The sequence below is a fragment of the Equus przewalskii genome, chromosome 19 (genome assembly GCF_037783145.1).
Source record: "Equus przewalskii isolate Varuska chromosome 19, EquPr2, whole genome shotgun sequence".
Taxonomy (NCBI): Eukaryota; Metazoa; Chordata; class Mammalia; order Perissodactyla; family Equidae; genus Equus; species Equus przewalskii.
In genome coordinates this window covers 25,367,348-25,420,167 of record NC_091849.1, presented here as the reverse complement: position 1 = coordinate 25,420,167, position 52,820 = coordinate 25,367,348, and the positions used below count along the sequence as shown (strand labels likewise).

The window sequence follows — 52,820 nt, the reverse complement described above, 5'->3', positions numbered from 1 at the left end:
TATGTAGATCTTGAACCCCAAGTCAGTAGAAAGATACTAAAACCAAAACCTAAATGGCAGTGGGGCCTGGGAGCTGACGATGACAAAAGGTGTGTAATGAAGTGTTGTTGTCATTGTCGTATTTTGCTTAAAGTATAGTGAATTTGATGATACTAGACCTGTGTGGTGTTCAGAATTTCTACCTAAGAGAGAATGTTTGGCTTTAATTTGTCATGCTCTTCTGTGAGGGTAGCAGGTAGACTGAAAATTTAGGAAAGCTGGTTTTCACTTAATTATGAGAAATATAATGTGGTGTAATAATGGGAATAATATGATAGCGTGAACATAATTTGGAATTTGTTGTTTGATAAGTAATAGGTCTGATTTTGATGATTTCTCAGCAGGAGGCATAAAAAGAGGTAATTTTCCCACCATTTGGTGGACCTTTAGAGACGCACATTCTGTCTTTTTGGCAGCAGAGCTGTTCAAATTGCGTTAAAATCAGACCCTCTGTGAGGGGGACAATTCCTGATTCTCACTTGGGGCAACATAGGGAAAGGGGGCATCTCACTGAACTACGAGGGCCTTTGAGTAGGAATCCATAGGGCCTCCCCTGTGGAACAGTGGTTTCCAAAGATCACCCAAGCTTTTTTTTTTTTTTTTTTTTTTTTAATTAGGAAGCATTACCATCAAAAATTTCTCAAATATTTCCTCCTCCTAGAAAAGTACTGTTAAAATTTGAAGAGGCTGCTTCACTCACTACACCAGGAGTCAATCACCTTTTCAGTAGGAGAAGGGAAGTCACCACCCAAACAGAGGCTGAGGGTAGGTAGCCAGTAGCACTATAGCCTTTTTGTAGGCAGCTGAACCCTCGTGGGACAACAGCCCCGTGTGCCTGCTTGTCCTGGTGAGCCCACTGTCATCAGGCCTGGGGACGGGTGTTAGATAAATAGAACCACACTGCTTTGGCCAGCTGCATTCCCATGAAGATTTCTTTCCTCTGTTTTTGTTTCAGTTTCACTTGTTGGGATAAAGAAAGGAAGGTGCTGATGCAGCTTTCAGCAATCAGACAGACTTGTTTATTAAGTTAAGACCATGGGTGACATCTACCCTAGAAACTGGAAAAATACAAAGGGAAATGGAAGGCGTGAGCCTGGATAAATTTGCAGTCCATTGGCAAGACAAGCCACATGTATACAGGAAAGTGCAAATACAAACAGGTGAATACAAACAGGTGCAATCCATTCAGCTGCACTGAGCACAATGACACAGCATTCAGGGAACTCTGGGGAGAGCAGCATGTAGGAAAGTTGGGTGGGGAGAGACTGAATGGTGGCATGGTGTGGAAATGGATGGCAGTTGAAGCTAATTGAAGGTGGATTTGAGGGGTTTAAACTGGACTTGGGATGAGGAGTGAGGGGGCATGAGGCTGAGACGGTGGCTGATAAAGTGGTGATATCCCTGAAGGATGATTCGTGGAAATGCCTCTCAAATGGAGAGATTGTAGATCGAAAGGAAGAAAAGAATTGGAAACTTGTGGAGTCCACAAAGTGAGGTTGGAATGACCCCCAAGCAAGGGAGAAACAGGAGGGTGCACAGAGGGAAACAGGGCCTGAGGCATGGCTGAGCACACAAACTTTGAATTTTGTCTAAAATTCTCTCCTTGATCACATCTCTGTCTGACCCCCTAGCCCTGCTTCTTTCAGCTCTTCTCTACTCCCCCTTACCAACTGCTCAGATCCCACAGAAGTAGGGCCCATGTCTTCTACCCTGTATGATAGGACCTTGAAAATTTGAGATACAGACCCCAAAACTCCAGGGGCAAGCCAGATATCCATCACTGGCCTGGGTTCACCTCACTTTCCTCCATCATGATGTCCCCGAAAGTTCTTTTACGGGGTTTCAGCCTCAGATCTTCCCTTTCCAGAACTCTTTGGGTTTTCTGCTTGCCTAAAACCCCTTCCTTTACATACTCCTATTCTGGGCATCAAGAACTGTTTCTGTGACAACTCCATGCCACCCTAACCCCATCTTCATCCCTGAGCTGTTCTTTGAGTTTGCTTCAAGTCCATTGCTATAAGATTTGGCCTCAAGAGATAGGAGAACACTAGAAGCAGTTTAAATCACCTTCCTGCCTCCTGAACATTGGTACAGAAACAGATTAGGAAAGTCCTACATGCCACACTCTCTACAGCAGCAATACAACCTTCCCAAGACTAATTAATCCCTACCCAACAGGAAGAAACAGCGGCTGCGGGAAGCCAGCAGCTGAAGCCTGAGGGGGTGATGGAGGAGAGGGTTTGAGCAAAGGAAAACAGTTAAATTGACATATTCCTTAAGGTGCCCCCTGGCTGGTCTGGGTAGGGATTAGTTTAGAATGGAGGGTGTCTGTATCCCCAGAGGCAGAGTCCTCCCCCATGGGGGACAGTGGGATCTCCTTAGAAAGGTCCTTGCCATTAGCAACTACTAGGACTTCCTCAGGCCCATCAGTGATTGGGCAGATGGTCAGGGGCTTTTTACCACAGGACCACAGGCAGAAGAAGGGCCGGAGGGGACCAGAGAAAGAGGTGTTGGGAAAAGTATAGATATGGGATCCATCAGTCATGTTGTAGAAGGAGATGTCTCCTGACTCATAGTCCAGGAAAATCCCAACCCGGCGAGGGGGTCCTGCCAATGGGAGAGGGGTCCGGAGTGGGGTGAGAGCCCAGTACCCATTTCCGTACAACTCCACAGCCCAGAACCCATTCTCTGGAGTCATGGGGTCAAATCCTTTTTTCATCACATTCTCCCTACACACCCCAATTGCCCAGTCAGTCCTGTCTCCCACTTCCACCTCCCAGTAATGTCTCCCTGAGATGAAGGCCTCACGACCCAATACACAAGGCCAGGAGTCAAATCTCTCTGGTTTCTCAGGCAGTTTCTGACGGGCATCTTCTAGTCGGACAGATTTTGAGTCCTCATACAGAAAGAGGTGAGGGTGGGCGGTGTCTGGATCCAGAGTCACATCAACTAGAGACAGAGAGAGAGCGAGTCTGAGTATCAGCAGATGGTAGAGGTTACAAGAACCATCACTTCTTCTCCAAAGAAATAGAGCACTGTTCTAGGTGTTGACAGGTTCATCAGGAGGAGAGCTGTTTGGCCTGCTCAGCTGTTTCTATTCCCCTCGTCCGTCCATAGCCACAGGGTGATGTATGTGCTGACTGTCCCCAGTGCCTAATGGGACACTGTCAGAGGGGGCTTGTCTCTAGCCATCTTCCAACAGCCCTCGATGTGCCTCAAGGAAAATGTTGAGGTCATTTTCCATCATCTTTCCTCTCTCTATGCTCATCACTAAAATGTGTTAGTGTTTTTATTTTCAAGTATTGTAGGACTTTGTATCCCTAGGGGCTAGAGCCTCAGAGCCCTTGAGAAGTTCAGAGCCACTGACCTGCATGCAATGTAGCCTTTTTCCATTCTGCAATGAAAGAGAGAGAAAGAGTCATTGATAGGTTTTATAAAAGGAGAGAGAAAACCTTGTGCCTAATGGGACACTGTCAGAGGGGGCTTGTCTCTAGCCATCTTCCAACAGCCCTCGATGTGCCTCAAGGAAAATGTTGAGGTCATTTTCCATCATCTTTCCTCTCTCTATGCTCATCACTAAAATGTGTTAGTGTTTTTATTTTCAAGTATTGTAGGACTTTGTATCCCTAGGGGCTAGAGCCTCAGAGCCCTTGAGAAGTTCAGAGCCACTGACCTGCATGCAATGTAGCCTTTTTCCATTCTGCAATGAAAGAGAGAGAAAGAGTCATTGATAGGTTTTATAAAAGGAGAGAGAAAACCTTGTGGGTGAAATATGACAAAAAGGTAGAACTTACTGAGTTCTTCCAGGAGTTTCTCTGGAAAACAAAAAGAAATACCTTAGTGACCTATTAAAGCGGGCATGAGGGAGGGGACAAAATGGTGTGAGAAACACACAAAGGAGTAATTGTTTAAGTCACGATTACCTGATTACTGAAACACTATCAATAAATGAAGAACAAGGATTACGTCTTTTTTTTCTAAGAAATATACAGGAAGTTTCCACTGACTTGAGATCATATCTTTAATCATTACTGGACAACCGAGTTAAAAGTGAGGATAGAGTCTGGGGGTCAGAAGTGAGTAAACATCATGGCTAATATCTCAGAATTGGTTTTGACTCCCCCCACACCCCAAACTTCTGTTCTTCTTCACATTGGCTATCAGTGAACTCAGGAGCCTTATAACCCCCTCTGGTTTCAGAATTCTAGAATCAAATATCTTCCCATTGGCAGTCGTCCTAAAGGACTTGGATCCAGCTCTACTCGGAAGCACTCCTGCCAAGTAACCTGGGATTCTATGACTTACCTTTAGAACTGAATGTATCCTTCCTCTGTCTGGATCTTTCCTTGTATAGTCTCCAAGTGAAAAATATGGACCCAATTGTGAGAAGTGCTAGGACCATCAAGACGACAGCCACAGCCACCATCCAGGGAGTCAGTCTTGGGAAGAAGGGAGCTAAAACAAAATCCCCAAGAAGAACATTTGCTGAGAAGCTCTGAGTAAGTCCAGCTCTTCTCCTGATTCAAAAGGGGGTTAGAAGAGAGGATGACCTGGACCTCTCCCATTCCACTCATGGCAAAAACAGTCCCTCCAATGCCACTCTAAGCTTTTCAGAAAAATTTTGATCTTAGGTAGAGAGAGCAGAGAAAGAGAGGAATGAACATGAATAAGAGTCATTTTAGGACAGAACGTGTGAAATAAAGAATATAGTAGGCCAATTCATCTTCTTATGGAAATTCCTCCTTAACTATCAATGCAGGATGGGAACCAAGGGGATAAGGGAGGTAAATAAGGAAGGGGAAATGTCACCTCTGTGTGCAAGAGAAGGGGACTCAATGACCAAAGAATAAGGAAATGTTCCTACCTGAACCAGAGGGAACAATGAGAAGATTTGCTTTCCTGACAACCCTGGAAACTTAGAGCTCTAGCATGGGATGAAGAGGAGAGAGGAGGGCAAGGGTAGAAACAGGAGAACTAAGTTAGTCTTCTTGTTTACTCAAGGAGAGATGGCTTTGGATCAGGAAGGCACCCAGGGACAATGCTTCTCTATCTAAGATAATCTCCTAAGATGGAAAATCTGGAATTTCTATGAGATCTAAGTAGAGCTTACACCTTTTGTATCTTTACTCTTCTAGTGAAGTTGGTCCCTCAAGTCAGTGGACAGGAGCTTAGGTGGGGAAAGTAGAAAACTCTTCCACGAGGTCATGGCTGGCCAGGTGCCCCAGGTGATGTGGCCCTGAAGCTGCATCAAATAGGAATCCAGCATTGGTTTTACCAACCTGGTATGGAAATCTCTCCTTCCTTCTCCTGGCCAAGAAGGAGGTTCTGGATACAGCAGGACACATTCTTCATGGAGGTGTCCCTGATGACCACTGAAGCTGTCACAGTGAACAAGCCTTCTTCATCAGGATTCCTGGCCTCTGACATGGATGGAAACTTTTCTCCCTTGGGAGTTCTCCATTGCACCTGGGGCTCTGGGTACCATCCCACTGAGGTGCACTGCAGCCAGATCTCTCCACTTTCTTGAACTTCCATATGGATATGAGGATCAGAGCCCAGAGCTATGGAGAGAGAAACTGGCCTTACTCTTTTAGTGGACACCCTTCTGGGAATTTTATAAATATAGGGCCACATAGTTTGAGAAAGAGAAGCATGAGGGGACTAGGAAGAGAGGAACTCATCTCCATATTTCATTATACAAGGAAACTGAGATATTAATAAGAAGAATTTCATACACCTTATCATAGAGCAATGCCATATTGAGATTTAGTGTATGAAATGTGAGCAAGAGTTTGCTGGGCAGACATGGGGGTGCTTGTCCAGTCAACAGGAACAGGAAGACCAATGGTTGTGATGTGCATTAGTGGTCTAGGCTGGGAGCTCCAGAGACGGGAGAGACCTCTGTGGTTGGAAGTAATACAAGAAGGCTTTAGGGAGGAGGAGAACTAAGATTGGGTATTTAAATATGAAAAGAAAAGGCGTATCCTTGAGGAGAAGGAGGGTTCGAGGTTCTTTGCACTGAGATCACGGCTGACAATTTAAATTTCCTCTATCTGTGATACTGAGTCAGGAATTTTCTTAAATGATTTCAACCTCTTCTTCCCTCACACAATTATGTCTTAACATAAATCAACATAAAGCTGCTTTTCCTGTCTGTTTAGCCTAACTAATTTCTTACAGTTTTACAATGTATAGAAAAACACCAATCTGCAGAGAAGAGTCCTTAAACATGTATCCACAGCTATCGATTTAAATCCATATTCCACGTTTGTGTGTGTATGTCAGAATGCGTATTCTTTTCATGAAAAGGGCTCTCACTTTCAGCAGATTCTCAAAGATGTCTATCACTCATAAGAGGTAATAATGACAGTTTTATGCTATCAAATCTCTAGGGTTTTATAATCAACGTTTAAGATACTTCCCTAAAAAGGAAATATGAATTATGCATGATGCTGTCACAGGGGGCACTGTGTTGTGAGGCAGTGACCCAGATTTCTCCCAAATATTTTTCAAACTTTATCTTTTTTTGAATGCATACACTAAAGGCAATATATTTGTATATTAAATATTTTAGAGAGTCTGAGGTACAGTAATAATATCTTACAAGTATATAATGTCTTTAGAAGTGACAAAACACTTTCTCATATATTGTCTAATTTTATTTCATTCTTGCAAAATCTTGTTTGACAGATACTGCTCCGGTATTACAGCAGGAAACATGGCTCAGAAAGAGATTCGCTTGATGGCATTCACTAGTAAGTGGGAAAGTCAGACCTCCATGCATACGTCCCTCTTGAATGCTTATCATTTTCCTTATTCTTTCACCCTGAATTTGGGCTTGGAGCAAAAACAAAAACAAAAACAAAACCTTTTCTAGGTGGATCAAGAATTTTAACAAGCAGCCATGTTCTATGATCTTAGGAAATCAGTCCTTGGGTACTAATCCATAAACCAGCCTTGAAGTATGTGGAGATGCTCAACACAGCCCTACTGTAATGGTGAAAAACACACACAATTTAAGTGTTCAATTCTGAGACTTGATCAAGTAAATTATGGTGCACTAATAGAAAAGAATGGCATAAAGCCATTACAGCTTATATTTACCTAATTAATAACATGAGGAAATGCTTATCCTATAATTGAGAGGTAGGGGAAGGACATAAATGAAATAAACTTCTACAAGAAAGATAATTCGCTGCTCACCTCTCAACTCAAACCTCCTTCCTACTCATCTCCCACTCTAGGCCTGCCAACCACTTCCAAACTAAAAGAGATTTGGGGGATGAATCTGATGGTTTCCAAAGTAACATATCCATAGGAAAAATTGTATCGCACAGCAATCACCAGAGAAAGTCAAAACTAGTCTACTCACCAGCCACCTTCAGTTGCACAATTGCCTCCTCAAAGCTATCTTCCTGCCTGAAAAAGCATCGGTACTCCCCATCATCAGAGGCCTTGACCCCGTGTATCTTCACAGCAACGCGCCCCGCTGTGACGTTGGTCTTCACCAGCGTGGCTCTCCCCCGGTACTCAGCCATCTGCTCTCCCTCCTGCTCCCGCCCTTCCCGGTGCACGAACACTGCGGGCGAGACTTTCTTCCGAAACCACCGCAGCTCCATGTCTTCGGCACTCACATTTGGAGAGAGATGACAGGGCAGCTCAGCATCTTCCCCAACTATGGCCAAGATGGGCTCCGGAGGTCCAATCACATCGAAGTGAGCTGCCGAAAAGCCAGGAGGGTCAGACAGAATGTGGAGAAGGGAGTTGAGGACTGACATAGACCAGGCTCGCGCCAATGGGCAGAGTTCTCCCACTATTTCGCTTATTCCTAGAACAGCCCGAAGGAGTCCATCTGGACCCCAGCGGAGGTCGCTACTGAGAACCAAATGCGATTGTTTACACTTACTGAGAAATTTCAACCTTGGAGCCCTAAGAGAGAGAGACAGGGAGAGAGAGACAGAGAGGGGAGACCTACCTGAATCCAGCGTGGGCAGCCAGAGGAAAATGAGGGTGATGAGGCAGGAGTTTGGGAAACCTGCCATCTTCAACCTTTCTGGGGCAGCAGGGCACTGGTGTCCTGGAGTCCGTCAGGAGCTTCAACCTAGGAGATGAATGGATACTAGATAACTATGGGTTCTCTAGACACTGTCTCCCCAGTCCTCCCAACAGCTCTTTCCATCTTGAGTTCTCTAGTCATTTGCACCTGGAGCCTTCTCTCCGCCTCCTCCCCAGTGAAGAGTTTCAGTCCCTGCTGCCATCAGCACCCCCCACCCCCCACCCTAAGTTTGGTTAAGCATGTATAAAACAACAAAATGGGCCCGTAAATCCCCAAAGAGATTTAGGAAAAGGGAGTTGTGAGGCATAGTATCCATTAATAGTTGCATATAAATGTACAGATCTTGGAACCACCACCCTGAAAAAACTCTTCTTTCAAACACAGTGATTTTGTATTTGCTTTCAGCAATGATAACAAAGATAAAGCAATGGAGGTAGAGACAGAGACCAGAGGAATAAACTGGGGGAAAGAAGAGGAAAAGGTGGGAGGAGATAGGACAAGAAAGGGGAGCTGAATAGAGTTAAAAGGCTTGAAGAGTAGAAAGCCTGGGATTAGGGAGGAAGGAGCCAGAGGGAGAGAAGATGCCCTCCCGGCTGATGGCTCTCTCAGGGGGCTGAGAGTAATCCCAGATACTGACCTCTGATTTTGGAGGAAAAGACACCAATGAGCCACTGCTACCAAGTGAGAAAGCTGGTTGTGGCCCCAGGGGCCAGAGTTAAAGGCCAGCAGGAGAAGGAAGAGGAAGTGCTCTCAGGAAAGCCTGCCCCCAGGTCCCTGATGTGTTCACTTTGGGAAAAAAAGAGTTTTCTAGAGAGGTAAAAGGTCTGTGTATTTGTGGTCTTCACCTCTGAGATCAGGATATACATTAATGAGCTGGACTAAATAAAAGGACCTAGAGTGAATAAGGAAGAGCATCAGGAAAATGCTGAAATGAGATGTAAGGCCTTGGGCTAGTCAATTTTCACAGCTCAGAGCTTCAGTTCTTTTATCTCTAAATGGGAACATAGTTAATAATACCTTCTTTGAAGAAGTGTTGGGAGGATTAAATGAGATTCAGCACGTAAAGTGTTTAACATATCGTAGGGACTTGGAAGTTGTTATTCTATTATCGTTTACATGGGTTGAAAAACTAAAGGTAGGGTGGGAATGCATGTGTGTGATTCAATTTTCAGGGCCCCAAAGTTGCCTTCCTGCCAAAGCTACCTTCTTGAAAGCAATTCGTGAAACCTGCAATTCCTTTTTTAGGGTTAAACTTCTTATTGTTATGGAAAAGTGAAAAACTAAGGAAAAATATTTTTTCAAAGTAGAAATCATTCATAATGTCGCCAACTAATGAAACCCTCTATTTACATTTTGACAGAATTGATGAGGCTTTTGCATAATTAGAAACATAGTTAATAGCTTCATAATACACTGCAGGTGCCTACATTCCCAAGATTGTGAGACATCTCGGGTTTTTTGCCTATTATAAAGAGTGTATTTTATACATAAGTCTTTGTCTACATCTTTGATAACTTCCTGATAAACTTTCTGATAAATTTCCAGAAATACAGTCCCCAGGTTAAAAGGTATGAGCATATTTGCCAAGGTTCCTTCTTAAAATGTTAATTAACCCTATCACACCGTCAGCAGAAACCTCCTTCTCACCTTATTCTTGCCAGCATTGAGGGTTATTCTTCTTCATCATCACTAATGGGATGGGTGAAATTGATCAAATTATTATTTTACTATGCATTTATATGATGGTGAGGACGATCATTTTTCATATGAACGATTTACTATATCCTGGAAGTGAGCTTTTCAGGCCAATTGCCCATTTTTTTTCCTAGACAGATTCTGATGTTGTTTCTTATCGACCTGGATGAAACTTTTATTTATTTTTATTTTTATTTTTTTTGAGGAAGATTAGCCCTGAGCTAACATCTGCCACCAATCCTCCTCTCTTTTTTCGCTGAGGAAGACTGGCCCTGAGCTAACATCCATCCCCATCTTCCTCTACTTTATATGTGGGACATCTGCCACAGCATGGCTTGCCGAGCAGTGCCATGTCCGCAGCTGGGATCTGAACTGACAAACCCCGGGCCGCCAAAGAGGAATGTACAAACTTAACCGCTGCGCCACCGGGTCAGCCCTGGATGAAACTTTTATAAATTAAAGATGTCAACCTTGTATTATATTTGTGGCCAAAATCCTTCACTGCCGCAGTTTGTACTTTGCTTTTTAAGTGGGACTATGATTAATATGAACAAAAGATAATTGCTCCTGCTGACCCACTGGACTGTCAGAAAAATTTTTCCCAAATGCAAATCTGAACCTTTTGCTTAAAGGACCACTATTTGCTTAAAAATCCCTAAATGTCTCCTTAGCGACTCCAGCACCAAGTTCAGTCACCTTAATCTGGTCAAGAAAATGCTGTAGTATCTAGCGGTCTCCCTGCTTCTGTCCCCTCTCAGCCTCTTCTCCCTCCCCTCCAAGGGCCTATCCACCTATGAGCAGAATTTGGAAAGAGATGTCATTGTCTCAACCCACAACACGCTTTCAGGCCTCTAGGTAGTAGGGCTTGTCTCTCCTCTTCCTACAGTATTCTGCTGCTTCTTGTCTGCTTGACAAACTCCTGTCCTTCCTTCCAAAGCTCATTGAAGGGCAAACTCTTCCAGAGGCAAGCAGATGTGACCTCACTTCTAGGGCTTCCCCTTCTTTCACTTACGGCACCTCACTGTGAGCCCATGCAAGCACCCTAACCAGAGGGACTTCAGGAAGGAGCTTCCCAGCACTGCCCCACTCACCTGAGAAACACCTTTGAAGTCTTGGGTCTTATCTACAAATTGAAAGTAAGTTAAAGCATTTTACTTCATTATTTATGATATTTGTTTAAATATGACTTTGGATAGCCTGTTCCCCCTCCAAATGAAACCAGCTCTCCAGGAGGTAGGCCAGGTTTATCCTGTGCTACGGATAACTTCCTGGTCCCTCTCTGCTGGCACACGCTTGACCCGAGTCCTACTCTGAGAAGCGGATGTGTTTATTTTTGTCTATTGTTTCCAAGTCTATCTTCCTCTCTTAAACTGAGTTCTTTGAGTTTGTACTCTGACTTCTTGTCAGCATATAGACGGAAATAGAATTTGCAACTTAAATCAAACCAACTGGTTCTTGGCCTTCCTAGTTTGAAATGCTCCTGCCTCATTCTCAACTCACCACTGAGTTTGCCTTCCAAAAATATTGCCTATAATTGGTTTCCTCTCCTCAATCCACTTTGATTAGACTTCTGTCCTCTGCTCTACATTGTCAAAAAAAATTCCATGGGAGATTTTTTTCAGGAAAAAAAGAGCTTTTACTTGTATCCAAGGAAGTTAGACTGAAAAGAAAGGAGCCAGGAAATAGAGAGCAAATGGTATTTAGAACTCATGCTATTATGTGGCAGCCACAGTTTTGATTGCATCACACATGAGTCATTTCGACAGAAACCAAAGGCAGGATCTCCGAATTTTCCAGGCCCAGTCAGGGAGCAGAGATTCTAGATGCCCTGCCTCTCATGGCTCCCATTGTTTGTGAATCGCCTTTGTGATGTGGGGCTGCTAATGAGGAAGTTCCTGCTATTCCCAGGCCCACTGGAGAATAGAAACACAAAGTTTTCCTCTTAGACACGAAAATCATTTGGGCTGAGGAATGTGATGTGCTCCATATGAGAGCAAATCTAATGGCAAAATGTCAGGGCTTCCCCCGACTCCGCTTTTTCACCACACGTGGTTCAAATTTCTGAATATTGTAGACAAGTCAAATCCAATGGCTACTCTCAACCTCATTTTGCTTGACCTTCATCAGCATGTTACTGAGGCAACCACTCGCTCCTTTTCTTTCTAAAATTAGTTTTTAATTTGTCAAAGCAGTGTGTACAAAGAGTTTTTTAAAATCCAAATAGTATAAAGAGTTTTCCCAAAAACTGCAGTCCCACTTCCATCCTATCATTCCCCAGAAACAGCCTCTTCAAATGCTCTATTGTTTTATCTGGTATTTATCTAGATATTTCTCAAGACAATAATGTATTTATGTTGCTATTTCTTGATATATTCATTTTTAAATATTGCTTTTCAATGCCCTATCAATTAAATCAATGATAGTTAATTTTATATGTCAACTTGACTGGGCTAAGGGATGTCGAGATAGCGGGTAAAACATTATTTCTGGGTGTGTCTGTAAGGATGTTTCTGGAAGAGATTACCATTTGAATGGTAGACTGAGTAAAAAAGATTGGCTTCACCAATCTGGGTGGGCATCATCCAATCACTGAGGGCCTGAATAGAACAAAAAGTCAGAGGAAGGGCAAACTTGTTCTCTGCTTGAGCTGGAATATCCCTCTTCTCCTGCCTTCAGAATTGGTGCTCTTTGTTCTCAGGCCTTTGAGTTTTGACTGGACCTACACCACCAGTTTTCCTGGGCCTCCAACTTGTAGAGTGCATGGGACTTCTCTGCCTCCATAATCACATGAGCCAATCCGTCGTAATAAATCTCTTTCTGTTTATATCCTATTTGTATATATCTGTTTATATGTATAAATCTGTTTCTCTGAAGATCCCAGACTAATACAGTTCTTTTATATCATCAATAGAAATATATCACTTTTAGGGGCCGGCCCATGGCTGAGTGGTTAAGTTCGCACGCTCCACTTTGGCGGCCCAGGGTTTCGCTGATTTGGATCCTGGGCATGGACACGGCACTGCTCATCAGGCCATGCTGAGGTGGTGTCTCACATAGCACAACTAGAGGCACTTAGAACTAGAATATACAACTATGTACTGGGGGGCTTTGGGGAGAAGAAGAAGAAAAAGAAGATTGGCAACAGATATTAGCTCAGGAGTCAATCTTAAAAAAAAAAGACGTATATCACTTTTGTTCAATGTTTCCAATACAATGGTTATGTAACTATAATTTTATAGAACCAAGTTTCATATATGACTGCATTTATTTTTCTGTTCAATTTCTTGTGTTTTTCAGGGGTGGGGAAGGAGAGAATTGAATGGTTCATCTAATTAACTTTGTTTAGTTTTCTGTGTTGCCACTACAAATTTTTCCCAGCTCTCTAACAGCCTCTAAGTACAGTTTCCATGCCCAAACATAGCAGATAATTTATTACTGCTATTACATCTCCTCCCCACCCCCATCCCTCCCAGCGCAGCACTCCTCTAACTTAAGTGAGAATTTGCTTTACCAGAGGGTCTCACTAAAAATCAGATTCTGATTTAGTAGGTTTCGAGTGGGACCAGAATTTTCCCTGCTAGCTGCTCCTTGTCCACAGGTGCTTTATCCTGATCCTTATTCAGGAGGTGCAGGTAAAGAAACAGCTGCTAGTTTTATGTGAGTTGTGAAGATGCCCTTGAGGGGTGGCTCTGGCCCAGGGTCTTGGACTTGGTACTTTTGCATGTGGCTAAATCAAGCTAAAACAAAGGACTGGGGTGAATGGGCATCATGTGTAGTACTGTAGTTTGTGGCTTGCTAGTGAGGTATGTGGTCAACTGCTCTTTCCTGGGGCACACATTGTTGGCATGCTGGTAATAATCAGATATGACCTAATGAAATGTTGACATTATAATACTGATGTAATTTCCCTATTTACTCAGCCTGTGGTAAGTTTATGTGCATTTTAGCACAACAGAGTTTGCATATGGGAAGGGTGGGTAGAAAGGAAGCAAAGAAGCCTGGAGAAGATGGTGATGGATTGCTGTGTAGAAGAAGGGCTAGTGGAGGTGAGGGAGGTACATGCCTCCCAGGGAGCCAGAGGGTGAAGTCTGGTTGAGTCATATTCCTGGAAATGCTTTTGAAATGCAGAGTTCCTAGAACAAAGAAGAGGGACAGACAGGGAACTTATGGGCGCCAATAAAGTGAGGTTGGATTGGCAAGGGAGTAAAAGGAGGATTCAGGAAATGGAAAAGGGTTGAGTGGACCATTCTGAGTTCTTCCCAGAATCTACCCCATGGCAGCCTCTCTCCCTTTTACCTGGTGGGCAGACCCCTCCAAAGCAGCACTACATGCACCCTCTGGAGCACAAGCTAGGGAAAACATGAAAATACAGAATTTAGAAATTTTGGGAGCAGGCCATGAATTCATTGGTCTGGCTTCACCTTGTTTTCCTCTTATTGCAGCTGTCACTCTGTTCCCTTATCAGACCTCGTCTTAGTTTGAGTTCCCCCAAAAGCAGATCCTAAGACACAGATTTGGATGCAAGTACTTCATTTGGGAGGTGATCACAGAAAATACTGTGGGGGAAGTAAGTAGATGAGATAGGCAAGAGCCAATAAAGGGTGTGATAGTATAATTATCCCTCAGTATCTGCCTAGATTGGTACCAGGACCCCAGAGGATAACAAAATCTGCAGATGCTCAAGTCCCTCATATAAAATGGTGTAGTATTTGCATATAATTTACATACATCTTACTGCTTTCTTTAAATCATCTGTAGATCACTTATAATAGCCAATGCAATGTAAATTCTGTGTAAATAGCTGTTAAAGTGTATTGTTTAGGGAATAATGACAAGAATAAAGTCTTTACATGTTCACTAAAGAGGCAACAATCATAGGCCTTTAGATTTGCAGTTAGTTGAACCATGCAAACCATGGATCCCACTGAGTTACCATTGTGGGTGCCTGGGACTCAATCTTGCTGGGGACTTTCTGACACATTTTGTGGAACTGGACACTACTCAGTTCAGAATTGTCACTGAAGGATGAGAAAACAGAAGGATTTATCCACAATCCAGCTCCTCATTGGCTGAGGATCTTCTAGGGTGAATATCAACAGAAGGTATATGCCGGAGGCCACTAAGAGAGAAAGAGAGAGGGAGACAGAGGAAGGAAGAGAAGGGGAGGGGAGAGGAGAAAAGACTGAGAGTCAGTGAATGTGAGAGATTCAGAAGGCATCTCTTTTTCTCTAAAGAAATGAGACCCCATGCTAGGAAGTGTCAGGTATCCTCAGGAGAAGACCTTTTCAACCTGCTCACTGATCTCCACTCCCAGACCCTAGCCCCTACCCACCCTACCTGCCCCCCATACCAACTTTTTCCTAATTATCACCTACAGATTAGTGTGCCTTCAAGTTACTTGGGGAAGGAGAAATGGGTTAGCCAATCTTCTGATCACATTCCAAGAGACCTGTATGTCTCCCAAGGAACGTGTTGAAGAGATTTACGCCTGTCTTTTCTCTCCATCCTCATCACTAAAATGCTGTCAGAGTGTTTTATTTTTGTGTATCCCAAGGCTTTGAATCCATGGGAGATAGGAGCTTAGAGTCCCAGAGAAATGAAGAGCCACTGACCTGCATACAGTTGTGCTTTTTCCGCTCTACAGTAACAGAGAGGTTTTATAAGAAACGCAAAGCCTTGTTTATAGAACAATGAGGAAAAACCCCAGAGTTCTCCAAGCTCTTTTATGAGTTTCTTTGGAAGATAAACAGCACTAAGCAGTTAAGATTTGAGTTAAAGATTAGGAAGGAGGATGGAATGTGTTCATGAATCATACAATGAAGTGACTGTTCTCTTGTGTGAATACTTGATTACTGACAAACTATCAATAAACTATGAACAAGGAATCCTTTTTGTTTTAGTTTTTGTTCTTAGAAACCTTCAGGAAGTTCCTTGTGGCTTTGGATACTGAGATTTTGCTGTATCTGGGGAACTGAAAGTCTGGGGCCAAGTTTAGGGTGAATGAGAGTGTGCACTGAGAGGCTGACGGTGGGGTTCTGACTTGCCTATGACCATGCTGAGGGCCAGCAGCCAAAGCCCACCTGCAGTCAAAGCAAGTTAAACACATTGGTACTTGTTACAGCAGCCTAGATTCCACACACCATAGTGGGTTGGGAGGTGGAGTGTGTCTCTGTGAAAGGGTGTGGGAGGAACTTATAGGGTATGGGCTTGTGTTGGGTGTTGTAGGGGAGGTTCAAAGAAGGTTTGGTGTGCTCTGGATGAATGCTGTCAGAAATCAGGGGACTGTGGCATGGTTGGATATTCCAATAACTTTTATTAGGAAGTGGAGGAACAGAGTGTGCTCAGGGTAATCAGTGAAGAAGCAGCAATTACTGCAGTTAGCCGAGAGAGGGGGATGTGTGGTCATTTTTGTGGTTTGCACGGTGTTCTTGGTTTATGGTCTGAACTCTGACAGGACTATAGGTTGGATTTGATTTTGTTTCACTCCATCACAAGCACTGAATAGCCTTGTCTGATGTTGGAGTTCTGTGAAGTTGCTTATTTTAAGTAGAGAACATTCTAGCAGATGTCAGGCCTGATTTTTCTTTCTCAATCAGATCCTACATGTTCCTTCACATCTAAAGATATTTGGGGTTTTACAACCTTTAGAGTCCCTCCGATTTGGAAAAATCTAGAATCATATTTCTAGATTCTAGATTTCCAGATTAGGATGACTTCTGACTGGAAATCATCTTAAAGGGTATGGAATCCAAGCACATTTCTAAGGTTTCAATCCCATAAGGCACAAACACCCCTGACAAGTAGCCTGATCTAATGTAACTTACCAGGAATCAAATTCATCCTTCTTCTCTCTATTACTGCCCTGCCCCCAATTTCATTTCCCAAATAAAAATGTTGCCCAAGTGGGAAGTCTTAGGCATGCTACAACCACTGAGCAGAGAATCAGTCTTAGATGTAAGGAAGTGAAAGCAAAATGCCCCAGTTTGCTGATGAAAGGTAGCAGAATGTGCCACCCCAAAATATGCCACTTTAGCATAAAAATTATTTTGAACTGAAAGCAGTTAAGAAGCAGTGTTTCTTAGTCCAGAGAGGCACCAGAGGAATCTGCAAAGCTCACTCCACTAGTTTCCTCCCATGTGTTTACCTGCTCACAATTTGCTGCTCTTGGAAGCCTAAAACTACTTTCCTTTGTCCTGTCATTTCTCTGCAAATCTATTGTTCCTTGTTGAAGATGCTAAATAAGCTGCAGTTCTAAGCCGCTGCTTTGAGTTATTCTTCATTTAAGATTTCTCCTGCATGATGCACACCATTAATAAACTATTGTTTTCCTCTTGTCTTTTTGTTAGAGTCCCAGCTGAAAACTTAAGATGGGAAGAAGCAAAGTTTTGCCTCTCTTACAATGGGAGACTCCCAGGAAGTTCAGCTTTCCTCCTGAGTGTCTAGCGGGTTGGGTAGGGGATGACTCTGGCCCCTCGCTGTCTCTGCTGCATCTGTGCCCTATCCCACCCTTCCTTCCCACCGCACAAACAGTGGTTTCAACTCAACCCTGATCTCAGAAAGGTTTTGACTCTTTCTGAGAGAGCGAGAGAGGGAGGGAGGGAGGATAGTATGGGAAAGGACTTGTAAAATAAGAAATAAAATCAAACAATTGGTGTAGGCATTTAAATTGATCCAAACTAATTAATGCAAGCTGGGAAATGAGGGGATGGGGGGAGGTTAGTGGGAATAGGAAGAGGTGGGGAAATAGCACTTTTCCTCTAAAGTCTCAAAATGAGACATGAAATGAGGAAAGGATCCTGCCCTTCATTGGAGATTCTCTTGCTTTCCCTTTCTCTACTTTCTCAAGATTCACATAGAATAAAGAATAAATTGGCTTCCTTGAAGCCTGCTCTCTCCTCTTTTAAACTAGCACTATTGAAATCTTTCTTTCTTTCAAGACTATATATATATATGTATTTTTAATGTCAAGCTTCTTTAGAGGGAGAGTTTTGGAGCAAGGTTAATAACTCTATAAACTCTTCCTGAATAAGCAGACAACTTTGGCCATGAGGTCACTGCTAGGAAAGTGTCCTAAAAGAGGGCCGTGAAGTTGTAAGAACTCAGCATCAGTTTCACAGTTTAGAAGTTATAGAAATTTCTACTGCCTTTTCCTCACCAAGATGGGGTTCCAGACAGAGCATGAAACACTCCTTGGGAAAAGAAAGGGTGTTTTGCCAATTATTGAAGTTGCTCACTGTAAATAGGACTTCTTCATCAAGATTTCAAGACTGTGATGTGAATGGAAATCTCTCTCCCTTGAGAGTTCTTCACTGTCCCCAGGGTTCTGGGTCCCATCAGACTAAGGTGCACTCCAGCCAGATCCACCCATACATTGGAGCTTCTGCCCAGAACTAAGGAGAGACAAGGTGGCCTTACTTGTTTAACAGATTCTCTCTTGGAATCTTAATAAACACGGAGTTACAAAATTTAGAAAAGGAATAACAGAAGCCTGGGTAAACCATGAGTAGGAGAAATTTATTTGCCCATTTCCCAGCAGAGAGCACCTGATGAGAATCTGGGTATCAAAAATGGAATTTTTACACACTTTGTTAGAGAAAGACACAAATGCCATTTGGGATCCAGACCCCGGCACTTCCTCTGTAGGAGGACTCATGCTTGAAAAGGCCTTTGAAACGCGGGAGGGAGTTTGATGGGTAGATCTGAGGGATGCTCTTCCAGCCAGTAGGAACAATATGATCCATGGTTTAGTGGTGGATAAGCGGTCTAAATGAGAAGCTCTAGAGATGGGAGGGAGTGCTGTGGATGGAAATATTACTAGAAGACTTTGAAGAGGACATAGAAATTGAGTTGGATCTTGAATGATGGTGTGGTAGATTGAGTTAATGACCTCAAGCCTTCACTCCTCCCTGAATCCTCATTCTTGATATGGCCTCATCATGGGCAAAGTATATTTCCCCATGCCTTGAATTTGCATTTGGCCCCATGATAGGCTTAGGCTGATGGCATGTGGGGGAAGATGGCAATGTGCCAGTTCCAAGACCTGTTTAGAGGTGTTGCATGTTTCCACTCACTCTTGAACACCATAAAGAACTGCCTTAAGAAGAACCTGCTCTGAGCAGCCCTCAAGTCCTAGGAGGATAGGAAACAGTGGAACAGTCGCCCCAGCCAACTCATAGACCTTTCATGAGAAGCAGAGCTGTTTAGCCATTGCAGCTTGAAGCAGAAAAGCCCAGCTGAACCCAGGACTAGATCAGCTACATTCAGGTGACACCCAGATGTATGAACAATAATAAATGATTATTTTAAGCCAGTAAATTTTGGCGTGATTTGTTACTGAGCAATAACTACCCAATGTAGAAATTGGTGCCTGGAAGTGCAGTGCTACCATATTAAAAAAGAATACGTGGCATTGATTTTGTGATGGGCAGGGGGAGCTAAGGAAAGTGAAAAATGACAAGGAAACTGTTATGGATGGCTAGAAGAAATTGTAGCCTGTGTTTTGTGGTCACCAAATATTTGCTCAAATTGTTGCCTGCAGAACTTGAGAGATTTAAAATGAATCTAATGAACTTTTAGATTTAGGCAAAGAGGTTTCCAGGAAAAATGTTGAAAATGTGAGTTGGTTGCTTTTAATTGCATATGAATATGTGCCACAAGAAAGAGATGAGCTCAGAAAAGAACTGGCAGGTTTTAAAGTAGAATTTAGAAGATATATAGAGAGCTCAGAGCTTTCTGGGTTGGAAAATTGTTTCTCAAGTACAGCCTCTCCAGACAGCAGTTGATTCTCAAATTAAGGTACAGCCTGGGGGCAAAGATCAAATCCAGGGGCTGTCAAATAATATATGGCTTCAGGCTAAAGATCAAATGAACCCTGTAGCTTTAAGAATGCATGTCAGGGGCCGGTTCCGTGGCCGAGTGGTTAAGTTCCTGCGCTCCACTGTGGCGGCCCAGGGTTTGGATCCTGGGCGCAGACGTGGCACCGCTTGGCGGGCTTCGTTGAGGTGGCGTCCCACATTCCACAACTAGAAGGACGTGCAACTAAGATATACAACTGTGTACAGGGGCGGCTTGAGGAGATAAAGCAGAAAAAAAAAAAAAAGAAAGATTGGCAACAGTTGTTAGCCCAGGTGCCAATCTTAAAAAAAAAGAATGCATTTCAACTCCTCCAAGAGGAAAATGGTAGTGTACTAGAGAGTTCCTAGGAAGCTTAAGAATGTGGTTCTACAGTAGCTTGATATGCCAAAATACTACAAATAGGATTGAGAGAAAGAGACATTTCTCTAAAATAATTAGGGTATTGCTTTTGACACAGGGTTGAACTAAAATCAAGTATATAGAAAACTCACAAAGCTTCTAAGAAAGCCATATTAACAAAATGATGTCAGCCTGCATTAAGAGACACAAGACTCTTTGCATCTCAAAATTTCTAAAGACATGAAGCAGACTGACAAAGTTACTCAGCCACCAAAATGGGCTCATTCTTCAAAGTCCTTTTCAGAAGGAGCTTAGGATGATAGAAAATGAAGAAACTCCCAGAGAGTGGAGCCAAGAGCTGGAGAGAACAAGGACTGGGGACCATTCCCAGAGATTAGAACCACAGCCTAATAAAGGAGCATTCTCTACCCACAGAGAAGGCAGAATGACAATATCTTCCCAATAGGATGTGGTTTCACAATTGCTATGCAGCAGTGAGTGCTGTGGGCCCCCAATAATTCCCTCTTTCAAATGGGAGTTATTGTGGCAGTTTTGTCCTTATTCCACCTTTACACACTGGGAGTGTGTAGTTGTGTGGGTGGAGGGCTTTTTTGTTCATAAGTCTTTGGCTTTTTTGTTCATGAGTCTTAAGAGGAGCTAGATTCAGACCGTGAGTAGAACGTGAGGTACTGGAGTTTAAGAATGATGCTATGATTGGGTGAGATTTTTGGAGATCCTAAGATGGGGAATGAATATATCAATATTTTTTATGTGTGAAGGATATAAATAATTGTGGTCTGGAGGTACACAGTGGCTGATGAATTATGGGCATCCTTGAAGCCATGTTTGCTATGACCTCCACATGGGTGGGGTATACGTTTCTACCCCTTGACTTTGGGCTTGACAGTATAAATTGTCTTGGCCAATGGCATATGGGTGGAAGTGACAGTGTGCCAGTTCCGAGTCTGGGTCTTGAAAGGCCTCATGAATGTCTCTTCTGATCCTATTCAGCCTCTGCCATCACCATGAGTAGAAGATGCCATGGATTGCTTGCTGGTCCCAGCAGGATGATACATTCATGATGCACAGGTGCCCCAGCTGAGCCACAAACTTTCAGTGAGAAGTAGATGAGCCCCACTGAGTTCAGTCTGGATTAGTCAAAGCATGTCAGCTTTCAGAAGTGGACAGTAATACAGGACTACTCTTTAAAGTCACTGAGTTGGCATGGTTTACTATGATATGATGGGTGCTTGATACAGATGAGTAGGAGTTAGGAAAGGAAAAACTGTTTCTTTGCTCTTTTCCCTGAAAGTTCTTAGAGGGAAAAAGAATTATACTTCCTAAATCTCAGTTTTATAAACTGAAAAATGGAGTTAATAAATCTCAGTTTACAAGTTTTTTTGTGAGAACTCAGTGAGAGTGAATGAAAGTATTTTGTAAACTATTTTTTAAAAGTCACGGAAATTCATTTAAAAATTATTCACCAGAATGAAGTAATGACACATGTATAGGGGAGGAAAAATTATCCTCTACTCTCTTTGTGTCTCTGGCTGGCCCTAAGAATTAAACTGACATAAGACAGATTAACAGGAGAAAAGCATACAGACGTTATTAAATTTTTACATGTACATGGGAGCTTTCAGAAGAGAATGAAGACCTGAAGAAGTGATGAGAGCAGGGAGTTTTCATATCTTTTAGACAAAGAAACAATAAATTTGTAAAGAATTGACAAGACAGAGGGGTTTAGGCTATGGGTAGTATAGGGTGAAGAAGTAACAAGGTTTGTTTACAGGGCCTGCTGGACTCTAAATTCCCTGCTTCTGGTGATAAGGATGTCCCCCTTTCTCCTGGTACAGGGAAGATAACTTTCATAGGGGAGATTTATCTCCTGCTCTCAGGGAAAAAAGACAAGAGGAGGGAGGTCAGAGTGACCTTCTTGCTTCTGCAGGTTTCTCGAACTCCTTAGGCTTAAGATATTCAATATGCCAAGCTGCCATATTTTGGGGTAACTTGTCTTGAACCCCATTATCAGCTTCTAGAGGCTACCTGCATCCCTTGGCTTGTAACACATTTTTCTAACTTCAAGGCCAGTAGCACAGCATCTTCACAGCTTTCTACCTCTGACCTCTGCTCCTGTTGGTATGTCTCCTTCTCTGACTCTGACCCTCCTGCTTCTCACTTATAAAGCATTTGTGATTTCATTGGGTCTATTTGAATAATACAGGATAACATCTCCATCTCAACATCCTTAGCTAGATCACATCTACAAAGTCCTTTTTGCCACATAAGGGAACATATTCATACGTTTAAGGGGTTAGGATGTGGACTTTTTAGAGAGTTTATTAGCCTGTGTACCAAAGATGCCAAAACTCATGCATGAAAATTTGAGGAGTAACAGGGTATTTACATAGCTTCAAAATGTCTCCCCCACAAGAAACTTACTAATTGCAAAGAGTAAAATAGCAACTTCGTGGTGAAGTGTGGTAGACACCATTTTAACCAAGTGATCAAAGTTATAATGGCAGTAAAGGGACTAAGCGACAGCTCATATCTTTTTATACCATGCACTGAGAAGAACATCATTTCTGGGGAATTCCTGCCAAAAATGAATAATCTGAATGTAATCATGAGGAAACATCAGATAAACCCAAACTGAGGGACAGCCCATAAAATAAGTGGCCTGTACCCTTCAAAAATGTCAATGTGAAATATAAAGAAAGACTTAGAAGTTCTTTCAGATGAAAGATGACTAAAGCGAAATGATAGCTGAAAGCAATGTATGACCTTGGATATTGTTTTTATGTGAAGGATATTATTGGGACAACTCACAAAATCTGAACAAGGTGTATAGATTAGGTAATCATATAATCACACACTTCCAAATCAGTCCACTTCACTCCACCTCCATTAACATTACCATAAGTCCAAACCTGCATTTCACCTGAACATCTGAAATAGTTTCTGAAGTGATCTCCCTTCTTCTACTCTTGACCTTGTTGATGCAAATAACCAATAGCTGTTCTATAGGTAGGAGAGACAAGGTAAATTTTACTTGAGCCAGGCTGAGGACTATAATCTGGGAAGGCAGTCTCCACAAAGCAAGAAAGCATCCCAGAGAAGCAGGGGAGGCCCCAGGTGGCCTGCTTTCTGCTTCTGTTTGATTCTCAGCACTTAGCTATGAAGCCCCAGATGGCCTGCTTTCTGCTGAAGTCTCCTTCCTGTCCCATTCTCAGTCTTTGCTCTGACTGCGGGGGACTCTTCATGTCCCTTCAACCAGTTAGTTCATTTCTGCTTTGGAGCTCCTGTGCTCACTGTTCCCGCTGCTCAGCACCTCTTCTCCAGCTTCACAGGGATGGTTCTTCCTTCGTCCTCAAGTCTCAGAAAATCCATCATTTCCTCCAGGAGGCCCTCCCTAACTTTGCCAGCTAAAGTAGCCCCCACCCCACCCATTTCTCTCCATAATATTACCCAGCTTTTTTCTCTCATGGCACCATACATTGCACATGGTTGACACAGTAAAGATGATACATTTGTTGGGAGTGAATGAATAAGTAAAGATATCAATACAAGACTAGGCAAAGGAAGGTAGGGGTCAAGTTTAACACTATTTTAATGCCCCCATAGTGGGTAGCACAGGATTGGGTTCATGTCTAGTTTCAATAAACACTTAAAACATTTGATTTTTGGAATATTTGAAAGGCATCTTTAAGATGAGGCATGATTTATCCAAAAAGTATGAATGAAAACTCTATTTTCCTTGAACAAAAAATATCCTTTTGTCATTGTGACAGACTTCAGTATATCACTGTGAAATGGGGTAAGTATATTTGTTGTGAGAATGCAAAGATACAGCATAGGTGAAAGTGTTGTGTAAACTTTAATAAAGCATTATTTTACAGAATCTTGAAACACTGAGAAGCTGTAACTTGCTTAAGATGAATAGAGCCAGTGACAAGCAGCACTTGCTTCCCAACTCACATCTGATGCTTTTCGTTAAAGCCATGCAAATAATATTATAACAACACACTAAAGATGAAAACCACAGAGGCATATACACAGTAGTAACCCAGTCTTCCATCTTACCAAATCAGCAATTTCAATGTTCCTGATTCTTTCCAGAATGTGTCCATTTGTAACCGCAGTAATAAAAATTTGAACACTTTAAATACTTTTTTTTCAGCCTAGTTTTACAGTTGGGTACTGAATTATGTAAAGTCCAATATACTATGCTTTAAGCCATCATTTTAGATGCTTGACTCAGTTCTAGAATCCTCTATCCTGGCTCTCAAAATATGTTTTGTAGATTTCTGGGGGGTTCTGTTACACTTTGAAGGAGTCCACAAGGTTAATACTATTTCCATAATCATAATAACAATAATAAATAGTACTGAGACATTATTTCTCGTTTTTGCTCTCATTCTCCCACGAGTGTACAGTGAAGTTTTCTAGAGCCTGCCTGCATGATCTGTGAAACCCAACACTGAATACAGAGGCAGATGTGAGGATCTAACCATCTTCAAGCAGGCCAGACATTAGATTTTTGTGTTAAAGAATGCCACACTTCTCAATAACGTTTACTTTGGAAACAACAGTTATTTTTCATAAAACTTTTTTTTTAAAGATTGTCACATGAGCTAACAACTGTTGCCAATCTTTTTTTTGTTTTTTCTGCTTTTTCTCCCCATATCCCCCCCAGTACATAGTTGTATATTTTAGTTGTGGGTCCTTCTAGTTGTGGCATGTGGGATGCTGCCTCAACGTGGCCTGACGAGCGGTGCCATGTCTGCGCCCAGGATCCGAACCAGCGAACCCTGGGCTGCAGAAGCAGAGCGTGTGGACTTAACCACTTGGTCATGGGGCTGGCCCCCAGACATGTTTTTTTAAATTAAGCTATAATTGGTTTATTATTGCCATTTTAATATAAATTAATAAATATATATATTTTTAATTTCTCAGTTTTGATCTGTAATGCCATAAATATTGACAGATATGACCCAAATGAGCAAAAGATCTTTGAGGTCCTCAATAATGTTTAAGTGTCTAAAGGCAGCCTGAGGTCAAAAAGCTGGAAACCATTGCTCTCCCCGCTGAACCTGAGCCTCTAATCCACCTGGTCCAGTATCCACCTGCTCAGCTGGGACCTTAAACCTTAGGCCATACTTGATAACTAGTACTAACTCCTTGTTTACTGTAAGGACACTTGAACCACACCAGATCCAGAGGTGTCCTCATCCTTCATCTTTCTTCATCCCAGCTGTAGGCCTGGGGAGCTTTAATGTGTGGTCTGGAAATCCTGAGGCTGGGTTGGAAATGGACCATCAGCTCTGGGTCTCCATAGCTGTAATAATGGAGCTTAACCATGCCAGCAGTCTTGGCCCCATCACACCTCTCTGGTCCTGCTTCCTCTATCTCTGACCTCCTTTTGTGGTTACTGCCTCCCTTCTTACATCCTAGTGTATGCTGTTGCCCTCACCCCAAGATCACAGTGTCTGATGTCAACTGGAGTATCAGGCTGAATGTGTCACTCTGATGTTAAAGTAGCAGGTTTTCTGCCTGTCACTTTCTCACACTTTCTTCTTGGTTGGGAGTTATGTGGCAGCACAAGTTTCCTGAGACTGGACCAAGCCCCATGGTTACAAGTATATGAGTTACTAAGCAACAGCCTAATGAGGGAGAGATGGGGCTGGGGCCTGAAGAGGGTGTCAAATGGGACTCTGGAGGAGGTTCTCTTATGTGACCAGAGGGAAGGAGGGCCCGTTTTCCTCCATGGCGTGCTGCGCTGTGGTATTAGAGATGGCCAGAGCTTTTCTACTTGGCTCTGAGGCCAGGGAATTGGTCCTGCTGGCTGTGGTGGGTCCCGGCCCTGTGAAGGATCAGGCCGCCCTCAGGCACCATGACCCCCTGGGCCCCTGTGAACGCTGGGCAGATGAAGAGCGGGCTGTCATCAGACCCCAGCCTGAAGAAGGGTCTCAGGGGCCCAAAGAAGGTTGAACGGGGACATGTGTAGATGTGTGATCTGTCCCTCATGTTATAGAAGGAGACATCTCCAGCTTCATAGTCCAGGAAGATGCCCACCTGGCGAAGGCGCTCTTTCACGGGGAGAATCTTCTCGGGAGAGGACAGGGCCCGGTACTGGTTTCCAAACATCTCAAAGGTCCAGAAGCCATTCTGAGGAACCAGGAGGGCCTCCCCTTTCCTCTCAACATTGTCTCTACAAACCCCCACTGCCCACACCATCACGTTTTCAACTTTCACTTCCCAGTAATGTCTCCCTGAGGAGAAGTTCTCCAGGCCCAGGACACAAGGCCGACAGTCAAATCTCTCTGGGTTGTCGGGCACGCTCTGCCTGAAGGGGCCCCGTCTCACGCTTCTCCGGTCTTCTGACAGGAAGAGCTCAGGATGAGCAGTGTCTGGGTCCAGGACCACATCAGCTGCAGGGGAAGACTCAGGTTTAGGCCTGGGGTCTCAGGAGATTGTGTGATTCCTAGTCCCCATAGAGGTCCCAGAAAGCTGGTGGGAGATCCCCCATGTGGCAGCCTTTTCCATGAAGGCCCCTTGATCCCAGGTGCCAGGCAGTTCACAGCCTGAGAATGACTGAGGCTGCACCTGTATCTCTTGAGTGACAGGAGCATTGCCTCAGGTAGAGGATAATTGGGGCTCTAAGAAATGCAGAAAATTTAGCAAATGAGGCGGAATTAATGACTCCTATATTCTCTCAACATTCTCAGATCTGCCTCCTTTTCTATTCAAGACCTATGATCCCAGGGAATCTCTTTAGCTAGAGACTTTCCCACTTGTTTTAAACCAGGAAAGAGGCCCTATCCCTCTCCCAATGAAGCACTTAAGGCCTATTTCTCCCTACACAGGTTCCTGGGCAGTAAAGGGTCTCTTCATTGATCTTCTGTGTTCCACCAGTTTAGCCAGATGACAGCGGATTTAAATGACTAACAAGGACACCCTTCAAAGAGTAAAAAAGGAGGATAATGTCCCCAAAAGCCAACCTGCTGCCTGAGAGTTGTGAATGTCAAGAGGTACGGGGAACTATTTCCATCCAGCTTTGCTTTAACAACATGGGTCTGAGTCTGCAGCTGTGACTTCTCTGGATATAGGAAGTACTTGAGACTCTGAGATTTCTGTAGACTAATTACTTAGTCAATTTACATCTCCATTGTGTTAAAATGAATTTCTCCTTTCCGCAAGTTGATATGTCTGACTGTGACAATTTTGAAATTGAAAAGAGGAAGGAAGAAAGGTCCCAGTGCCATGGTATCTGGTGAAGCCTGGCTTCTTTGGTGCTTTTGAGCAGAAAGTGATAAATCACAAAATGCAAAGTGCTCATTAGCACCAGGCAAGTGGCTCCCCTGCTCTCCCACTTGCCCACCTCCCCTCCCCTCACAGGCTACACACAGAGCATCAGTGTCTCTTGGAGCAGGAGGCATTTCTGGCACCTGTCTGTGCACCCCTGAGACAGGCTGGGGAAGCTTATTGCCTTTCCCACACGTGGCTCTTCAACTGTGCAGTCCATACCATCTCCCAGGTTATAAATGGCTAAGTCTGTATTGTCTTCTTTCAAATTAATCCAGGATCCACAGAGCAACAACTACTACACTGTAACCTTTGTGGAGGTCAACTATGCATGGTAGACCTCTGTCAACATGGATTAAATTATTCTAAAAAGCAAAGTTTGGTGGGAACTAAGCCACAGAATTGATTAAGACCTGTGGGGATTCCCTCACAGAGCATCTGGGCTTCAGCTTTGGGTGGGACACTGCCAGTGAACTGACCCCAGTGCCCTGCTGCTCCCCAGCCAGCCTTGGGGTCCCTTGTTCATCCCCTCTAAGGCGTCTTGTAGGCTAGCTAGTGGAGTTTCTCAGGAACTGAGGGAATGTCAGGGGGGCTCACCAGCATGTAAAAGGGTTCTTCTCCATCCTGCAGGGGGAGACAGAGAGGTGAGCTTCATGAGATAATGGCTAACCAAGGAGAAAACAAATTGTGCCCGGAGTAGTTCAGGAAATGCTAAACTTACGCAATTCCTCTTGAAGTTGCTCTGAAAAAATAAACAGAAACAAACGAATACCCTCAATCGAGGAACTAAAAGAATCTAAGGTTGTAGTCAGCAATGAGGGATGGACTTTTCTATGAACACCACCATCCCCCCCTGCCTAGGGAATTGACAACATACGAGAAATAATATATGATGAGGTGGCTAGAGATCATCAGTGCTGATTTAGGTCTGCTTTATTCAACAGTATAGTGCTACTTGTAGCCGGGTGAATGGATGCAACAGTGGCAGGATGGAAGCAAGCTCTGAGGATTCATTCCTGAGACAGGAGAGTCCCAAGCCCTTCCTCTGCCTCTATGCATTTCCTCTCTCTGTTTCCCAGGCTGTCAGCTGTCAGAGCTGTGTCCTTTGTGTGACAGTGAACTGTCCTCGTACGCTTTTAACTTTTATGTAATGTTCTTTCTCTTTTTCACACATTCTTTTCCCATTCCTTACGTGCAATTTCTTTCTCTTCATTTTCAACCTCCTTTTCCCCTGAGAGAATCTTTTTCCTGTGGAATTTGTTGATAAGACAGATGCTCCCGGAGATGAGGAGGAGCAAAGTAGGCAGGATGACAACCAGGACCACCATCCAGGGAGATGTGGTGGGAATAAATGATTCTGAAAAGAGAACCAGAAAAGTCCCATTTAGTGAGAAAAAGAGACCTGGGATGAAAGCTGCCCTCAGGACTCATATCTAAAGAGCTCCCCCAGGTCCCTGCTCTACTGGCTTCTCTCTCACAAACCCCAGATAGAGAAAGTGTCACTTCACACTGATTCCCAGGGCTGGGGACCCAGGAGACAAAAAGCAGAAACACCTGGAGTCACCAAGAGAAGGACCAGGGTGAATAAAAGCTAACCAGCCATCCTGCATCACCACGGCCACCACCCTGGGACTAGCCACCATCCCTTCTTGCCTAGAATATTGCAATGCCCTCCTCCTGCTTCTGCCCACACCCTCTGCAGTCTGTCCTCACCACAGCAGCCTAAGTGAGATCATGTTATTTCCTTGTTCAGAACACTGCAATGCTTCCTATCTCACTCAGACTAAACGCCAAAGTCTTTTTGTGGCCTACATTGCCGTGTATATTCTGGACCTAAGGCCTCTCTGAATTCATCTTCTCCAACTCTCCGTGCACTCAATCCATTCCAGCTGCCCCTGCCTCTTGGAGTTCCTCGAAACTGTCACACATACTCTGACTTCAGGTCCTTTGTCTATGCTATTCCTATTATCCAGCTTGTTCACTCCTCAAATATCTGCATTTCCCATGGCTCACTTGCCCAATTGCCGTCTTTTCCACGAAGCCTTACCTGATCATCCTATTTATAGTTACAACTCCCTCATAGCACTCCCTAACCTCTTTTTGATTAACTTTTTCTATAGTATTTATCACCATCCAATATAATCCACAGTTTAATTAATGATTTCACTCCTGGTTTTAATTACTTCATTTATTGTTCTCTGCTCCTCTAGAATGTGAGCTCCATGAGGGCAAGGATCTTCATGTATTTTGTTCCGCTATTTACCTTTGGTTTCTAGAACAGTGCCTTGAACATATGTGATGCTTGTTAAGTGTTTGTTGAATGAATTTATGCATGTCTGTAGATAGAGAATTTCCCTGCTCTGTCCCTTGGGAAACCCCATGGGCAGGAAGGGAGGGCTTCAGCAGGCAGCACCTCTGGGTGTAGATAGACACACGCCCAGACCACTCTCCTTTCTTTCTGATTGTTCTAAATGTTTAAAATTACTGCAGGATAAGGACCATAATAGGGAAAAAGCAATCAGATTTACCCTCAGAGAAGAGGCTCATACTCCTGTGTTTTGAGACTATTTGATTTTCCCCTTGTGACAAAGGAAGAGGGCGCAACTCAGCTGCAGCTCCAGGCCTTCAGGTCCAGGATCCTTCCACTCTACGCTCCTACCTCACCATCCCCACTCCAGCCTGCAATCTGTCTGCTGAGGATCCAGCCTCCAAACAATGAGTCTCCAGAGGGCAGGGAGCTAACCTGGAATGAAAATCACAGTTTCCTTCTCCTGGTCAAGCAGGGTGTTGTTGATGGAGCAGGACACATTCCTCACAGAGCGGTCCCTGATGCTCACAGCTGTGGTGACCATGAAGAGGCTGTCTGCATCCATAGTGTAAGTCTCCTCCAGGGCAGGCATGATCTTACCATGGGGGTCCCTCCAAACCACCTGGGGCTCTGGGTACCACCCTACAGATGTACACTCCAGCCAGATGCCCCCATCCTCGTGGATCTCCATTTCAATGATGGGTATAGAGCCCAGGCCTGAGGAGAGAGACCAGGGCTCGGATAAAAAGGCACTGGTGTCTTAGCCAGAGTGTCTTAGAAGATCAGCTCTTAATGGCGAGAGCCAAGGGAAGGGGGTAGAGAGCAAGGGTCCACTGCCCAGAGAAACTGATCATGCATATTCCATGCATTCCTGCAGTACCCCTTCTGTGAAGGGAGGAAGGAAACAAAGAAAGAAGGGAGAGACAGAGGAAGAAAAGAAGAAGATAGGAAGGAAGGTAGGAAGGAAGAAAACTGACGTTGGGAGAAAACCAAGAGACCAATATGCCAAATAAATGGTGAGATCTCTAAGGAGAGAGGATTACATTGTACTTTTCTTTGTGCTCCCCCTATAGACCCCATCACAGTACCAAGCAACTGCCTCCTAATAAATGTTGGCTGATTGATTCATTCAGCTAGAGATTTTAATGTTCTCACTTCTTTGTGGGTCTGTCCACTCTGACCTAAAGAAGTGGGTTTAGAATTTCACTTTTGGCCCTGGGAGGGCTTCTCAGTAGCCGTGGCTTCCTGAAGCTCTAGGTAATATGATAAGGACAGAAACCTGCCAGGCTGGCGGAATCATAAGAAACATTTTAACCTCAAGCCCATGACCTTAACAAACTAACAAGAGTCAGGAATAGGTAGTGTTCTATTTGTTGATGTGAGTAGTGGTTATATGGATTATAGTTTGTAATAATTTGGTAATCTGTCCATTAATGTTTTATGACTTTTTCTCTATGTGTTGTATTTCACAATAAAAATGTCTAATTCTAAAACATGTTACTGAGGAAGGCCCTGAGGGAGCCTCAAGAAGTAAACATAAGAATGATCTGTAGAGATTCAACATTCTCCCTGTTCAAGGCTACTGCTGAGTTCTGTGTGCTTCTCAGGAGTTGATGCCCACAGCTTAGCAGGGAAAATCCGCTGATTTGACCCTTGGGCAGGAGGAAGCCACCCTCCCTGTGTAAAGGGGACTCTAGGCAAATATCTGCTTGTCTGCCAAGGGCCTGTGGTTAGAAGAGAAAGTTTCCCCAAGAGTCACATAGTGAAAAAGCAAGGGAACAAAATGAAATGACACACCTGCCACCATCAGGCGCATGGTGGCCTCATTGTAGGATTTGCCTTCTTGGAAATAACAGTGGTAGATGCCGTTTTCGTGGGCTGTGACGTTGTGGATGATCAGTGCCACGCTCCCCTTGCTGATCTCCTCTTTCACAAAGGTTGTCCTTCCTCGGTACTCCTCCATCTGCTCCTCTGTCCTCTCTCGCCCGCCCTTATACACAAGCACTGCGGGGGAGAACTGAGAGCGGAACCACCGCACCTCCATGTCCTCAGCACTTTTCTCAGGTGACAGGTGACAGTGTAACATGCTGTTTCCTCCAACCATGGCCAGGATTGGATCAGCTGGCCCCACGACAGTAAACTGGTCTGTTCAACAAAAGGGTAGAATAAGACCGGGGCACCAGCCATCACATATCTAAGGCAGGAAAGGAAGGGCATATTCCAGGGCACAGACAGATTCTTTCTCCATTTCTAATATATTCTTTCAGTCATATTCTTTCTAAGGCCATAGGGGCTTCCTGGGCTGAGGATTCTGGGGGCCAGTAGCTGTGGCTGGTCAGCAGCAATAGATGCCTAGTAGGAATATCTATTGAGGCTACTAATGCTTCCTGAACAAAACACTGAGATGCATACACTGAGCGCCCCCTACTGACCCTGTGCTCACAGAGGTTTCCTTCCATTCCCCAATCTAGCACAGAGCCCGGAGTAGAGTATAAACATGAGCTGTCCAATATGGTAGCCACTAGCTGTTCCCAAGGCAATGTGCTGTAAATGGAAAATAGGCACAATTTTGAAAATTTAAAATAAAAATATTAAATAACTTACTGTTAACATATTACAATAATTAAAATATAAATAATATTTTTGTTTTGGGGGTTAAACAAAATATATTATTAAAATTTGTTTCATCAGTTTCTTTTTTACCTTTTTTAATGTAACTAAAAAATTAAAATTTTGTATGCAGCCAGCCTTTGAGACGCTGATTGTGTTTTGATGGGATCATTCTGGTACAAATTCAATGAGCATGTGCAGAAGGAAAGATGAATGCACACAGCTGCAGCACTTCTTCAGACTGCAGTGTTTTACAGACTGAAGTGCTGATTTTCCTTTCTGAGAAGCTGATAGGAGCTAGTGGCAGGGACCCTACCTGAGACCAGTGCAAACAAGCTGAGAAGGTGGAAGAAGAGAAGGGCATTTGGCAGGGAGAAATGCAGGGCAGCCGCTGGCTCCATAAGCACCAAAGATGAGTCACCCAGGAGGGACAGGGACCAGAGACCTAGGGGCACAGACAGAGAAATCAGCCAAGGAGACTTGACACTAGTTCTGATCTGGGTCAAACCTTCCTGTAACTCGTGTTGGGATCATCAGCACCCCACCTTCGGTCTTGTGCAGCCCCCTTCCTCTCCGGGTTCAGGTTTCTCCGGATAGATTGATTCATTAAACATTCCATGGAATAAGCCAACCACACGAGGATGAGGGAGGCAGTTTTCTGCCCTCCTCCACTCACTTCTCTGGCCAGAGTTGAATTTCTTCAGTCGTCACTTAATATTCTTCCATACCCTCCCTCCCCTCCCTTCCCCCTCCCTCAGACTTTGCGGCCTGAGGTAAAGACAGTCGTGGAGAGCCTCCTCTCCAGGAAGCTTCCCTTCTCCAGGGAGCCCCGCCTTTCCCCTCATCAGGTTCCCTTCCTCTGCTTACCGCCCCACCCACACCCTAGAGCTGTAGAGAGAGCTTCCCCTCCCTTTCGTACCTTCTAGATTAACTTCTTGGGTTTCTTTTCTCCTCTGACACTCAAATGATGATTTTCCGCTTCTCCCTCTTCTATTTAACCCGCTCATGGGCACAGTCACAACCAGAGAGCAAGCTGTCCGGAAAGCAGAGAAGACAATTTTCTTAATCTCCCATTAGTCGCAGTGTGCAGAGCTGTGGGACCAGAAACCTGGTCCACTTTCCAACCACAAAGTCCGAGTATTTCCAGAGTGGTTTGGAGGTCAGGATTGGCCGGCTGTGGGTCAGCCAGCCAATGGTATCCCTGAGCCAGCTTTCTCACCAGTTACTAGGTAAAATACACAGAAACAAATTAAAATCCCACAGCTGCGCATAGCCTTTGAGATGATTTAGCCTTTTTCTTTACTTTTTCTGTTTTCAGAAGCGAGATACTTCCCTTTCTTTCTTTTTCTTTCTTTTTTTTTTGTGCAAAACCTTGACATTCCTCGCGCATTTTGGCCGTTGCTGCAAACCACAAAGAGGCCTGTGTGTGTAGAAGTGTGTATGTAGTAGTGGATGTGGTTGGGGGTGGGCAGGTGATGAGGTAAACATGAACAACCTGCTTTCCAAAGCCAGAGGAACCTTTTTCAAGTTGTTCTGCTTATTGGGGGCCGTGCAGAGATAAGGGGGAACATAGGGAGTGGTTGGAGGGGCAGAGAATGAAGCAAGACAGCAGCTGCAGTAGTAGACTGTAGACCTTGTCATTCACTCAAAACCCATTGAGGGAGAGATGCTGAGGCTAGTGAGAGGCAATCCCCTTTCTCTCAGGGAGGCGGCGTTCTAGAGGGGCAGGAAGATGGCAGCGAAGACTTTCTAGTTGGGCTTCATCCTCTGCCAGTGGATGGACCTGTTGAGTCCAGCACCCTCCTACGCCCACACAGTGCTCTCCTCCCATACCACAGAGACCCCAACCAGGCCACTGTAAAGATTTCTTCTACAATAATCATCCTGAAACACATTTCTTCACATTTCCCTCAAGAACCTAAAGGCTTTCCCTGGAGGCCTACAATTCCTTTTTGTTTGAATTTTTTTTCACATTATCTCATTGAGGTGATATTGGTTTATAACTGTGTAATTTCAGGTGTACATGATTATATATCGGTTTCTCTAGTGACTGCATTGTGCTCACCACTAACAGTCAAGTTTTTATCTGTCCCGGTGCATATGTGCCCCTTTACCACTTCGCTCACCCCCTCCACCCCCTTTCCCTCTGGTAACCACTAATCTGTTCTCTTTGTCCATGTATTTGTTTATCTTCCACATTTGAGTGAAATCATACAGTGTTTGTCTTTGTCTGGCTTATTTTGCTTAACATAATACCCTCAAGGTGCATCCATGTTCCTGCAAATGGGATGATTTTGTTCTTCTTTTTTTGAAGAAGAAGATTAGCCCTGAGCTAACATCTGCCGCCAATCCTCCTCTTTTTGCTGAGGAAGATTGGCCCTGAGCTAACATCCATGCCCATCTTCCTCTACTGTATATGTGGGATGCCTGCCACAGCATGGCTTGCCAAGCGGTGCCGTGTCCGTACCCAGGATCCAAACCGGCAAATCCCGGGCTGTGAAGCAGAATGTGTGCACTTAGCCACTACACCACTGAACTGGCCCCAATTTCATCCTTTTTAATGGCTGAATAGTATTCCATTCTATGTATGTACCATATATCTTCTTTATCCATTCGTCGGTCAATGCTCACTTGGATTGCTTTCACATCTTTGCTATTGCAAATAATCCTGCCATGAACATAGGGGTACATAAATCTCTTTGGACGGTTGATTCCAAGTTCTTTGGATAAATAGCCAGTAGCTGGATAGCTGGGTTGTATGGTATTACTCTTTTGAATTTTTTGAGAACTGTCCATACTGTTTTCCATGGTGGCTGCACCAGTTTGCATCCCACCAGCAGTGTAAGAAGGTTTCCTTTACTCCACATCCTCTCCAACATTTGTTGTTTTTTTGTCTTGGTGATTATAGCCATTTTGAGAGGTGTAAGGTGATATCTCAGAGGCGTAAATTTTGATTTGCATTTCCCTGATGATTAGTGATGTTGAACATTGTTTCATGTGCCTGCTGGCCATCTGTATATCTTCTTTGGAAAAATGTTCATATCCTCTGCCCATTTTTTGATTGGGTTGTTTGTTTTTTTTGTTGTTGAGTTGTATGAATTATTTATATATTTTGGAGATTAACCCCTTGTCTGATAGATGATTTGCAAATATTTCCCCCAGTTGATGGGTTGTCTTTCCACTTTTTTCCTGGTTTCCTTTGCCTTCCAGAAGCTCTTTAGTTTGATGAAGTCCCATTTATTTGATTTTTTCTTTTGTTTCCCTTGTTCCAGTAGATGTGGCATTTAAAAAGATTCTTCTAAGACCGATGTCAAAGAGTGTACTGCCTATACTTTCTTCTAAGAGTTTTGTGGTTTTGGGTCTTCCATTCAAGTCTTTAATCCATTTTGAGTTAATTATTGTGCATGGCTAAAATAATGGTCTACTTTCATTCTTTTGCATGTGGCTGTCCAGTTTTCCCAACACCATTTATTGAACAGACTTACCTTTCTCCATTGTATGTTCTTGGCTCCCTTGTTGAAAATCAGCTGTCCACAGATGTGTGGGTGTATTTCTGGTTCTTGATTCTCTTTTACTGATCTGTGTGTCTGTTTTTGTGCCAGTACCATGCTGTTTGGGTTACTATAGCTTTGTAGTGTAGTCTGAAATCAGAGACTGTGATACCTCCAGCTTTGTTCTTTTTGCTCAGGGTTCCTTTGGCTATTCAGGGTCTTTTGTTTTTCCATATAAATTTTAGGATTTTTTGTTTTATTTCTGAGAAAAATGTTGTTGGAATTTTGATAAGGATTGCATGGAATCTGTATATTGCTTTAACCAGTATGGACATTTTAACTATGTTATTTCTTTCAATCCAAGAACATAGAGTATCTTCCCATTTCTTTGTGTCTTCTTCAATTTCTTTCAACAATGTTTTACAGTTTTCAGTGTACAGACATTTTACCTCTTTGGTTAATTTCCTTCCTAGGTATTTTATTCTCTTTGTTGTGATTATAAATGGGATTGTATTCTTAATTTCTGTTTCTGCTACTTGGTTGTTAGTGAATAGAAATGCATGTGATTTTTGTATGTTGATTTTGTATCCTACAACTTTACTGTATTCGTTTATTATTTCTAAAGTTTTTTGGTGGATTCTTTAGGATTTTCTAGATATAAAATCATGTTATCTGCAAACAGTGACAGTTTCACTTCTTCCTTTCTAGTTTGGGTCCCTTTTATTTCTTGTTCTTGCCAGATTGTTCTGGCTAGGACTTAGAAAAGTGTGTTAAATAAGAGTGGTGAAAGTGGGCATCCTTGTCTGGCTCCTGTTGTTAGAGGGATAGCTTTCAGTTATTCTCCACTGAGAATATTTTCAGTGGGTGTGTCATATATAGCCTGTATTTTGTTGAGGTATTTTCCTTCTATACCCATTTTATTCGGAGTTTTTATCATAAATGGATGCTCTATCTTGTCAATTGCTTTCTCTGCATTGATTGAGATAATCATGTGATTTTTATTCTTCATTTTGTTAATGTGGTGTATCACGTTGATTGATTTGCTGATGTAGAACCATCCCTGATTCTTTGGAAAATTATCCTGGATTATCTGGGTAGACTCAATCTAATCACAAGTTCTTAAAAGTGGAAGAAGGCAGAAGAGCCAAAGAGATTCAAGGGAGGAAGAACCTAGAGAGATTCAAATATCTAAGGGACTCAAGCTGCCATTGCTGCTTTGAAGATGGAGAAAGAGGGCCACAAAGAAGGTAGCAGCCTGGAGAAACTGGGAATAGCCCTCAGCTGACAGCCAGCAAGGAATGGCAACCTCAGTCCTACAACTGCAAGAAATTGAATTCTGCAAACAATCTGAATGAGCAAGTAAACAGATTCTTCCCTAGGGCTTCCAGAAAGGAACACAGCCTGCAGACACCTTAATTTTAGCCAAGTGAGACCCATGGTGGACTTCTGATCTACAGAAATGTAAGACAATAAATTTATGTTGTTTCATGTCCTGAAACTTGTGATAATTTATTATGGTAGCAATAGAAAACTAATACAATAAGGATTTGTGAAAATGTTGCAATGAAGTAAACTGTGAATCTGTGGGGAATAAAACCATGTGTGCTTAAAATCTAGAACATGCTCAGTTGAAGAGGGAAGATTATTAAGAAATTTTTTTGACAAATGTAACTTGACAACTATCTGCCGTGTAGAGTGGATACAGTAATGAACAATAATAGTGATCATAATGAAAAGTAGCCTTTCCCCAGTATCCATCAGTTGAAAGGAACTTCTGTTAACATAAATGAATGATCATGGGTGGAAATATCCCTTTCCTGTAGATGTATTCTACAGAGTGATAAAAAGACCACAGAAGTTCATCTAGCTTTCTTCTTCCTAAATTCTTACTTCACAGACAATTTTTAGTTATTAAGTTAGGCTTCCTAGAGATCTTCAAAGTTGCAGGATTGATTCTGGTTCCATGATCATGCATTACATTGACAGAGTGGGTACACGTGTGCCCATTATTAGTTAAGACTCTAGTCCCTTCACATTCTGTATGATGCAGTCCCTGTGAATTCATTCTCTGGATCACGTCATCCTACAGAGTCAATCCAATGAAGTGCTGGAACTATGTCTCTGACAATCAGTCTTGAAGTTACCAAGTGTGGTGTGGCCTCCATAGTCACCTACAGTGATCCTCACCCTGGGGTGCCCTGGGAAGGGAGCCTCAGGGCTGCACACAGTCCCTTCCCTACAGGGACAATGGGACTGGGAAGGAAAATAGGCTAGAGGGTGGGGGTGGTACAGTGGTTGAACCTCTGCCTGAAGCACAATTTTCTGTAGGAAGTATATAAGTACTTAACTTGGCCTGGCCTCAGTTTCCATATTCTTGAAATGAGATACCTCACAGGGTTGTTGTGAGGACTTTTATGAGTGAAATTCACTTAAAGCATTCAGCATAGCACCCAGTACGTCTTAAGTTATCTATAAACATTAGTTATTATTGTTCAAATTATAGCTGTCATCACTTGCTGAGTCACTAGTGGAAAGTTAATTCACTTTTTTGCACCACAATGTCCTTATCTATACAAGGAGATAATAAAGTGGTACCAAACTCAACTGTCATATTCAATAAGGGAATTAATATTAGTGAAGTGCTTCACACAGTGTGTGAATTTAGTAAATATTTTATTGTTGTGATGTGTTGCTGTTAAGGAGGAGGCCCTCAGCTCCAGGCTGGGCAGGGGGAAGCAAGGATGTTACTTTAGCCTGAGGGTTCTCATTCCCATCAGCAGACCCAGGGCCACTGGGGTCTCCAGGGAAAGGTCAGTAACAAGAGAATTCTGCATTCCTGTCAGTGCTGGACAAATGGTCAAGGCAGGGGCTCCAATGTACAAATTTGGAAAACAGGCCTCAGAGGCTCAGAGAAGGAGTTGTGTGGGAAGGTGTAGATATGCAATCCATCGGTGGCATTGTAGAATGAGACCTCACGGATGTTATAGTCCAGGAAAATACCCACTCTTTGAGGAAGGTTGGCAATTGTCAGGTTGGTCTGGGGATCAGTGAGAGCCCAACAGTCATTCCCATCAGAGAGAATGGTCCAGAATCCATTCTCAAGTGCCATTTTAACACTATTTTTTCTCTTCACGTTCTCTCTACACACCCCGATATGCCAATCTTTCCTGTCCCCCACCTCCGCCTCCCAGAAATGTCTCCCTGACTTGAAGCTCTGCGGCCAAGTACACAGTAATGCCTATCAAATCTCTCAGGATTGTCCGGCAAGTTCCGTCATGCATCTGCCCGCTGCAGGCTCCTCTGGTCCTCAGAAACAAGCAGGACGGGGTTTGCTATGTCTGGATCCAGAATTGCATCAGCTGCAGAAAGTTTGTGGAGGGGCCGTGGAGTTATCCACTGTTCTCAGAACTCAGAGCCTCAGCCTTCAAGACCTGAGTCTGGCTGAGGAGGTCCGAGTCCAGAGCCTCTTGTTGCCTGCCTGCTCTGCATGTGACCCTCTCAGTAACACCCAAAGAAAGGCCCTGGAGTCTTATGTTCAGCACAGAAGTGTGCTAGGATCAGGGTTTACCTAACTGGACATCTCAAGCTGGCTCCTTTCTTCCATCTTTTTCCTATGTCCCTCCCCAAAATGACTGCTCACCTGTGCTTTATAATCGCATAGATTTATATTTCAATCCTTGCTCTACCACTCATGAACTGAGTGTCTGTTCCTTTTCTACAGTCTCTTTTTCCACAGACCCACACTATATAATAACTTTGAGCTTCAATTTCCGTATTTGAAAAATGAGGGTAAAAGTACCAATCTCTAGGGTAGAAAAAGACAACACATGTTTTACATGTAGCCCAGGGCCAGGCGTGGAGGAAGTGCCTGATGTTATAATAGCTCCATGCTTTTCTGTGCTAGAGGCCATGTTGGGGACTTTCTGTGCTCCCAGATGCACTCTCCACCTTTCTCTACCCTCTTCTGGGCCCCAGGATCTGTCCTCTATGGACAGCATCACTGGTCTCCCTTCCCTCTGGTTACCTGTTGAGTTTGGCCAATGGAAGTTACTAGCTGAAGATTGGAAGAAGAAAGAAGAAAGAAGCACAGCATTTATTTCTCCCACTTCCTCCCTGCCCGTGTCAGATGGTGATGCTCTAACAAAGGCGTGACTCCTCTCAGGCAGCCCTGTCCTTGAGCTATAGCTTCCTCTAGGCTCCAGGAACTGCTCGCTCTCCTTATTCCTTCAAGCCTAGAGATGGTGACATCTCCCCAGTATTCTGAGTCCTGGGGCACTTCACTTTCTCTTATTGGTTTCCCTTAACCGCAGTCCTGCCTGTGTGAAGTATTCCTTTTCTAAACCTTCTTCAACCACCCAATTTGAACACGCCACCTCTATCTTGTTGATCTTTGAACAATAAACATTCATTACTTCGTTAAGTCTTTACCTCAACCCTCACATAATAAGAGTTATGATCATCATTTAAAAATAAGGAAACTAAAGGCCAGTAACATTAAGTAACTTGGGCACACACAGTAGCAGGAGGTGGCATAAGAAGCTTGGGAAAAGTAAAGATTTTTATGCATTGCCTTTTTCATGGTCATTCCACAACCTCACACTCCCTGCAGGATTAGTTCACTCTGCCTCTCCTTCCCTCAGCCCTACCCTTTATGCCTCTTCCTTCACGTGAAGATCTGTGGAACCCCAGAACAATTCTCCCTGGTTCTCTGGGCTCTCAGTAGGAAATCTCCAGAGATGGGCACACCTTTGAGACAAAGACCTGAAGTCACTCGCTCAAACCTCTCCCAGCTATGGGGACTTTTTTTCCCAGAATCTCAAGAGTTGGAGAAGAGAAAGGGAATATGATCCCTCAGGTTGTTGTCCTAGGGAGCATACAGTGATTCACTCACCAGCTTGGAAGAGGGCCATCTTCCATTCTGAAAGGCAGGAGACACAGATAAGGAAAGTGCCTTATTTCTGTTCTTCCCCTCATCAGTTCCCCTTATGAAGCCTTTTCGCCCTTATTTTCTTCAGTCTCTTCCAGTGTCCAGATTCCTTCATCTACAGCTGTGCATGATCAGCCATACAACCTCTCAAAAATGGTGGACTTCCTTCCCTCCATCATGCTGGGACTGCAGGCATCATGGCCAGGCTTTGCTACGGTGTGGGAAAATGTGCCAGCAGGGTGATGGGTGGCTGAAAATTCCCAGATACTGTATCTGGAAGTTTCTCTCTGAGGCTCCAGAAAAGTAGGGTTGGTATCCCCCACAGAAAATGAGCCTCTGTGCTAGATCTAATTATTCCTACTGGGAATGTCAGTTGGTCACACAGCAGAGAAGAGATTTAAATCCTTAGTACACATGTTCCAGGAAACTCAGAGAACATCAGAGTCACTCACCATCGTAGTCCTGAGACTTCTCTCTACCTACAATGGAAGAAAGTTAGAGATGTCACCTGAAATAAGTCATTTCTGAGTCTTGTCCTTTCTCTTCTTTTGAACCCATCTAATCTTTCCTTTTGACCCTCACTCCCACTCTTCTTACCTTTTCCTTCTGCCTGTTCAACTCTCTCCTCTCCTTTCCTCCTTGATGTCAAGTCTGATAACATCAACTGCATGCTGATGATACCACAGGTATGATGTGAGTGCTTTCCCAGCTGAGACCCGGCAGATCTATTTGTATCTATCTATCCTCCCATACCTGGGCATAGGTGTCACTGTGTGTAGCCTGTCTGTGTATGTGTACTAGAATCCATCTGTCTCATGCTGTATTATGTTCTGCCCACTTCTGAAAAGAACTGGGCAACTTAATGAGGAAATTTCAATTACTATTTTTTTAAAAGCAAGTCTAATAAATCTATCACAACTGAGCCTTTGCGGCCACTCCTTTTTTTAAGTACACTTTTTTCTCTCCTTCTCAGATTTTTCATTCCCTTAAACCTTATATTATTTGTCTTCTTCTCAGAAGCCTACAGAGTATGTAAAGCAACTAGGAAGTTTCCAAGCATAGAGAAGGCAGTTCATTAGGGAATTCCATCCTCCTCCTCCTCCTCCTTTCCTTTCAAGTGCATCCTGGATATTCCCTGGTGCCTTACTGGGCTGGAAAGTCTGTGGGCCCCTAGTGGAGAGAGATTGAATACCCTTTTCTCCATTGAAAAAACATGACTCCTCATTTTTTCCCCTCAATCAGTCACCCTTCTTTCTTTCCCTTGGTAAAGGGACCCTGGACATTTCTCAGCCCCAGGCAGAGTTAGGGGTGAGGAAAGGGGCTGGGAAATATCCCAGCAGAGAGTCTTAGATGGAAATTTAGAGAAAATTTCAGAGCCACTCAGGCATGAGCCATAAACACATGGTCTATCTCTTAAGTCTGCAACAGAAGTAACGTGAAGAGTCATCAAGAAGCTCAATGCAGCAATACCGAGTCATGGGTGGGTCTCTGGGGGAATCAGAGCTTACGTAGTAGAAGCTGGAGGTACTCTGGAAAATAAGCGGGAAAACAATTTACTGTTAGGGGATGGAGCAGGGAGGACCTCTTGAAAATGAACCTCATTACTGACACAGTGTATGGGTGGGTGTTGGGGTGGGAAGGGGTGAGGTCCTTGGGCTCCCTCCCCTAAGTCAGGGCCATAGGTTCCCTCCCTGGTCAGATCCTTCTTGCACTTTGTTCCTGCTCGTTTTCTTCCTTCACTGTTTCTTTTTCCACTTAGTCTCTCTCTTTCTCCTTCTGCAGTCACCACAGGAAGTAACCAGCCCCTGCGAGAACCAGCAGCAACACAGGCAGGGTCGCAGCCAAGGCTGCTATCCAGGGCCTGGCCCTCCAGAAGAAGGGGTCTGCAATGGAATGGAGCTTTAGCCTCTCACCCCCAGGGCAGGGATCATGGAGCTCATCTCATGACCTTAAATAATCTCTCTCTTCCTAAAGTCTCAGGGAACTTTGGGTAAGACTTCGGTAAACTCTTCATATAACATAATACTATTACTTGTCTTGAACTGTCTGCTTCTCATATGTGACTAGGAGTTACTCGAGCATCAGAATCACATGTGTTTTCTAATTTAATTTTTAATACGTTACATTTACATGGTTCAAATATCAAAAAATTATGAAAAGTCATCTAAGTCTCCCATCCACCTACTCCTCCCTCCCCATTCATTAGTCTCTCATTAGTCAGCTTAGTGTGGTGGTTAAGAATATGAACTTTGGCGCTGGAGGTTTTCACTCAAATTCTGGCTCCTCCACTTGACTGGCAGTGTGATTAATTACTTAACCGCTCTGTTCCTGGTGTCCTAATATATAATACTGGTTAATAACAGTATTTCACTCATAATGTTAAAAGGATTCAATTAATGCTTGTAAGGTGCTGGACATATGGTGAGTGCTACAAACGTGTGTATTAAATTTTAAAAATAAAATATATTATTACGTTTTCTTGTTTACATCAAAGGTATCATTCTAGACAAAGTGCTCTGTATGTGGCTTTTTCTGTTCCTCTTTGAGATCCTGGCATATTAGTACAGAGAGAAGGTCTGTGTTTTCTTTCCCAGCTGTGCAATATTCCATTGCATTAAAGTTCCCCACTTGGGGACATTTGCATAGTTTCTAACTTTTTGTTATTATAATAACTACTATAAGAAATAAACTTTTACATGTGTCCTTTCATACAAATGCAAGTCTATCTGTCAGATAAATTCACAGAAGAGGGATTTTTGATCAATAAATAAGTTTGGAGAAATACTGCTATATTGCCCCAAGTGAAATTGTACCAATTTATACCAAAAATATACCGAATTATACCAACAAACATGTAAGAGAGACTGTCTCCCCACAATCCTGCCATCAAAATGTGTGATCTGTCACCTTGGTTTTGCTTTGTTTTATTTTGTTACCAATCTCACAAGTGGAAAATGTTTGAATACATGTTCCTCTATTGAGTGAGATGGGACATTATCTCATGTGTTATTTCCTTTTCTGTGAACTAATAGTTCAAGCCCTTTGCTCATTTTTCTACTGGGTTGTTTTGTATTTTAATGAGATTAGCTTTTTCTCTAAGATATGAATCGTTTTTATTTTTTTCCCATTTTCTCATTTGTCTTTGTTTAAGGGTCTGATCTTTACCATCTTCCCCCAATTCCCATTGCCTGTCACAGTTTCTTGTGTACAGGAAATAGTTAGTAAGTAGTTGTGACATAAAAAGCTTTATGGGGAAAAGAAACATCCCTGGAGTAAGAAGGTGGCTCTGGGTCCCTGCTCTGTGCCTTGCATTCACTACAGAGACCCAAGTCATCAGCAGAGAATCACACATCCTCATTCTTTCAATAGCCACAGCCCAGCACAGTATACCTGAGGCTAAGCAGGGTACTGACCTGCAATGGAAATCCTGTCTGTCTTTTCTTGCTTAAGGAGGGGATTTCTGATGATACAGGTCACCCTGTGCCCAGAGCTGCTTTTCACCAACACAGACGCTGCAACTGCATACAGGCCATCTCCATCTGTCTCCAAACGTACTGCCACAGCTTGCATATTCTCTCCCTTGGCATCTCTCCACTGTATTTGGGGCTGTGGATAACAGCCAGTGGACATGCACTCCAGATGGATCCCTTCATCTCCGTAACCCTTCATTTCCATGTGAGGATCAGAACCCAGCGCTGTGGAAGGATAAATGAGCCAGAATCCTTTAGAGCCTCCTCTATCCATGAGAATCTCAACATGAATCAGTGGCACACTCACCTTAGATAATTCAAGGGGCTTTCATGAAGGGGCTTTTTACAAAAGCATGGTGATGGTAAGGGGAAAACTACCTGGCAGGAAGCAATGCTCCAGGGCCAGGAACAGTGGAGCTGTTACCACTCACCCCTAAACCCAAAGGGAGACGGAGAAGAAGGCCTTTTGAAGACGTAAAAGGAAACGGTCACGTAGAGGGGGCTTTCTTGAGAGGAGTTGTGATCTTTGGGAAGGGAATGCAGCCAGCTAGAGGTGGTCTTGCTGAGAGAAATCCATGGGGATAGGTACCTAGGCCTCTCTCTTCTCTCTCCATCCTTCTCCTTCTGCTATGGCTGCCAAATGACCAAATCCAGCCAGAAGCCACAGAGCAAGAGAGTGCCCTGAGAAAGAGAAATGCAAATGCAACCCTTGACATCTGGACATCGGCCTGGTTTTGGTGTTCTGTTGAACATAAGCAATTTCATGGAACATCAACATCAGACAAGGGAACTTTGACCGGTCAAGATGAAAACAAGACCACTCAACAATTCTGTTTGAACACAGAGAAAAACATGAACACTGTCCACACAGTCATGACAAAACATTTCTCTATCCTGGCTATGAGTGACTGCTGCTCCTTGACGAATTACAGCTTTGGCCTCAATCTAGTCTTTCTCCTAGGTAAGACTCATTAAGACACCTACCCACAGAATCACACCCCCCACCTTCCCGATAGCATCCAATCCAGAGCAAAGTCCCACTTCTATAAACCCTCCCCCAACACCCCTAACCTAAGCCCAAATTCCATACCAAGTCTAATCTAACACCATCTTACTGAGACATCCAACTGTTCCCACATGGCATGTGTTCTCCTTCCTGGGAACAAGTAATAAACACAACTTGGTCAACTGCAGGTGTGCTCCTGGAGGCCTTTGGTTGGGCAATATTGGCAGCCCAGATGCTGTTTTGCACAAGAGCCCCCCAGGCCCGCAGCAGCATGAAACCCGAGGAGCCACAGAAGTTATCTAGAACACAATTGATCCCAAACAACTGTGTGCCTTCACTGAGGAGATATTTTCTTATCTCTCCTATCCCCGACCTTCTCCTTCCCGCCTTAGACCCTGGGTCTAGCATGAGGTAGTTCTTTATTTGACATTACCGATTACAAGAGGGATTCTTCCCGGAGGAAAACCTGTGTCTTTCCCAAGGACCTCAGAGAAACAAAGTAGAAAGGTGGTGGAGGTAGATCCTAGTGACCAGCCAGGATGCTCTGAGGTGTATTCAGGAAATATGCTCAGAATCCTTCCTCTTTTGAACACTTTCCCTGCTGCAGCGAGGTTTAAGCCTCCACTGGTATACTCTGATTAATGCAAGACCCTCCTTTCTGGGTCCCCTGATTCCACCTGTGTCCTCAGTACATCAACTAGAGGGTTCTTTGAGTCACATCAAGCCACTCCTCTGCCCAGCAGCTTCCGGTGTCTCTCGTTTCACACAGAGTAGATGCTGAAGTCCTCACAAGGGTCAGCATGACCATCTAGGACCTGCACATCTCACTTCATCTCCCCTCTCTCCTCATCTGCTCCAGCCACACTGCCCTTCTTGCTGGTCTTTGAAAGGGACAGGACAGAGGACACAAGCCATGACTCTTCACTGCCTGAAACCCCCTTCCCTCAGATATCCACAAAGCTCACTCCCTCATCTCCTCCTATAAGTCATTCCTCTAAAGTCAGTTCCTCCATGAGACCTTCTCTGTCCACAAGATTATGGGAAACTGCTCCCATCCTCCTGAGCCTGCTCTCTTTTCCCCGTTGAATTTTCACCATCTAACATATCACGTGTTTACTGTCTCCACCAGCTCAAATGGAAGCTCCCCAAAGCAAGGATATTGGTCTGTTTTGTTTCTTGATGAGTAACAAGCCTGTACAACAGTGTATGGTTCAAATGGAACCCTCAGTAAGTATTTGTTGAATGAGTGAATGGATGAGGGGTGACATATTAACTCGCTAATACTCCCTAGCATTTTAAATAAGTTTAGGTGATCACATTTACTGGTTATTGTCCAACAGGAGGGGAAGTGGAGAGTTGTGAAGACAAGCATCTGCCTCTGTAATGACCTGCTCTTTTGTTCTGGCTTAAAGAGCAGAGCCTGGCTTCCTGTGCTCCCACTGGGACTTGCCTATATTAATGTATTCATTCCTATTTTTCAGTAAAAAGTGGTTTCAAGGAGAAAGTACTTCCTGGACATGCATGTAAGAGTGTTACAACTCAGTGTACCTCAGTGCACTCTCTTCATAATTGTTTTTTGGGAGAGAAACAACCTGGGAAGGGAAATTATTTACTTCTTGTCTTCCTTTTCCCCAGGTATTCATCAATGCTCCTTGGCAGGTGTCCTCTGGGTTCATCGGCAATGGATAAGTTCCTTGGTCTTAGTCTTTCCACTGATAGAGAAGTATCTTTTTGAGGCAGAGATGTAAGAGCTGGCTCTTACAAACAAGGGGCTAATATGCCAAGCTGGGAGCACAAAGAAGCCTAACAAAGCTCATGCTTCTATGAAGTTCTGAGGTTCTCTCCGTTCAGAGACAGGATCCCTGCAAAACCCCACTCCCTGCCCAGTGCTCCCAACTGTATCTTGGCTCAGAAAAGCACCTCCATCATCTTTTAGGTATAATCTGTGGCATCATAGTGAACCTTTGTGATAAGGGTAGTGTGAGGCCCTTACCAGGCGGCTAGGCTGGATTATAGCTGGAGTTCTAGCTTGGCTTTCACTCTAACCACCCCAGAGTTGGCTGTATCCCTAGACAGTGGAGAGCCTGAGAGCCGTCCTCAGTGGATTATTCTACAATAAGACTGAGATCTCCAGACCCAGCCACCTTCCTTCTCTTTTGGTCCTCTCCCATCATGTATTCCCTCCTTCTATGAAGATGTCAAGTAGAATAGGGTGCTAACAAATGACTTCAAGATTTGTACATCTGAAGAGCAACACTGAAGACTACTTTAATCCCCAACATACATCTATCACCAGGTTCAAATCATGTCCCCATCAGACTCTGGTTAAGATCCATGCAGACTCCCTGGTGGAGGCTCTGAATTCAGTCAGAGTCTGCACCCACCACTTCTTAATAACAAGACTAGTGAATGGGAGAGATAGGAATAAGACCAGGTCTCTCCCATCTTTTCATTCATTCATTCAACAGATATTTACTGAGCACACACTATGTGCCAGGCCCACTATGTCTTAGGGATAGAAACAAAAAGATGGTGGAAAATAGGTAATGGCTCTATGATTCACAAGATGTGCGATCTCAGCCACGTGACAAAATCTATTTGAACTTCAGTCACTCATGAAACAATGTGAAACATGAACTTTGGAACGTGCATAATTGGCCCAGAAGTTCCACTCCAGACATCTGGTCCAGCAAAGCAATTGCACAGGTCCAGAGAGAAGCATGTGTGAGGATGACACTGCAGCATATTTTTAAAAGTGAAAAGTAAAAGCCCTGGCTTTTACCCATTACCCCTCCTTACCCCTGATTTTTTATCACTTTTCCCCACTTACTCCTTAAAATTCAGATCTGAAGATCACAGTCCACAGAATGAAGGTAGTTGATAGTTCTGCATTATAGTTAACACGCTGCTCTGGAAGAAAGGGTAAAGAAAGAAAGGATTCTCTGAGAAACAGTAACAGTCCCTCTTAGATTTTGATTGGCTCAGAGGGGTGTTTCTCATCAGTTGCTGGGCAGACACCAGTGGGGTTAGAGTGAAAAATGAACCTATATTGGATTGTACACAATGACAAAAATTTACAGCCTTAATTTCCACACTGTTTGTGTGTCTCTGTGTTTACTTATGTGAATGATGCATGTGTATGTTTGTGTATAATCAGTACTTCATTTTATACACCTGTTGTGTATCTTTTATATCACAATAGATTTATCAGCAGAACTAAGCAGAAAAATTACAAGATTTTAATGTGTGAAGAAAGAAAGTTGTACGTTAATTAAAATGTTTCTGTGGCCATTTGCTGACATCTGTATGCATGTAGGTGGGCACATAGAGGAGATCTTCTACAACAGAGCCAAATGGAAGCACAAATGGAAAGAAAACCAGATCCACTCTATCTTTTTATCACCTCTGAAACTCCAGTCTCAGATCCATGACCAAATTGTCTAATTTTCAGGTTTCCAGAGGCAGTGCCGCCAGTCGCTGATGGGCATGTCTTAATGGTTTTCAGGATATTCTTGTTTAGAGTGTTGCTGAGCAGTTTCCTTCACTCTTTGTGCCTTATTTCAGCTATATTTGTATTTTCACTTGTGTTTGTTTCTACTCTGCCCGCAGGATTCTGTATTCTCTCAGTTTAGACTCCAGATAGGCTGTCTATGCTGTTGCCGTAGGTGTCTTTGGGACAAATTGGTCCTACCTATGGTCTAGGGCCTCCCAAGACATTTTATCTGTGTCTCAAGACTGTTATTAAAGTTCCTATGGCTTTAATGTGACCTTGGCTGATGGAATTTGATTATATTCCAGCTGTTTGAATTTAGGCTCTGTGGTAGACTGGCTTGTTGCTTGTGCAATATCTACTCCCTGCTTCTACTTAGTAATCAAACCCAGTTTTGGGGGTCCTGCCTTGTGTCCATCACCCTCATGGACAGGAGAGACCAAGGGGCTAAGCTTGGGCCAATGATTTGTAGGTGGAAGTTGTTGGGTTGTGTTTCTCAAGGGAGGTCTATAATCTCCCTACTTCCTCCTTCCTTTTGCCTAGAACATGGTCCTTTAAGCTGGAGTGCAGCAACCATCTGGTGACCATGAGGCAACCCTGAGAATGAAAGCTACATGCCAAGATGACAGAGAATAAAGACAGAAGGAGGCTGGGGCATGAGTGCATCTCGGAGCTGCCAGACCAGCTCCTGACTGCTGCCCTCTGTGTTTTACGTGAAAAGAAAACAACCCGTGTTTTGTTGAAGCCAGTGGTATTTCTGATGTCTGTTACCAGCAAAAAAATACAATTATTCCCTCCCTACCCTCAACTATCAACAGTTTATCATGAAAATTTTCAAACATAGAGCAAAGTTAAAAGCCTTTTTCAATGAACACCAAATACCCCTACTATCTAGATTTTACGGTGACTATTTTCCTATACTTGCTTTATTATAATCAATCCTTCCGTTCATTCCCCATCAATTCTTATTTATTTATTTCACTCATTTATTTGGTGACTTCTAAAGTAACTTTCAAACATCAGTGCAGTTTACCCTCACTGCTTCAGCACACCTATGACCTAGAACACAGTTCTGAAATGTTGAGGCAACAATGCTGTGTTTGAAACACAAATGTAGGAGTATCTTTCAGTTATATGTTCTAAAGTGATCAGTGGAGTATTTTTATCGAGGGATGTTTAGCTCCTAAATGCCTACCCAGCCCCCAAAATATTGACAAACTGGCCCCAGGTACCTGCCCCTCCTAGTAAGAGTCAGGCTCCCTCCAGGAGGCTGTGTGAGCAGGAGGCTCCAGGACTGCCTCTCAGGAACAGCTTGAGACGGGGACAAGCACTGCCTCAGGGCCCTTCTGTCCATTCCCTGGCATCTGCTGAGAGAAGTGCTCTCTTCTCCACTGATATCACAAGAAGGGAATCAATGTTCTGGAGGACCTGTAGGATGTAGGGCCCTAAAAATCACTCAAAGAAGAGCAGGCATAAAATCACTTGTGAAGAAAGTTGAGGAGATGCATGGGGTTGAGTTCAGAGACAAAATAAAATAGGAGAATGGGAATTATGTTATGGTGGGATGAGACAGTAAAAATGAAATCATATGTCACAGTCTGCCCTGATGGTCATCAGGCCGAGATAACAGACATGCTTGATGAAGCCAACTACATAGTTAACCGAAATAATGTTTCTCCCAATGTCATGCTGCAGCTGCAAAGGGGCAAAAAACCCCTTTCTCTGAGTGCTTCCTGCTTTCTTACTCACTGAGAAACTTCCTGTTAAAGATTCACAGCCTATTTTCTTTTGCATGTGGCTATCCAGTTTTCCCAGCACCATTTATCGAAGACTTTCCTTTCTCCATTGTATGTTCTTGGCTCCCTTGTCAAAAATTCACTGTCCACAGATGTGTGGGTTTGTTCCTGGGCTCTTGATTCTTTTCCATTGATCTACATGTTTGTTTTTGTGCCAGTACCACATTGTTTTGATTACTATAGTTTTGTAGTGTATTTTGAAATCAGCGAGTGTGATACCTCCAGCTTTGTTCTTTTTCTCAGGATTCCTTTGGCTATTCAAGGTCTTTTGTTGTTCCATATAAATTTTAGTATTCTTTGTTCTATTTCTGTGAAAAATGTTGTTGGAAGTTTGATAGGGATTGCATTGAATCTGTAGATTGCTTTAGGAATTATGGACATTTTAACTAAGTTAATTCTTCCAATCCAAGAGCATGGAATGTCTTTTCACATCTTTGTGTCTTCTTCAATTTCTTTCAACAATGTTTTACAGTTTTTGGTGTATAGATTGTTCACTTCTTTGGTTAAGCTTATTCCAAAGTATTTTAGTATTTTTGTTGCAATTGTAAGTGGGATTGTATTCTTAATTTCTCCTTCTGGTAATTTGTTGCTAGTGTGTAGAAATGCAACTGATTTTTGTAGTTTGATTTTGTATCCTGCACCTTGACTGTATTCATTTATTATTTCTAAAAGTTTTTTAGTGGATTCTTTAGGGTTTTCTATATGTAAAATCATATCAGCTGCAAATAGTGACAGTTTCACTTTTTCTTTTACATTTTGAATCCCTTTTATTTCTTTTTCTTGCCTTATTGCTCTTGCTAGGACTTCCAATACTTTGTTAAGTAAGAGTGGTGACAGTGGGCATCCTTGTCTGGTTCCTGTTCTTCAAGGGATAACCTTCAGTTTTTCTCCAATGAGAATGATATTAGCTGTAGGGTTTTCATATATGACCTTTATTATGTTGAGATATTTTCATTCTATCCCCATTTCATTTAGAGTTTTTATCGTAAATGGATGCTGTATCTTGTCAAATGCTTTCTTTGCATCTATTGAGATGATCATGTGACTCTTATTCTTCATTTTGTTAATGTGGTGTATCACATTGATTAATTTGAGGATGTTGAACCATCCCTGCATCCCTGAAATAAATCTCACTTGATCATGTTGTATGATCTTTCTAATGTATTGTTGTATTCAATTTGCTAGTATTTTGCTGAGGATTTTTGCATTAATGTTCATCAATGATATTGACCTGTAATTTTCTTTTTTTGTGTTGTCCTTGTCTGGTTTTGGTATAAGGATAATATTGGCTTATAGAATGAGTTAGGAAGTCTCCCCTCCTCTTCAATTTTTTGGAAGAGTTTGAGAAGGATATGTATTAATTCTTTGAACGTTTAATAGAATTCACCAGAGAAGCCATCTGGCCCTGGACTGTTATTTTTGGGGAGATTTTTGATTACTGTTTCAATCTCCTTACTGGTGATTGCTGTGTTCAAATTCTCCTCTTCTTCTTTATTCAGGTTTGGAAGGTTGAATGATTCTAAGAATTCGTCCATTTCTTCTAGATTACCCAATTTACTGGAGTATAGCTTTTCATAGTATTCTCTTGTAATCCTTTGTATTTCTGAGGTGTCCATTGTAATTTCTCCTCTTTAATTTCTGATTTTATTTACTTGAGCCTTCTGTCTTTTTTTCTTGGTGAGTCTAGCTAAAGGTTTATCAATTTTGTTTATCTTTTCAAAAAACTGGCTTTTGGTTTCGTTGATTTTTTTCTGTTGTTTTTTCATCTCCATTTCATTTATTTCTGCTCTGATTTTTATTATTTCCTTCCTTCTGCTGATTTGGGGATTTGTTTGTTCTTCTTTCTCCAGTTCCTTTAGGTGCACTGTTAGATTGTTTTTTTTAGGACTTTTCCTTGTTTGTTGAGGTAGGCCTGAATAGCTATAAACTTCCCTCTTAGAACCACTTTTGCTGTACCCAATAGATTTTGGCATGTTGTATTTTCATTCTCATTTGTTTCCAGGTATTTTTTTATTTCTCCTTTGAGTTCTTCGTTGTCCCAGTCATTGTTCGGTAGCTTTCCTGTAATCACATTTTTGTAGCTTTTCTGATTTTCTTCTTGTAGTTGATTTCTCATTTCATACCTTTGTGGTCAGAAAAGATGCTTAGTATTATTTGATCTTCTGAAATTTATTGAGACTTGTTTTGTGGCCTAATTTGAGATCAGTCCTGGAGAATGTTCCATGAGCATTCAAAAAGGATGTGTATTCTGTGATTTTTGGATGGAATGTTCTATATATCTACTAAGTCCATCTGATCTAACATGTCATTTCTGGCCAATGTTTCCTTATTGATCTTTTGTTTGGATGATCTATCCATTGGTGTAAGTGGAATGTTAAAGCCCCCTACTATTATTGTATTACTGTCTATTTCCGTTTTTATGTCTGTTAATAA

General features: G+C 43.1%; 2 protein-coding genes, 1 long non-coding RNA gene and 1 pseudogene across 7 annotated transcripts; all 4 read right to left on the bottom strand.

Annotated features, from left to right (window-relative positions):
• Nucleotides 1–1,035: 1,035 nt before the first annotated feature.
• BTN1A1 (butyrophilin subfamily 1 member A1) lies at nucleotides 1,036–7,877 on the bottom strand. 2 transcript variants are annotated; one of them, XM_070585160.1, is made up of 7 exons: nucleotides 7,412–7,877; nucleotides 5,319–5,600; nucleotides 4,345–4,494; nucleotides 3,834–3,854; nucleotides 3,713–3,739; nucleotides 3,407–3,433; nucleotides 1,036–2,988 (listed from the first exon to the last, which is right to left on the bottom strand). In XM_070585160.1, exons 1-7 carry the CDS (start codon nucleotides 7,815–7,817, stop codon nucleotides 2,315–2,317), a joined length of 1,587 nt encoding a protein of 528 aa, XP_070441261.1. In that variant the 5' UTR covers nucleotides 7,818–7,877; the 3' UTR covers nucleotides 1,036–2,314. The 2 variants fall into 2 exon arrangements, with proteins under 2 accessions (XP_070441261.1, XP_070441262.1); XM_070585161.1 differs by lacking the exon at nucleotides 3,407–3,433.
• A 15,965-nt stretch (nucleotides 7,878–23,842) lies between these two features.
• LOC103542171 (butyrophilin subfamily 2 member A2-like) lies at nucleotides 23,843–33,370 on the bottom strand. 4 transcript variants are annotated; one of them, XM_008509107.2, is made up of 8 exons: nucleotides 33,127–33,363; nucleotides 32,524–32,652; nucleotides 31,395–31,742; nucleotides 30,033–30,314; nucleotides 28,482–28,646; nucleotides 28,011–28,031; nucleotides 27,887–27,913; nucleotides 23,843–26,415 (listed from the first exon to the last, which is right to left on the bottom strand). In XM_008509107.2, exons 1-8 carry the CDS (start codon nucleotides 33,212–33,214, stop codon nucleotides 25,793–25,795), a joined length of 1,683 nt encoding a protein of 560 aa, XP_008507329.1. In that variant the 5' UTR covers nucleotides 33,215–33,363; the 3' UTR covers nucleotides 23,843–25,792. The 4 variants fall into 4 exon arrangements, with proteins under 4 accessions (XP_008507329.1, XP_070441241.1, XP_008507330.1 ...); XM_070585140.1 differs by lacking the exon at nucleotides 30,033–30,314 and having other exon boundaries at nucleotides 33,127–33,370; XM_008509108.2 differs by lacking the exon at nucleotides 32,524–32,652.
• A 4,985-nt stretch (nucleotides 33,371–38,355) lies between these two features.
• Nucleotides 38,356–41,183, bottom strand: LOC103542173 (butyrophilin subfamily 3 member A3-like; annotated as a pseudogene).
• Nucleotide 41,184: 1 nt separating this feature from the next.
• Nucleotides 41,185–48,044, bottom strand: LOC103542170 (uncharacterized). The gene is made up of 3 exons (XR_011529996.1): nucleotides 47,932–48,044; nucleotides 44,039–44,320; nucleotides 41,185–42,154 (listed from the first exon to the last, which is right to left on the bottom strand). It is a non-coding gene; the product is annotated as an uncharacterized lncRNA (long non-coding RNA).
• Between the last annotated feature and the right edge of the window lie 4,776 nt (nucleotides 48,045–52,820).

What these genes read in the sequence shown, in the direction of transcription:
- LOC103542171 (XM_008509107.2), bottom strand. Translation starts at nt 33,214, where the DNA reads ATGAGCGGGTTAAATAGAAGAGGGAGAAGCGGAAAATCATCATTTGAG. An exon ending in CTTGTTTGCACTGGTCTCAG is followed by an intron (nt 31,743 to 32,523) that starts GTAGGGTCCCTG and finishes TTTGTTGAACAG; the next exon opens with ACCAGTTTACTGTCGTGGGG. An exon ending in GCAACTTCAAGAGGAATTGC is followed by an intron (nt 27,914 to 28,010) that starts GTAAGTTTAGCA and finishes CTCCCCCTGCAG; the next exon opens with GATGGAGAAGAACCCTTTTA.
- BTN1A1 (XM_070585160.1), bottom strand. Translation starts at nt 7,817, where the DNA reads ATGTCAGTCCTCAACTCCCTTCTCCACATTCTGTCTGACCCTCCTGGC. An exon ending in GAAACTCCTGGAAGAACTCA is followed by an intron (nt 3,740 to 3,833) that starts GTAAGTTCTACC and finishes CTTTCATTGCAG; the next exon opens with AATGGAAAAAGGCTACATTG. An exon ending in AAAGGCTACATTGCATGCAG is followed by an intron (nt 3,434 to 3,712) that starts GTCAGTGGCTCT and finishes CTTTCATTGCAG; the next exon opens with AATGGAAAAAGGCTACATTG.